The following is a 72,089-nucleotide window of genomic DNA, read 5'->3' as shown; positions in this document are numbered from 1 at the left end:
TATGCCCACTTGAACCTAAGTAATTTCCACTTAAAGAAGACATCGCTTATCAACTTAATGTCAATCAAATTTCCTGTGAATCAAAGCTACAATTAAAAGTTGAAACCCTAACCCACATAAAGCAGAAATTTTGTACCTAGTGATGATCTATCTTCGAATATTCAATGCCTCAAGACAACCCAAAGTCAGAACCTCACCCTCACATGAAAGTGTTATGCACCACGATTAGAAAAATCAAAACCCCAGCTCAATACAAGGGTTTTTCGTGTTTCTAGGGCTCACAAGAAAAAGATTCAATGGTTTGTGTTTTTTGTCCATGTTATGTTTTGATTTTTAATAAAATGGTGTTTTTCTAACGTCTGAGGGTAAGGTGGGTAACGGAGAGCAAACAAATTGAAGTTTAGGTGGGCAAAGTGTTAAATATTAAATCACTGGTAGGCAAAGTGAAAACGGGCCAAATCACAAGTGGGTTTACTGTAATTTCCCCTTTATAAAAAGACTAATTGCTGCCTCATTTGAACGAAATCTAATAATCATGGATTCTAAAAGCAAATTCTCATCAATGCCTCTAGCAAGCAAAGCATATCTTACCCAACACTTTGGCCAAACCAAATATAATTTTCTGTAGCAGTTTAAGATGTAATATCAAGAGCAAGACAATGATATCCAGTTTAGAAACAGGCTAGTATGTGGTGGATACCTTGGCCATGAAGTGTAGGTTTTAACAGGTCGAGACTGACGAGGACGTGGATGGATAGTCATCAACGGTAAGTAAGTCTTGGATGTGACACCGACGAAGAGACTTTGGGAGTAGATGGATGGTCACTTGAATGATTTGGTGTTTTAAGTGATTTTAAAGATTCTAATTAATTCTTTAATCTTAATATCTAACTTGTTTTTTAAATATAAATAAGTTGACTTGTTAATTTATTATTTTAATTGTTCAATATAACATTATGCCACATCAAAAGTAGTGAGTTTAATGCCACATCAATTAAAAATAGGCGTAAATGCGTTTTTAGTCCCTATATTTTGCACTTTTTCCATTTTGGTCCTTACATTTTGTTTTTACCACTTTTAATCCTTAAACCAATTAACACCTAACATTTAGATCATTTTCGTCACCCAACTAACAGCAAAAACTGACGTGGTTGATGGTGGAAAAAAAATATATAATCACACACATTAATTAATTAAATTAAAAACAAATATTAAAAAAAAAAAAAAAAAAAAACTCATTAGTTTTTGGGAAGAACATGACTGTTAATAATCTTCATGTTCATCTTTTCCTTCAAAACATGAAGTTCATGTTCTTCACCAAATCAAGACAAACCCAACCGGCCAACATTCATAATCAATCTTAACACAGAAAATTCTAACACATTCAACATTGAAACCTCTGGTAAATCAAACCCATAAATCCAAGAAATAGACCCACAAACCCAGAACCAAAGAACTTGAACCTAGATCAAAGAACTCTTTCCCAGAAAATTTCTTTCAAACCAAACACTAAAAAAATTCACATCTAAAAATTCACATTTTCTTTCCACCCAAAACCATAAATTTTCTTATAAAACAACACACATACACAAACCCAGCCAATTCGGCTCACAATAACAACAAACCCAACCAAACTCATAAATTTTTCTTGAACAATCATCAACATTTTCCCCAGAAAATCAAGATTTTCTTTCAAATTAAACACTAAAATAACTCACATTTAACAAACAAACAAAAACACAAACCCAGCCAACAAACTTAAACACAAACCCAAAAATTTTCTTTCCACTTGAACCCAAACCTAGAAATTTTCTTTCCACCCAAACACAAAAAAATCCAGCCACCACCTCCACTGATTAAACCCAGCCAGCAAACATAAACACAAACCCCACCAACAAACTTAAACACAAACCCAAAAATTTTCTTTCCACCTGAACCCCACATGCTATGGCACCGACTCGAGAACAGTCTTGTCATGGAGAAGCTGAAGGTTGTCATCACCCTTTTTGAGAGAGTGAGATCAAGAGGTAGAGATAGAGGTTTGGAGAGATTTGATGGGGACTATGAAATAGCTCAGAGAGAGGAGAAGAGAAATTTTTTTTCTTTTTTTAATAAGTGGAGAAGAGAAATTGGTTTATAAGGATTTGTTTGGTTTTAGCTAGGAATTGTAATTGGAAATGGAATTGAAAGAAAGATATGGTCTGAGTATGATTCCAACCAGATTGGGGAAAAAACATGTTTTTTTGAATATTCTAATGAAAAAGAAAATTTTTTGAATATTTTTTTAAAACTTTTTTCAAGATACTTTTTAGATCTTAATTTTTGTGATTTTTGGGTTTTAATTTTGTTTTTAAATTTATACGCTGATGTGGTATTTTTTAATACCAAAAGAAAACTTTTTATTACTATTTTAGTGTTTTTAAATGATTTTTAATTCTCTCCGTCAGCCATCTTAGCTTTCCCCTTTAGTTGGCTGACGGTAAGGACTTAAATGTCAGGCGTTAATTGGTTTAAGGACTAAAAGTGGTAAAAACAAAATGTTGGGACCAAAATGGAAAAAGTACAAAATGTAGAGACTAAAAGTGCATTTACGCCTTAAAAAATGTCAAGTCATTATTCTATTAGTCACATAGGCAATAAAACTAAAGGCAGTTAACAAAAGAAATAACTATACTCAATATTGAAATTTGAGGGACCAATAGTACTCACTTTGAATTTAAGGGACCAACTGTACTCACATAGTAAACTCTAGGGACTAATAGTGTAGTTTCACTTAAGACCTATCTCTCCTTGAAGTTGTAAATTTGTAATTACAAGTATTTTGACAGTGAATTATTAACATTAAAGACTTTTTAATCATGAATTCATGACTATAATGAATTTTAGCCATGCTAAAAACTGTTAGAATTGGAAGGATATTAACAAGTGGTATTAGGTGCAATTCATTTCTTTGATTGATTTTATTCAATCTCTCTAAAAATAGTTGCCATTGATTTTTTTTTTTGTAATTAAAAAAAAAAACGTTTGAAATAAATGGGTCAACCTAACCCAACCAGTCCCACAACCCGATTGACCCGACCCGTCCATTTGCCACGTCTAATTTTTCCCCACTCCATTTTGACTAACCCTATCATGCCTTATCTAGCATGGGTTTTCCCAACCACATAGAGATTATGTACCAAGGATGGGGCAAGTGCCCTGCAACCCTAGGCAAAACAAGAACGGGTTTAGGTTTTCCCACCCCACCCCACATATATTTACAAAAATATCAGAGTTCTACTACTCACTTATTTCCTATTCTCATTTCAATTTTCAACTTTTGACCTATGTTGTTATATATTTATCTATAATGTTAAAGATTGGTTTGTATTAATAAGTATTTAAATGCTTGGATATTTTTTTGAATTATATTATTCAGTCATTAGTAAAAACTATTTTGGTTTGATGTGATCAATTTAGTTGTTGTAATTTCAAGCATGATTTATATTATTGTAAAAGGTTTTATCAAAAAAAATAAACATAGTAAGATATGATGGGTGGGGCTTTGTGGAACGAGGATGGGACAAGGTAGTTTGTCCCAATATGTGAGGTGGGGTAGGATGGGAATGGAACAGGACAACAACTATGTGGACAAGGAAGAAGCATCCATCCTTTTTTCCATCTAGAATTATTTTAGAAGAATTTTAGTGAGACGTCAAAGTATTCAAGGGGATGGGCTTGTATAGTGGATTTCAATGCCATTCTTAAAGCCACTGAAAAAAGGGGAATGAGAGAACTTCAAGCTTGTCAATAGTGCGTTATAGAATTATGTTCAATCATGGTGGAGTTGCCATTAGATTTAAAGGCCAAAATGGTCAAATATCACTGTTTTTGAAAATATTTTGCAATCTGCTATTGTTTTTGAAATATGTAGGGATTTACTACTAATTGAGAATTCGAGTTTGGGGAACTTGAATTTTCCATTGTACTTGAGTTCCATGAACTTGAGTTCTATGGAAAAATTTTGAAATTTTTTTTATGTAACTTAAGTTTCAAGAACTCAAGTTCCATAAAAAATAGAACAGTAAATTTGAAGGCTATTTTTTCAAAGAACTCAAGTTATACAGCAAACTTGAGTTTCAAAAAGGTGGTAGACTGTTAAATATTTTGCAAACAGTGGTAGATCCACACATATTTTCCCAAATAGTGGTATATGATCATTTTGGCTAGATTTAAAAGTGAATACAGGGAAAGATGGTGCCTTTGGCACCCCATAATACTTGGGCCTAAGGCCTATATAGGTCGGCCCAAGTCAATGAATATCCAAGCAGGTCCTAGATTGGGCATGACAAATGAATGCCCCAATCATATTGGTGAAAATGAGAAACTCTAACAAAAGCGTTACTTTGACATTTTTATAATATTAAAAGATGCGGTCAAGTGAGTGATTTAGAGCATTCATATTAGCTTCCTCAAATTTTTAGTTAAACTAACTCAAAATGCTCCACTTTTTCTAGTTAATTATCCATATTTTTTTATAGGTATACAACAACCTCAATATTCTATCACTATTCCAATTAAATCCCTTTAACCATGTTTTGTATAACCCACAGATAAGTTTACATAATTTATATTTCAAAACGAATTTCAAAAATCCATTATATTTGTTTCTACTAGTGACATAAGCGTGACATGCTTTGAGCATCTACCCCAATAAACCTGTCATGTCATATGAATCATTGCAGATCAAATATTGTCATGGCAAAGAAAGGTTGAGAAAGGATTGAAATCATGTACAATATTTAAGGTATTGCATTTGATGTAATAGTAATGGATGATTGAGATTGAAAGTTGAAAAAAAATCATTTTTAATCCCAATCATTGAAATAAAAAAGTTTAAAATTTTTTGAAAAAGTTAAACAATTAAAGTTAAAAAATGAGTGGTAAAAATTGATGTGTGTGGAAATGGAATGATTGCACCCAATGAGTATTGCACCAGATCCAAATCTGTTGAGGAAAACCAAAAAAATAAAAATAAAATTCATTTTTGAATCTGGCGAGGAAGAATGAGCATCTAACCCCATAAACCTGTCATGTCATATTAAGACTGATGTGTGAGTTTTTTTTTAACTAAAATATTTGTTGAAATATTAAAAAAAGGCACACGAATATGAATGCTCTTAAAAGTGATCTCAAATTAGAAAATGAAAATTGTAAATTGTATTTTAAAGCGTGTAGTAATAAAGATTTTGGTGCTACATTTCCACCATTGACTCTTTAAATATGAGCTCTAGTTTTTGAAGTGAACATTGCCACGTTAAGTATGAGCGTACTAGAGCATCACTTTGCTTGTAGAATATTATTGACATGATTTCCTTATTCCATCTACTTTTTTTTTTTTTTTTTTTAAATCTTTTTTGCCCTCCGTCGTACTAACAAATATTGAAGAATAAAGTGCACCATGCCCTCGATCACCGAATAATTTAAAAACTACTCAAATAAGGGAAGTACGCGAAAGCCAAAATTCTCCTCTTCCGTGTCGCGGACTTGAGAATCACCGTAGACCGCAGTTGCTTCAATATCTTAAACTAACTGTAATACATGCCCAACATGAGAATCACAACGTATTGGCACATTTCAAATCCATATGTAAATATACTTAGTTAAAACTTAGATATAATACTTAAGGTTCAGTACATCAAGTTTTTGGTTTAAATTCTGTAAAATTGTGATTTACAAATTTGTATTTTGTTGGCTTTTATTCCATGCTAAATTTTATTGTAATTTTATTCAATTTTTTGTACCATGTATTTGTTGTGGGAATTTATTGTAAGAGTTGTGTGATAGTGAGAGAGAGTGTGAAAACTCAAGCTATTGAAAATTGAAAAGTTTTCGCGGGTATATCACGACTAAGCATCCCGCGAAAGGAAGCATGTGCCTTGCACATGACTGGAATGCGAAAAGTCAGGCCAGATGGAAACAACTGTGTCTCACGAGTATCTCGCGGGTAAGGCCTTCCTGCGAGACATTCTATTCTGCCAGCCTGTCCAGTCTGATACACACTTTCTGTGCCTACACTATTTATACACACATTACCCACAAATGTAAGAGAGAGCTTCAGAGAGAAAACCCTAGCTAAAACACTTGAGAGTTAGAAATTGTTCATCCAACAATTCTCTACACATTTGTTTGTGGAATTTCCTCATCTCCTACCTCTCCATTTCCATACCATTGAGAGGTCAATAGCCCAAACACTTACTACACCTTTTGAGAGTGTTCAGTGAGGTTTTTGTGCTGTTGGGAAATATTGGAAGAAACCAAGGATGGCAGATGCAACATGGAGCTTGTTGCGGGATCCGGAGAGTTAGACAAGACACGGTTCCGAGAGGCCTTGTTGGAGTAGGAGCTTGGAGGGCTTAGGTACAGAGGGTAGATTAGGCTTGGAGGGTCTCTTGCTTACCCATGAATCCCAACTGATTGTCTAGTAGATCGATTTTTGCTTGGAGGGTGGCGGAGAGGTTTTTCGCTGAGTTCTTCGGTTTCCTCTTCGATAACATGTCTCGGTGTTATTTGTGTTTGCATTTCTCTTCCCTACTCTTGTTCATTTCATTTTATTGCTGTGTTGTTTTAAATATAGATTAGAGTAGCTCTTGTGTTTGTATGCTTGTGCTTACACTATTCCGCACTTAGTATTAAGTTAGTGTAAAATCAACCAAGCTGTAATTTGAATTAAGGGTCTAAACAAGCTCTTGTATTTTCACACATTTCGAGTTTTCAATTGGTATCAGAACGGATACACTCACTGTGGTTTAAATACCTGAGTGTGTTCCTTGACCCCGTATTGAGATGGACCGGTCATAATCTTTGAATGTTCCACCATTCTTTGATGGTAGTAATTATACTTTTTGGAAAGTCCGAATGAGGGCATTTCTGTGTTCAATAGATGATATTGTTTGGGATGCCGTAGAAGTAGGTTGGACTAGGCCTGAGGCTGCTAAATCCACTTGGGATAAAGCAGCACTTGCGGCAGCTAATGCTAACAGTAAAGCATTGAATGCTATATTTTGTGGTGTTTCTCCAGATGAGTTCCACAGGATTTCTCACATAACAATAGCCAAGGAAGCTTGGGAGATATTGGAGACCACCTATGAAGGAACAAAGAAAGTTAAGGACATAAAGTTTTAGATGTTAACCACCAAATTCAAAGAGCTTAAGATGGGAAATGATGAGTCCTTTGATTCATTCTATGGAAAGCTCAACGAAATTGTGATCGCGAAGCTCAATCTTGGTGAGAAGATTGAGGATGCTAAGGTGGTGAGAAAAATTTTAAGGTCTCTACCGGAAAGCTTCCGAGCGAAAGTCACAGCTATAGAGGAGAGTAAAGATTTGGATGAAATTAAGATCCAAGAGCTCATTGGGTCTCTTCAAACGTATGAGCTTGGATTCCTTCTCATAAGACAAGTAAATCTCTTGCTCTTAAAACCATTGTTATGGATTCCGTTCCGTTTCGGCCGGAACGGCCAGAATTTCTCGTACCGGCGTGTAAAACGGAATGGTAATACTCTCCATTCCACCTCGGATTAAATTCCGCCCCATTTCGGCCTGTTCTGGGCATTCCAGTCAATTCCGGCCAATTTCGGCCGAAATTCATTTTCCGGTCGGTATGAATTTATATTCTTATTTTCCCTTTCTGAACTTGATCGGCATCTTTTTTGCTAGATCACCAAAAATCCTCCTCATTCTCTCATCTATATCTCATTTTCACACTTGTAGCTCCTTGTCTCTCTATCATCTCTCACTATCTGACCCTCTCAACCATGATAGAGAAGTTGAAAATAAAATTGAAGAGCAAGATGAAGCAAAAAAAAGTGTGACTTGCGTAACAAAAAGGGAGAAGAAAAAGAGGAGAAAATGGCTCAGAAGGTGAAATGATGAAGAAAAAGTAGAAATAATGAAAGAAGTAGCATTTGAGTAGCTAATAGTGTTGTCACTAGTCACATGGGTGGATTGGGAAATGGGAAAAACTGAAAAAGAAATCAGTAGGAAGCAGCACTAGTCACATGGATGGGTTGGGAAATGGGAGAAACTAAAAAAAATAGTCAATAGGAAGCTTCTTGGAAGCTCACTTGTGTACAATTACACAAAATATGAGTTTTATTTTTTTTTTTTTAAACCATAAATAAATGTTTTTTAAAAATAATAATCCCACTTCTTTTAATAGAAAACGATATTAAATTTATTATTTTATAGAATAGTAATAATAATATATAAATATATTTTTTAGCAATAATTCTGAAACGGTTTCCGAAACGGTACCCGAAATTAACCAGTACCAAAATATTTCATTCCAATGAACAAACCGAAACGGGTTCCGAAATGGTATTCATAACAATGCTTAAAACCATCACCAAAAGAATGAATGATTCCTCCAAAGAAGATGGAGTGGAAAAGGATGTAGTATTTCTGGCAAAGAACTTCCGGAAATTTCTGAAGATGAAGAACAGTGGGAAACCGTTTAGCGGAGGGAAGTTCTCATCCTCCAAAGGTGATAGGAAGGAGTTTAAGAAGAAAGAAGGAAAGGATTCCCAGTCTCCTTAAGGCATTGTGTGTTATGAATGCAATGGCCATGGACATCTCAAGAAGGAGTGTCCCAACTATCTAAGAGGAAAGGGCAGGGCGTATGCTACAACACTTAGTGATTCAGATTCTTTAAATTCTGATTCTGAAGAAAGTTGTGATGGAGAAGGGAACTACTTTGCGTTTATGACTATTACCCATAATGAGTTTTCGGAGGAGTTGAACTTGTTGGTACAAGAGCTTGGGGATCATAGTGATAAAGAATCAATGGGAGTTGTCAAAGAATCTGATGTTGAAGAAAATGAAAACGCAGCCGACCTTCAAGAGAACTACAACTCACTTCTTGAGAAGACAGGAGAGTATACAAGGATAGCCAATGTAGCTGTAAAGAAGATGAAAAGGGTAGAGGAGGACTATAAAAGCCTTCTAGCACGGTATAAGGAGGCCAAGTGTGAGATGGAAACGATGAATGGTGAGCTGACTGAAGCTTATTCAAAAATCAGATTTCTTAAGCTAGAGGTAGTGCAAGCAAATGCCAAGATAGAGAGGGTATCCACAAAGAAGCTAGATGATGTTATTTCATCTCAAAAACATTTCTCAAACAAGTCCAGGTTGGGATATACCGGAGGGAGTAGCTTATCGGCCAATGTCACCAAAGAAGTGAAGTTTGTGAAGGCCTGAGAGCCAGTTGTAGTTGCATCTACTCCTGAGAAAGTAACACTACAAGAAAACTGAGCAATTGCGGCGGGTGCAAAAACCGCCGCTATATGTCCCCTATTGCGGCGCGTTTTTAACTCAGCGCGTTTTTAACTCGCCGCTATACATGAGATCTATTGCGGTATTCTATATGCTCGCCGTAATTGCTTTAGTATTTTGCAGCGTACTACAGCGGCGGGCTAATGACCCGCCGCAATAGACCTGTTTTAGCGACATTTAGTTTAGATATAGCGGCGAGCTAATGACCCGCCGCAATGCACGGAAAAGCTATTAAGTCTGAGACTTTAAAGAATATATATATATATATATATATATTTATATTTACGTTGTTTACTACATGTAGCAATTATTCAAGATACTATTCAATCATAAAAAATAGCAATAACATGAATAACAACATACTATACTATCGAATAGACATTGCAACATTAAATGAACAATATGTAATAAATTGAAAATAATAAACCTTCAATCCTGATGTGGCGTAAATGAGTTAATTTACGCCACCAATAAAACACTGCCACGTCAATCCTGTATTGAAAGAGTAATACACACAAGCACACACAATCACATCTCAATTAAACTCAAAATCCTCCCTATTCGATTCGATTCATACCTGAAGTGGTCCCTGGTTTAGGCATTGGAGGAGTTGTTCTTCAGGTCTGAACCATATGGGGAGGATTTTAAGTTTAATTGAGATGTGATTGTGCGTGCTAGTATGCATTACTCTTTCAGTACAGGACTGACATGGTAGTGTTTTATTGGTGGTGTAAATTAACTCATTCACACCACATCCAAATCGAAGGTTTACTCAATTGAAAAACACTATTTTTTTTAAGTCTCCATAATTGCAGATAGTGGTGCAAGTTCTGTATTACAGTTTCTGCATAATTAGAGGAAAATTGATGTACTTTGATGAAGCCTACATAAATCTTATCCGAATAAACATTTTTATATATGGCTTGGCCAATTGTAGTGCCTTCACTTGTAGTGGGTCTAAAAGATGAGCAAGAATTCCACATCAACATGCCTCTTTTTTCAATCCATCAACGTGGTTAAAGACCATTCACTTCTTTAGTTCCTTATCTCTTAATATCCAACCCTTCCTTTTCCTTTACACGGGCCTTATTAACTCACTTTTGAAACTAACCATGGCATACACTTTACTGATCATACCACCATCGCAACAATTTGTCTAATATTGCTTCGATGGGCTGATAAGTTCGAATGGCTATTGAGTTCGAATCATTGAGGTCAAACTTTCTGGGTTTACGGTCTCGAATTAAGCTTCGTGTGTGAGGAGACTTCAAAGCTCGCATGTGATGAGATTTCATGGTGTGAGCTCGAACCAATTTTTGCCGGCTTGAGAGGTCAAACTTTCTGGGTTTACAGTCTCGAATTAAGCTTCATATATGAGGAGCTCGGCTTCATGGCTCGCTAGAGGAGATTTTGTTGTTCACAGAGGCTTTGCAGTTCGCACTCGAAGTGGATTACTTTGTGTTCGAGGCTTTGAACTTGCAGAGATTTCGTAAGGTTTTCACCATGTACAGTGGGTCTTTATTAGGTTTTCAGTTTGGGGGTAACATACCTCTCATCTTCCTCCTTCTCTAATGGGGTTGTCTAAGATAATTTTCTGAATTAGGTGAGAAGCTGGGTAGAAAGGAGAAGAACTATTTCAAAAAAAAAAAAAAAAAAGTCGGGTAACAAATTGTAGGAATTAAAAAGGCAGAAATTATTTTTTATTAAAAAAAAAAAAGGATGATATTGGTTATATAATATTTATATTTATTTATTTTAGTATTGCTGATGTGGAAAATTGTAAGAGTTTCAAAGGTTTCGGTTATATATATATATATATATATATATAGATGATATCGAGCACCAAGCACTTAATCCAAGACTCATGAGGTAATCTAGGGTGTTTGGTTGTAATCTCCTCTCGATGGGTATGACAATTTGGAGAGGGTGAAGGTTTGCTACTGTCATTTTTCTTCTATCTGTTTTTCCTTCGTTTTGTAAATTTTGCAGTTAACAATTTCTGCAATATCTGGTAGTTGCTCTTCTTGCTTTTGTTCAATCACTACTTGATCTGCTTGCTTTACGACTGATCTCTGATTGTCGTGATCTTGATACACTATCAATGGAAAAACAAAATAAGATGTAAATAATATCACTAATGAACTCAAGATTGTACAGGTTATTTGATAAAAGGAAAAAAAAAATCATAGGTTATAATGACATAATGTAACACTAAACACCCAGATTACTTCTTTAATTAATTATTATTATTATTATTATTATTTTTTGGCTTGAAGCTTTCCACATCCCCTCTCCCACCTCATAGCCAAAAACAAATACAATCACACCTTATCACATCACTAGTTTTTCGTCAGTAAACTCTATTCTAGTCAATCTCATGGAATTAGAACCTTCAATTTTGCTTCTTGAATCAGGTGAGCCTTGGTCTCGACTAGATAACTACCCTACTTAATTAGTTCACTCCCAAAGCAAGACATTGTCATTATTTTGTCTAAATCCCATAGGAAACCGCCAATTTCACCAAAATTGGCCCATTTTATATTTATTATTTTTTAAATAACCGGATCATGCCGACTATGTTGAGTAATTCTAGAACCACATTTTTTACTACAACTATTTTATGTGGTAAATTGCGATTAACTGTCATTTTCATCTAAACACACTATTTTTTTTCTCTACTATTCATAATTTGCTACATTAGAATAATGACATAAAAGGGTGTGGCTTATATTTTTTTATTATTAAAATTTTAGTTTAGCTTTATCTCTATTTTTCACTGATATGGATTGAAGGAATTTTGGAGTTACTAGAGTTATTTTATTTCAGTGCGCTGACATAAAACTAATGCTTTGAATGAGGTGTATTAAACCATAATTTGGTCAATTATAATCAAACCTTGAAGAGCTGAATAAATTAAGCTTATTAGGGTTTGTTTTATGTGGGGGGAAAGATGTAGGGGGCTTCGTGAACCAGGCAGCTATTATCTGAAATAGGTTATTCTAACCAATCATTAAGGTTCTATTTGATAACTCTAGCTTCAATGGGTTGAGTATACAATCAATTTGGGAATAATTCAATTAGTAAATATCTTATTGTTGAATAAGATATATAAGGTTTAAATCATGCCTACATCAAGAATCGATTAGGTTATGTTTGGTTCTATTTTCAAAAACTTGTTTTTGGGAATATAAAGAAAAAAATAATTTTCTTGCAGTTTTGAAATAAAAAACATGTTTGGCTAGTTGAAATTAAAAAAAAAAAAAAGTTTTTTGAAGAAAAATAAAGAGAAAATACTGAAATATGTTGTTATTAGGATTTGAACTCTAGTGTTGACTCATTAAATAAGATAGATTCATTAAATTAGATGTGTGCTTTCATTGACATTTGAAAACTAAAAGTTGAAAACAGTTTTTTGCATGTTTTCAGTTTCCTTCACAAATTGAGTTTTGAGAATAGTTTTTGGTTTTTGTCCATTTTGGGTTGTCAAACAAGTTTTTTAGTCAAAAATAGAAAATTGTTTTTGGAAATAGAAAATAAGGGGAAAAAATAGTTACTAAACATACCCTTAATGTCTTAATTGTTAGATCTCAAAAAATATTATCACCAAAAGTATCAATTCAAAATAGCAATTACACTAAAAAACACAAATATTAATGTGGGAAACCTTTTCTCCTTAAAGAGAAAAATCGTTTGACAAACTCCAAATAATTTCATTATTATCAAATCAATTACAACAATTAAGTTTATGCCAAACTTAAGATTTATACCAAATACAATAATCAATCCAGATCCACCTAATAAAAGTCATATCAATGCGCAACATAGCATATGGATAGATAACAAACACATATCTGTGAATCAAATTTATATATAATATGGGATGTCACATACGATCAATATGTAGTTTAGATTAGCTTTATTAGAAGCACAATATGAGAATCAGCTTATGTTAACCTCCGACAAGTCTATACATGAATTTACACTGAGGATACCCCACACTTTCTTGTTATATAATTATGTCATAGTTTCAAAGGTAATAAGTTTGAAAATGAAACAGACTCTAGCAGAAGGCTCACCTTCATATTTTATTTTATTTTATTTTATTTTTTCTTCTTAAAGAAAAAAAAAAAAAAAAAAGAAAAGTTAAGCCACAGCAAAAGTTGTCATTTATTATATTCCTAAAAAAAAGTTGTTATTTATTACATGTAGCCCAATAAGACACCTCGCGTTGCGGCAAACTCATCAATCAACTGAAGTAAGCCACCTTCTCCACAAAAAAAAACAAAAACTGAAGTAAGCCACAGCAAAAGTTGTCATTCGTTATATTCCTAAAAAAGAAGTTGTCATTTACTACATGTAGCCCAATAAGACACCTCGCGTTGCGGAAATCCAAATAAGTAATGTTATTAGTAAATCAATTTAAATCATTTTTCTTTCTCAAAAAAAAAAATTTAAATCATTTTTATGACCAAATGTTAACGGGCGCTAGCTCTTTAAGGACGATTTATTATAGGATCTATTTAATAAAAAAAAAATATAAATTGATGACTGGACTAAAAATTTTATTAAACTGACAAATAAAATTTTAAAAGTGAACTTTATTAGCTCTACATTTTAAAAAGCTGGTAAAAAAATCTAACATAAACCAAATAATTTGACATAAAACTATTTTTTAATGAGTGTCCGTCAACATTATCCAAACTAAATAAATAAATAGATAAGTACTTATTTTATTATTTTCTCTACTTACTTCTTTTTTCTATTTTCTTTGTAAAAGAAATCAAAATTTAAGAGGTTAAGGGTGAAAATGAGACGTAATCAGGGTCACAATGATAATTTTATAATATTCAAGGATGTAAATGGAAAGATTTCATAGGAGATGTAGCAATTAAAAGACATCCCATGTTTACCTTTTTATATATATATATATATATACACATATATAGTTTCCACTTACCACCATCAGCACTAGAGCAGCATTTTGTGTACAGAATAAGGGCTATAATTAATGCACACGATTTTAGCACAACATTATAAATGTATATACTTTATGTGCAATAACCAAAATGAAATAATATTATCCTAAATATTGGGTTTTCTATTTAGAGCTTTCACATTGGTTCATGCAAATTTTTTTTATCTATTTTAGTATAAAATTTAATTTTTTTATTTTAAATATTCATTTTTCAAAATATCTCACATCAGATTATCTATTTTACACCATATTTCATTAAAATATCAAATTTTCTTGATTTTTTAAAATTGTTTCTATTTCTTCACACACAATAACCATTATCTACTCTCTTTTTCATCTTCAAGATATGTCAAAGAAAAAACAATTAAATGAAAAATAAATAATATTAGTGTAAATTTACATGTTGACTATAGAAAACTTGTAAATTTAAACTATTATACACAAACTAATGCGAGTTACTTTTAAGCAAAATTATGTAAATTAAACATTTTAACACCGACTATGTCAATGTTCTTTTGCACTATGCTTTTCTTTTTCCATTCTTTAGAACAAATATTATAAAATAAAAGGACAGTACACATTAAACTAAACCATGGAATAATTACTTCTGGAAAAAAAAAAGTTAAAAAAATATTTATCATCGAATAATTACTTAATTTAAAAAAAAAAAAAAAAAAAAAACCTGGACTCAATCTTGTGAAGTACACCACTGCAAAAGTTTTCTGCTTTTTTTTTATTTATTTTTTATTATTATTTTTTTTTTAAGAAAAAGTTATTACTTTACGTGTCACTTACTCCAGAATCACTGTAATTGCTCATATAATATATATAAGCTAGCTATAGACTGGCTTTATTACAAGCTCTATATAAAAATCACCACGCGTTGTGGCAATCCAAATAAGCACATAACTTTACACTAGCAACAACAAGTGACCCTTGTCAGTTTCGAAGATTGAAAACAAAATCTGGTAAGTGAGCTTACTTGAGTAATCAATAGCTCGTGTGTTTTATTTTGTTTTTTCCTTTTTTATTTTTTCTCATTGTTTGTTTGCTTGTTTTTTGGTACACCCTTCAGTGGCTAGCAGTTTCATTTTGACAATGAAGTTGAAGAAGGGCTTAGAGTTTTTCTCACTAAAATTGAGAAAAATTATTAGTGAACGGGAGATACAAACCATGGTTGTATTTAGCCTTGCCATACAAATCATCCTCATCGTGATGGGCTACAAGAGAAAGGTTTGTTAAAAATCAATCATTTTCTCTCTTTCTATAAATTCTTTTCTAGAATTTTGTCTCTCTCCACAAACTTGATTCTCTATGTTAAATTCTCATAGTTGTCAAAACATAATTTGATTTGTGAATCGATTTTTTACTTTTCTATCAATATCATATTGTATCATATCGTGTATTGTAAAATACACAAACACTTAATAAAAGTATAAAAAATTACAAATATACATATATAAAATGTATATTTGTTATAAATTTAGAAAATATTCAACTAACGACCAATTTACTTATGTAATAATTTTTAACAAAGCTAACTAAAAAAATCAAATTAATATATATTTATAACATATATATTCAAATTGATTAAACTTAGATGTGATAATATATGTTTAATTGCATCTAAGCTAATGTTACCATCATATTCATAATCTTGCAAAATTATTTTTCCATTGACATTTTTTTCATCATTATCAACATTGACATAGACATTAACATCGATCATGTTCATTGACATTAACATCGATCATGTTCATTGACATTAACATTAACAATGATACATAGGCAAATAGACTAATGTGGGTGTATTTTAGAGTTGATTGGAAAAATTTGGGACCTTACACTATTTTATAACTGATATAAATGCTATTATAATGAAATCAATGTAAAATTATAAAGAAAGAGTTCCAAATTTTTTAAAAGAGGGGGTCAAATATAAAATTGTATAAAATCTCTCTCTCTCTCTCTCTCTCTCTCTCTCTCTATATATATATATATATATATATATATATACACACACCTATTTCTTAAGACTAGAGGGGCCCGGCTCCTTTGGGCCCCACCTAGTTCTATCCTTAATTTTAGTATCTATAGTGACCGGGCTCCTTTTTCTTGTAATTCGACAATACTAACACTGATTTTTACATCTCTCTTCATTTAACTAAAAATCTTTGCACAGTACACATAAAGCATATAAATTCTAATTTTTACAATATTTGGCAAAAAAGGCTCCGAGTACTCTGTACTTGGTAAATTAGCAACGCAAGTCACGACCCATGTGACTTTAAATTTATTTATTTATTTATGGCGAAAATCACATTTTTGTCCCTACATTTTGACCCGATTCCCGTTTTGGTCCCTAAGTTTTTTTTTTACCGCTTTTAGTCCCTCTCCAGAAAAACGATTCCATTTTAGTCCCTTCCGTTACATCAGAAACGGATATTGCTGACGTGGCAAACGGCAAAGTCAAAAAATAATAAACTAATGTCCACGTGGCCTAAATTAATAATAAAAAATATTTTTTAATGCCACGTCAGCATCTAAATTAAAAAAAAATTAAAAACTCTCATAAAAAAAAATCCTTAAATAAAAAAATTAATTTATTAATTCTAACTAAATAAAAAAAAATTTAAAAACTCTCATAAAAAAAAAAATCAAAAAAAAATTTAAAACTAAACCCAGCAAGAACAACAAAACCCAGAAAGAACTAAACCCAGCAAGAACAAACTAAACATAAAAATATTAAAAAATTTAGTTAAAAATAATTGTTCTTCTTCCCCAAGAACATGGTTGCCCAGAAAAAGAAATTTTTCTGCTTATCATCATCTTCTTTTTTTTTTTTTTTTTTTTGGTAAAAGAGGAAATAACATTAAAACTAAATCATCATCTTCATCCTCCACCTCCCATCCTCCTCTTCGTCCTTATCATCATCTCTCAATCTCACTCTCTCAAAACCTTCGATACCCACAAATTGGCAAGGCCTCCCTCTATCTTTCTCTGTTTTCTCCGCCCAGATCTCTCTTCCTCGATCATCGCCACTCAACACCACCGCCTATCCAGGCGGTGCTTCCCTCATTTCTCACTAACCCCACCGTCCTCTAGCGGTGCTTCCCTCGTTTCTCACTACCAAACCCCACCGTCCTCTCTCTCCTTGATCTGAACATTCCCAGATCTCGCTTCTCTCTCTGTTTTGCTTCTCTCGCTTCGATCTATCTCTAGATCTCCCTCAAATCTCTAGTTCAACCAAAGCCAAACCCCACGAGCACCACCACCATCCACCGATCCACGACAGGCACCACGACACCAAAGCCAAACCCATGACATCTCGGTTTACTTTGTTGGGTTTGCTTTGTTGCTATTTGTGTTTTGAATCTTTGAAGGTCCTTTGTGTTTGTAGTGGTTTTCATCTGAGTGAAAGAATCTTTAAAGGTCTTTGTGTTTGATTTTTGTGGAAGAACATATACAAATCTTGGAATAGAAATTCCTTGAATTTTCATTCGTTCTTAGTTATTCATTCTCCCTGTTAGTATTTTATTTTTTCATTTTTTTTCGTTTGCATTTTGTGTTCTTCTGATCTGGGTTTCTTTTTCTGGTGGAAATGAATGTGGGAGTTGTTGGGAAAGAGAGGTCGAGGGTGAACACTTGGCACAATGTGTTGATCACTATGCAGAAGAAGACCAAGGCATTGGTGGCGGAGCGTGAAGGGAAATGACTTTTGTATATGTTTTTGCTTGTTTGGATGCCAAGAAAATGAAATAAAAGAGAAGAAAATATTTCTGGGCAACCATGTTCTTGGGGGAAGAACATGAATAACAATTATTTTTAACTAAAATTTTTAATATTTTTATTTTAAAATTATTGATAACTAAAATTTTATTTTATTTTAAATAAAATAAAATATTTTTAATATTTTTTAATTCTGCCGTTTGCCACGTCAGCAATATCCGTTTTTGATGTAACGGCAGGGACTAAAATGGAACCGTTTTTCTGGATAGGGACTAAAAGCGGTAAAAAAAAAACTTAGGGACCAAAACGGGAATCGGGTCAAAATGTAGGGACGAAAATGTGATTTTCGCCTTTATTTATTTATTTTACTTTGTTTTTTTCTAAGATGTTAATTGTAGTTAATCAAAAAAAAAAAAAAAAAAAAAGAGTTAAAATCTACTTGATTTTTCTTCAAAACGAATTAATAAAAAGGAAACTACTGTTCACTTATATTTATAATTTCATAATAATATATTTGTTGTGAGACCAAATGACCAACAATTACAGTCTCTTGTTTTTTGTTTTTTTCTTTAGGATCAACAATTATAGTTAATGTAATAAAAGAAAATAAAGACGTAAGTTTTCAAGATGGCTAGTTGAGTCCAACTTTTTTATAGTGATGGTTGTATATTGCACTAATTGTTTTATTTTGAGGGTGATATTGTAATGTTAATATGTTTAGTTACATTTTTGTACTTTTGTTTTTAAATAAGGTGAAAACTCACTTGATTTGAAATAACATTAATGTTTTTGATTGGATATCATTAGTTTTTTTTTTTTTTTTTTTTGGTGGGGGGAGGGGGGAGATATCATTAGTTATAAACTTATTATTATTATTATTATTATATTTTTGTAATCTTAAAATTATTAATTAACTAATTATGACACTATCGATTCGACCACTAGTTTGACCCCAATCGGACCAAATAACCGAAAAACATTTCCTTTTATCGGTTTTTTAATTGGTTTAGTTTTTAAAATCATGCATTTAATTATAATTCTAAAACATTATATCTCAAAAACTTTCCTAGCTACGCAATCAAAATTAAGTGACAAATTTTAGGATGTCTATAAACTTGGTAAAACGGAGAGTATATTGCAAAGTTAAAGAATGACCTAATTTACCTACTAGAAGCAACTGTAAATAGGGACCTTAGGATCTCTCTCTCTCTGTAACGTTTTTTTTTTCTTTAGTGTGATCGCCTAGGTGTGTCACGCCCAAAACCCACTTTGTGAGTTACACATGATAACGTTCGAATACCCATAAAATATAGTTATTCGATGATAAATAAAATTTCATTCATGTTTCTAAAAGGAAAAAAAATAAAAAATTTAAATAGTTGAGATTCGTCAATGATCAATCATTTAAAGGTTAAAAGAAACTCCATAGAAATTTACAAATGACAGGTTCTTAAATTTAAAATATTCCAAAAAGTTGCTTAATGTATGACGTATCTAGCATTTATTAAAAAAAATCATAATTATAAAATTCGGTTTAGACCCCAATATTTAATATACATCAAAATTTTCAATTAATTACCAATTATCTTAATCATGTGATCACAAGTAGTACAAGGGTGATAATTGGACAGGTTGAGTAGATTTTTGAGTAGGGCTGGGTTCGGTAGGTATGAGTTGAGTCATAAATGAATTGTGTATATAATTAACCATTTATTATCCATTTAAATATATATTACCTGCTTAACCCATTTAATTTGTATAGGACCCAACCCACCCATGTATCCAATTATAAAGTTTGTATTCAAACCAATATAGGAGAAATTTTTTTACTATTAAAAGATGAATCAAATTTATTAAACTGATCCTATTATAAAAAGTGTAAATAGAGAGATTATTCAACAAGAAATTTTTCTCACCCATACTATGCAAAAAATTTGAGTTTTCTTCTCTGGAAATCTAAATCAAAATTTCCTCAAAACAACTAGAGCCCTGAGGGAACAAAAATAAGAATACTGAAGCAAAAACTAGCCTAGCTGTTTTTCCTTTCCCTCAACTTTTCTATAGGAAACAAAATAGAGGATTAGTAAAAATTAATAAATAAATCCTAAAAATTGTGAAAATTATAGAGTGATATAGATTGGTAAAGCGGATTTAGGTGGATGAGATCCAATGATGTTACTTTTAACTCCATGGACTACAAATTAGTGCGCATCATTTTGGATCTCTTCAATGTTGCTTTTGACACCATGGAGTCCAAACAGGATGTTTCCTCCATTTTAATTTGTTCTTTGATTTCCTTATTTCTATGTGAGTGAGTAAGTTTTTTGGTTTGTTGTATCATACATACATACATACGTGTGTGTGTGTACAGTCCACGGATATCGGTGCACACCAAGCTCAGAACACGTTCCCTGAAATGGGCCCTTCCCGCCTTCCTTACTTACCGAACACCTAGCCCATTCCCTAGATAGGCTTGGCCCAAGCTCATGGCTTGACTAAGCATCACCTATTAGGCCGAGATCAAAAGATAATGCCTTGTGGGAATCCGCCTGTCGAGCATCGATTGGCGCTTGGTGCAAGTTCCAAAAGAATCATGTTAGTCACGAGTAGCGGATCCCATCTGGTCAGGAATATGGCTCAGGGGGATCCACTAACACGGGAAACACTCCTCTTATCATTACAATCCTAATAAAGACTGATGGGTGAGAAAGCGTGGGTTGGAAAAATTAGGGGAGAGAAGCATGAGTTTAGTAAGGATAAATACATCCTGGAGAGAAAGAAGTCCGGTCCGAATTTCCTAAAAGAGGGTTGGTTATGCTATTAAGCTCTACTGAAAGGATAGATATAATTTGTCTCTTATAGAAGCTATGTTGTCACCTTTTGGGCCTCCGATTGTTAGATATTTTTGACCCACAATACAAATAAATTGGGGAAATTAGCCTAAAACCTTTATTCAATTGAGTTTCACCATAACAATTGGCGCCGTCTGTGAGAATCTCTCACTCAATTGAGGCCTAGAGTTGGCGTAGTAGTGTCTATCATGGAGGGTCCACATGAATGAGGAGCCAGTGGGATTAGGGGGAAACCGATCATGGGTCTCAAACTGGGCACTAAGGAGAATGGAGAGGGAATAAAAGAGAGAACAAGATCTCAAGCAGGACGGGCATGAAACTTGTTTGGATTCGGACAAAGCTTCCTCTCAAGGAGAATGAACTATTTCATGAGCCTTCATATCATAGTGATTGTGAATCCAGAGAAGAATGAATCCCCAAGCTTTCGTATCATAGTGAGAGGTCGGCACCAAAAAAGGGACTACAACCATGGATCCTCGAGCAACCACACAAGAGGATCTTCTTACCAAAGTCATTCTCGCTTGTTGAGGGATAGGTTAAATGAATCCAGAGAAGAATGCTCAAAGGCACTGAGAAGAAAAAGGCATAGAAGCCCTAGTGTTGCCCTCGATGCCATGAGCAGGGCCTTGCAAAGAGTGGCCTGATTACCATTCTCCGAAGAAATAGAATGTACTGAAATGCTTAGGCATTTTACTTGCCCTCCCTTTACTTTTTATGATGGTAAAACTGACTTGGTAGAGCATGTAAGCCCCTATACCCAACTCATGGCCCTCTATTTGTGGAATGACAAACTTATGTGTAAAGTATTTCTGTCTAGCCTCGGGCCCACGGTAATGAGGTGGTTCAACAGTCTGAGGAAAGGATCCACCCACAACTTTGGTGAGCTAATTCAGTAATTCGGTGCACATTTTACCACTTGCAGCCGGGCTCTCCAACCTATTGATGCTCTATTATCTATGAAAAGTAGAAGTGGGGAAACTCTCCGGTCATATGCGGATCAGTACTAGGAGTTGTATAATGAGATCGAGGGAGGAAATGAGCAGGTGGTAGTGAGTACTTTTAGATTGGGGCTATCTCAAGAATCTGAGCTAAGGGATTCACTAACCATAAGACCTGTCATAAATATGCATCAGTTACAGAGCAAAGGGAAGGCATTCGCCACTCCTCTTTACCCAAAGGACCCCAGTCATGAAGGCTTCCAATAGAGAGCCTAAAAGGAAGCTAGGGAACAGAACCTAGAACAACGAGCTGAAGGAGTCAACATGGCCTTTAAAGAACCTGTGCATAAAATTCTTGAGAAAATAAAGCATGAGTCGTACTTTCGTTGGCTGGGCAAGATGGGCGGGCACCCGAAGAGGAGAAACCATAATTTATATTGTACATACCACCAAGATAAGGGACATACTACCAAATAGTGTAGGGCATTCAAAGACCACCTCGAACAACTCGTTAAGGCTAGGCACCTAAGAGAGTTTGTGGTAGGAGAAAAGGAAGGCGCTACAGGACAGACATCAGGGAGTCGAAGAGGAGCGCAGTCGCCTCCCCTTGAGATCAATGAGGTTATACATGTTACATTAGTCGGTGTAAGCGCCAGTCAATAGAGAGGTATTATGAGCGTTACTACCTAATAGGAGTATGAGACAAAGAATCACCCCGAGAAGAAGCCAAGGATGGTTTGTTGGTAGATAGCCTTTGATGACAACGACCTTAAAGGTACATCTCAACCGCAAGACGATGCTCTTATCATTACCCTCAGGATTGAGGGTTTCCTAGTAAAAAGGGCTATGATTGACTAGGGAAGCGGGCTTGAGATAATGTACCCTGATCTTTACAAGGGTCTAGGTTTGAAGACCAAGGATCTTGGGAAGTATAATACCCCTTAGTAGGCTTTGATGGAAAAATGGTGGTACCGATGGGGCAGATTAGGCTCCTAGTAGTAGTTGAGAGGAAAGAGGTGATGGTGGATTTCATAGTCGTAAATGCATTTTCCCCGTACATGGCGATCTTAGTGCGGCCATGGATACATGCCATAGGAGCCATACTGTCCACACTACATGTGAATGTTAAATTCCCCACCGAGGATGGCATTACGGTGATGAGAGGCGACCAGAAAGCAACCTATCAATGTTTGGTGGCCGTGATCAACCATGAAATTAAGCAAAAAGAGTAAGTAGATTTAGGCTTGTTATAGCAATTACAATACCCTAAGGAGTCTAATGGGACTAATAGTGCTGAAGAGCTAATTGAGGTCCATATCTTGCCCTATGAGGATAGATATTTTTGGATAGGTAGAAGCCTCTTTGTCAAGGGTCGAGTGGCAGTTTTGTTGGCATTAGTCCATAATTTAGATGCATTTGCTTGGAGCCCGTACAAAGTGCTTGGTGTGGATTTGGAGTTTATAGTGCACAAGCTGAATGTGGATCCCTATTTCCACCTAAGATGCAAAAACCGAGGTGAGTTGCTCGACAGCTAATAAAGTGATAGTAAAGAAGAAGATCAGGAAGTGAAGAGTCTGCATTGATTTTACTGATCTTAACCGAGCATGCCCTAAAGATCCTTACCTTGTGTTGAAAATTGACCAGCTGGTAGATGCAATGTACGATCATCGGAGAATGAGTTTCTTGGATGTCTTTCAAGGTTATCACTAGATTGCCCTGGCCCCCAAAGACCAGGAGAAGACGTCATTCATCTCTCCCAAAGGCAACTACCTCTATATTGTCATGCCTTTCGCGTTAAAGATTGCGGGGGCAATGTATCAACAAATGATCACCCATATGTTCAGAGATAAGATTAGTAAAACAGTGGAGGTATACATTGATGACATGATTGTTAAGAGTAAAATGCCCGAGGAGAATGTACAAAATCTAGCCAAAGTAATTGAGATTTTGAGTCACCGTAAACTGCGCCTTAATGCCAGTAAATGTGCGTTTGGAATGGGGTCTAGGAAATTCCATGGGTATATGATAACCTGCAGGGGTATTAAGGTCAATCTTGATTAGATCAGGGCGATCAAACAACTTAGTCTGCCCAATAATCCAAAGGAGGTGCAGAAACTCATGGGGATGCTTGCAGCCTTGAACCATTTCGTCTCAAGATTGGTTGACAGGTTTAGACCCTTCTTTCAACTGCTTAAGAAATGGAAAGGGTTTACATGGACTCCGAAGTGCAATGATGTATTCCAAAGCTTAAAGAAAAACTTGGTTAGTCCACCTATCCCGTCAAGCCCTGAGCTAGGGGAGGATCTCTACATGTATTTGGTAGTGTCTGATCATGCTATGAGCGTGGTGTTAATAAGGGTTTAGGAGGGAATACAGAAGCTGATGTATTACATTAGCAAGACCATAGTAGATTCAGAGACTCGATATCTCCCGTTGGAGAAAAGGACACTTGCTCTAGCACACGCCACTAGGAAGCTACCGCATTACTTCTAGTCTCACATAGTGTACGTTTTGACCAAACACCCCCTATAAGCTTTGTTACAAGGGTCTAATTTCAAGGGAAGAATAGCTAAATGGAAGACTAGACTTAGGTCCTTTGATGTTAGGTACAAGCTAAGGAATGCCATTAAGGGGAAAATGCTGGCAGATTTTGTGTCTATGTTCACCCTAACTATTGATGATGGACGGGGAATTTGCAAAATTTCAGTTCGGTCATGGCGGGTATATGTAGACGAAGCTTCTAATGCACATGAGGCGGGAATAGGAATTATGCAGGAATCCCCAGAATGAATAAAATTGGAAAGATCGCTTAGGTTGGGTTTTTCAGGCCTCCAACAATGAAGCCAAATACGAAGCATTATTGGCCAGTCTTTGAGCAGCCAAGTCTTTAGATGCCATAGAGGTGGAAGTGTATTCGAACTCTCGGTTTGTAGTAAACCAAGTTGAAGGGAGTTTTGGAGAAAAAGACCTGTGAATGGCTAAATACCTCAAGTTGGCAAGCTCATTACTGAAAATTTTTTATAGGAAAAAGTTAGCCCAAATTTCTAGAGGAAAAAATAGCCATGCAGACTCTCTAGCCACCGTTGCTTCATCCATGGAGGATTGCATACCCCAGATTATTTAGGTTGAAGTAGTAAACCAACCGAGTATTGAACAATAGTGTTGTGTGGCGGTAGCTTCTGCCATTGTGTTGAGCTAGATGGATCCTATTGTGTCATTCATCATAGATGGATCACTCTCGTGCAACCCGAGGGAGGGTGATAAGATATGAAGGAAGTCTGCTAGATTCTGGTTGTCAGAGGAGAAGAGATTGTACCGACAATCTTTTGGAGGACCATACAATTTATGTTTGCATCTAGACGCCGTGGAAGGATTGCTTGCTGAATTGCATGAGGGGATTTGTGGGAACCATACGTGAGATTGGTCACTTACCCACCAAGCAATGACCTAAGGCTTTTGGTGGCCGAAAATGTAGAGAGATGCTACATGTGACCAATATCAGAGACATGCACCAAACATCCATTAACCTAAAAGGAGTCTTAACCTGATATCCAGTCCTTAGACTTTTGCTCAATGGGGGTTGGATATCGTGGGACCATTCTCTCCGGCAACTAGAAACAGGAGGTTTGTGATAGTTGCCATTGATACTTCACCAAGTGGGTGGAAGCCAAAGCTCTAGTGAATATCTTGGACGTTGATGTAAAGAAATTTGTTAAAGTGCCGGACACTTTAATCTCAGTTAACGAACTATAGTTTGACAGCAAGGCATTCAGGAAGTATTGTAGCGATCTTGGAATCAAAAATAGGTACTTAACTCTGGCGTATCCATAGAGTAATAGACAAGTTGAAGTGACAAATAAAGCCATTGTCAACAGGTTGAAAAGATTGGATAGGGCTAAAGGAAAGTGGGTTAAAGAGCTGCCCAATGTGTTATGGGCATACCGAACCACCCCTAGGAGGTCTACTGGCAAGACGCTTTTTTCTCTAACTTTTGGAATAGAAGCGGTAATACCTGTGTAGGTAGGCTTGTCGAGCATGAGGGTTGCTAGTTTCTCCCCGAACACAAACAATATGATCATGACTCAACAATTCGACCTCTTAGAAGAGAACAGGGAGATGGCATTCATCAGATTAGTTGATTACCAGCAGAGGCTAGCCTGGGGATACAATCAAAACATGAAACCAATGGAGTTTGTCGCCGGGGACCTTGTATTACGAAAGGCAGAAGGGAGCATGAAGGGTCGTACCGAGTAACAACGGTTGCAGGTGTTGGAGCATACTACCTAGAAGATATGGAAGAATGACCTCTCTTTTGACAATGGAGTGTCAACAACTTACAAAAGTTCTTCCACTAAGGGATGCCATTGTCTTTGAGTACTTAATGTATTCCCTGATGTAAATAAAAAATAAAGCGTGTAATGAACTAACTTATGTATATTTGTACAAACTATGCATAGGATAGGATCGTGTCAGTTTCGAAGATATGAAATTTCCACAACGAGGAACGCAATACAAGATAGAAGCCTAGCCTTGGCTTGACTCCGGGCACTAACCAGGTGTAAACTTACTTATGGGATAGAAGCTTGGCCTCAGCCTGACTCTAGCCACTGACCAGGTGTAAACCTACTTATAAAACTTGAATCAAATCACAAAATATAGGCGTATCCTTGGCACAACCCAAAGTGCCCCACAGAATCACTTGTTTTATTTGTTTTATATGCAGGCTGTCTTTAATATCGAACACACACTTTGTCCTTATTATCATTAGGCCATCAAGCTTAGAGTAATAAAAAAAATAAGGTTGGAGGGGGGGGGGGGGGAATAATCAAGGGAAGCAATCAAATCGTGAAAACTCAGTAAGTGTATAAGTTAACTCAAAAGAGAAATTACTTTATTAATGTTTTGAACATAAAAGAAAAACATCGTCATAAAGGGCAAGCTAAGCTAAAAACAAAAGATAATACTTGTCTACAGGTCAAAATTCTATTCGGTGGCTATAGGAATCATGTTTGCGCCCTGGATGGTAGTTGGTTGGAGATGATGAGGGCCTTGTTCGGTGGTAGGAATAGCATTCGAACTCTCAACGATTGATGGTTGCTCAAGTTCATGTGCCTACTTAGCCGAGGGAGAAGGACTGAGAGGGACGTGACTTAGGTGAGTAGTAGAGGTCTAAGCAGCAATAGGAAGATTGGGATTCTCAACGACCACTAAGTTTGCATCAGTTGTGTGGGATTCTATCTCCTCCAAAATTTGTTGAAAGTTGGGGCTCTCCTCCTTTGCGAACACTGGTAGGGGAATGTTCGACAAATCTACCACGAGGAAGACTTAGGGAGAGGAATGGCATTTGCAAGAGCGATCCACCCCCCTGTGAATCTAGCAACCCAAGCTTCTTTTATAACTACAGCTATGGAGTGCTCAACATCATCAAACCTATGTCATAGAAGTTTTGCTTTGCCTCATCCAGCCTCTTTTGTAGGTCCTCAATCTCTATGTTCCAAGTCGTGATGACACTCAAGGCTTGTGCAGACTTGGTGTTAGACTCTTCCAGCTTCCCTTTTAGCACCTCTAATTTGTGCTTGGCAGAGTTTGGGTCCTTTTCAACAACAACCACTCTTTTCTCGGCTTGAACAACCTTTTGTTCTTTTTCTTGAAGGGTGGACTTACTGGCCTATTTCAAGGCGTTCTCACGATCAGCTTCCTCTATAGCTTCTTCAACCGACCATCCAGTAATTATACCAATTACGCGGTCTGGAACCAAATAGATGACATTAAAAAGGGTGAGGCAGAGGGGGGGGGGGTGGAGAAGGGAGAACGAGTATACATGGGTGTACACAACAGTGCTAGGACATATTTAAAATGTTATACATAAAATAATCGAGGGAAGTACTTACAGCGATAGAATGCCACTTTAGATTGAGGGAGAGCTCCTTATCAACGGTGTCTTCCCAGATGCGAATGTCATTAATAAGTAGTAGGGCTTTCCTGAAACTGTTTGCCACGTGGCCTCCCTCTCCATTCCTCTATGTCCTAAGGAATGCTGTGGAAGGAAGTAGCCTCTCACTAGAGTGAGGGAATGCTTATACCCTGGAAAAGGAAGGTTAAATGGCAAGGCTCCTTCAGTCCCAACAACAGGTGAAGGGATGGTTGGCTCTTCAGCAACGATATTCTGTTGGGTTGCTGCAGGGACCAATGTGATCGGAGTAATGACTCTAGGCTGAGTGTCAACTGTTGGAAAATCTAGTTTTGTATCTCATACAAAACACAGTGGAAGCAACAAACACGGATCGACCTTGAATTCTAGAACAAAGAATAGAAAGCGTACCTTGGTGTGGTGAAATTCAAAACAAAATTAGTTGCACTTGGGAACACTTTTAATCTTCACTCCAATTCCACTTGATGCCCAAGAAGTGTGGTCTCTCAATTATTTTCCAAGGAGAGAATAAAAGAATGTCCAACACTCACATACACTGTTCCATTCTTTTTATGATCTTATATGAAAACCTTATGAAATTCTGTATGTTTCTCTCCTTATATATAACTGATTATCTAATTGGGCTAGCCCATTGGGCCTTTTCAATTGGGCTTAAGTGTGTGGCTTTGAGTGGGACCAAAAGGGACCAATAAGACATTAGCTCCAATGGGCCTTGGGCTTTTCTGTCAACTCTTGACAAGTCTAAAGTTACCATTAACTATATTTAATACAACTATATAAATATAGTTGCACTCTAGGCCTTATCTATAAATTATATCCCAAGACTTTATTATACATACAACCCCTTAATTAAAATATTCGTAGTAATACAAAGTCATGAATGTAGACTGTCACTTTGAAGATTACTACATCTTAATCCTTGAGTACCCGGTTTAATCCTTTATGTTATTCATCATATATTTATGAAATCCAATTTCATAAATATATACTTTAGTAAGGAGTTACTAAAGTGGTTGGCCTTTGAATAACCAAACCCATTAAACTCATCTCAAGGGAATATTTTATATCTCCGTTAAGAGATTATGAATTCCATCTTGAGAATATATGTTCCATCAATACTAAATGCGGTTGCCCAACATACTGAGGTTTTGACCGTAACTACTAGATCTCACTCCTAATATATCAAAGCAACCTACATCTCATGATCAAGTCCATTGTTCTCTCAGGATTTAGAGTTGATGTAAATAGAAGTCGTGAGATTCATTATTCATTTGACAGTCGTTAGGAGAATAATAAATTTCACAACGGTCCAGTTCAATATGTCTTAACTCTTAAAACATATCAACATATCAACTAGAAGTCTCCACTTCCATGATCAAGACAAATCATCTTATTTTATATGTTATAGTCTTCGCAGATGAAATGCCCAATTTCATTACCAATTACGAACTAAAATTATGAGTTTACAAAGAACTTGTATTTATATCTTTCTGTGACTTTTCACATAAATCACACACTATGCATTTCATGGACAAAGATAATGTCTCATTAATTCATTTATAAATAGTCTCATATAATTAAACTATTTAATTATTTATGACATGCCAATAAATTGGATTTTAGGGCACAAACACAAACACCAACATCAACCTACTCTACTTGGATGTTAGCTCCCCTTTGCCTCTTGCGTGTACAGGGTGGCGTCCCAATTGGGATTCGAGATATGGGTAAGGTAGGCGGTGTGGGCAGAGTAGATGTTTGTCCCCTAGAAGCCCAAGTTGCAAGGATGTACCAAGCTGACTGAACAATCCTTCTTTGAACCATGTTGTTGTTTGGTTCCACTTCTTCAACGTCACCCATAGGTCAGTGTCGAAGTTCTACCCAAGAGACCGTGTCTCCTAAACTATCGTTATAGGGCTCTGGGAAATCTGTCTTTCTTTTGCAAGGACCTTGTTGCCGAGCTTCGTCCTCCGAGATGTTCGGCAGAAATCTCTTTAGTCGTACATCGATATATGTTGGAAGGGGATGCTTGGCCAAGAAGGCTACCCCGGTGTCCTGAAAGCTAGTGTAGGAGGGGATGCGACCAATGATAAGGTGTGAGGCTCAAAGCTACCCATTAGTATGGACAAACACCTTAGAGCATAGAATCCAGTTTAACTCTCGAACTTCAACTAACCTTAAGTATGGCTTTGAGTGCTGAGAACTTGCTTGAGTAATAGGGTCAAATAGGTCAGCGTGAAAAGTCAAATATAAGTAAAAAGATAAATAATATAAAAATACACATTCAAATAAATACGACAAAACAGTAAAAAACAAGCACAATAGACTTTTTGGGGGTACCAACTTGCATTAACGGGTGATGTCGGGCATGTAAGTTGATCGCCGAGCCAATTTCCCCACACCCTTATTTACTTCCCTTGTGAATTCCTATTGGAGCCTGGCAAGTATGATATTAACCTTAATTGAGGGTCCCGAACTTGAAGATAATACCCATTGACAACACTACCACAATAGTTATATAGGAAATTGATGTCATGGCATGTAAATTTTAGGTTGTACAGCCTATTTAGTTAGCTGACGCAACCAACTACCCTATTGAAGTTTGGCAGACATTGGTCGGGGCAAATACCATAAAACCTAATGGTGTATAATAGTAATAGATCTAGAAGGAATCTCACTCCACCTTTTAGGACTGCCATTAGGGGGATAAATTTACTGTGGGCACTCTCTTATTCTCTATGTCTCCCTTTACATAGTACGCAATATGTACATCCTTGGCATTGACATATCTAGCCTTGAAAACTGTCATGGCTTCCTTAGTATCGACTAAGTGGGCAAAACTCATAACTAGAGAAAACAAAAGGAATAAATGAGGCAATGGGAAGAAGAAGACTTATAGATGGATGGGCTTTCTCGGTAAGAAGAGAGTTGTCGAAGAAGAGAGAGAGCTGGGGACTGGAAAGGCTCTAGATTGAAGCTTAAGGAGAAAAAATGCAGTAAAGAAAGTGAATCTAAAGGAACCAGGTGATATATATAGGGGTAAGGGCATTAAATGCTTTGGGTGGGAAAATTAATAACTGCTCCAATCCAATATCTCATGCACGCCTCGGTATCTGAACGGACAGATAATCCTAGCCGTTGATCTTGATAGATGGCCTTGCACGTGTGAAAAGCACAGGCTATCAAATTTGGTGCCTTTATTGCCTGAAGGTTGGAATCCCCAAGAAGCAACAGTTATATCACACATGATCCCCTATTATACTGAGAGCATACCCACGATCTCATTCCTATGGTATGAAAATGGGATTGTGAGGGGTTGTTGTATGGTCCATGGATATCTGTGCAAACCAAGCTCAGGACATGTTCTTGAAATGGGCCCTTCCCACCCTACTTACTTATTGAACACCTAGCCCATTTCCTAGACAGGCTTGACCCAAGCTTATGGCTTGACTGAGCATCACTTATTAGGCCGATATCAAAAGATAATGTCTTGGGGGAATTCGCTCGCCGAGCATCAATTGGCGCTTGGTGCAAGTTCCATGAGAGTCACACCAGTCATGAGTAGCGAGTCCCATTTTGTTAGGAATATGGCTTAAAGGGACCCACTAACATGGGAAACACTCTTCTCATCATTGTAATCTCACTAAGGGAAGTCCATAAATAGAGACCGATGGGTGAGAGAGTGGGGGTTGGAATATTTAGGGGAGAGAAACACGAGTGTAGTGAGGATAAGTACATCTCGGTGAGATAGAAGTCCAACTTGGATTTCCTAAAAGAGGGTCGGTTATGCTGTTAAGTTCTACTGAAAGGATAGATATCATTTGTCTCTTATAGAAGCTGTGTCGCCATCTTTTGGTTCTCCCATTATTGGATATTCTTGACCCACAATACAAAGAAATTGTGGAAATCAACCCAAAACCTTTATTCAACTAGACTTCACCACCACAATATATATATATATATATATATATTAAAAGTTCAATTAGTGTATAAAACACTATGAACATTTAGACCTTCAATTTACAAATTACCAATTCAAGCTTAATATCAAAAAATTAATGTGTGGAATATGAACATAAGTTTAATACAGAATTGATAAACAATCTAAACCAAATAAAATCACATCCACAGCAGAAATTAAATGGCAAAGATTAAGGGAAGAGAAATGCAAACACAAGGACAACACACGATGTGTTATTGAAGAGGAAATCGAAGCCCTCAGCGTAAAACCTCTCCGCCACCCTCCAAGCGGTAAATAATCCACTAAAGAATGTAGTTGGGATACATGAACAGCAGAAGACCCTCCAAGCCTAATCTATCCAGTGTTATTAAGCCCTCCAAGCTCCTACTCCAACGAGGTTACGCCGAACCTATTTCTTCTTTAGCTTACCGGATTCCGCTACTTGACCATAACATCAATCAATATGAAATTGGTACCTTCTTAATTGCTTCCCAAAGCACCAAATGGCCTTCTCATAGATATGGATATGGTGAGAAAAGGTTTTGGTAATGTACCTCTCAAAGGATGTAACAATGGAGAGGAAGAGAGTAGAGGAATTTGAAGAGTCTCTATGTGAAGATTAGGGATAAGTCAATCTTGTTTTTCTCTAGGGTTTCTTTTTCAAAATTCTCTCTGGAAGCTCTCCATATTTCGTGGGTATAAGGGTCTATATATAGTGGGGTGAGAAAGGAATGCGAAGAGTCAGTTTTTCCCAAACAGGGTGGTCTGGTGACTTGGCCTCGCAACTGGACTAAGTCGCGAGTTCAAGTCGCGAGCTAACGTCCTGGCTAGCCTGGAACTTTTGTCCTGTAGTGCAACAGTTAGCATGAAGCTTCTACTTCTGGCATGCTTGGTATGTGTGCAACTTCTGGCGGTTTGCAAGCCGCAAGCCACCCGTGGGATCCAGTCGTGAATCCTTGCTTCTTTGCACAATTTTGAGCATTTCTTCACACTCTCTCACACACTACCCTTACATGATTCCCACCTAAATATAGGGTTACTAATTGCTAAAATACAAGCAAATTTGGTACGGAATAAAGCCAATAAGATGGTTGATAAAATTTCAACCTTACACACACACACACACACACACACACACACACACACACACATATATATATATATATATATAGAGAGAGAGAGAGAGAGAGAGAGAGAGAGAGAGAGAGAGGTGTAGATTTTGTCTTGTTTGGTAGCTAAAAAATCACATGACAAAATGAGGGAGAAAATTCTCATTTAGGCATAATTGGCAGTTAGCAAAACAAATGATGTCTGTGGTTGGTCCAAATATGAAATAAACATTTATCAACATAATTGTTGTGAAAAATATCAATTGCATACTAAATGAATTCTCTAAAGTTTAAATCTTCTCAAGATTAATCTCTCTTACAAAAATCAAGTATCTTATCTTTTAAATCTCACATTAATATACTTTAACCTAGGATGATAAACCGGAAGTTGTACCAAATAAATGAAACTATGGTGGCCACAATGCAACTGAACTCCACCTTGGGTTTAATTAAGCTCTCTAATTATTCCTTTCAACCATAGTGCATATTTTATATAAAGTTGTGATTTTTAACTATATTTTGTTTGCTTTAATTCTGTCAATATTTTCTCTGTATGCTTGTGGGATTTAATTTAAGGGTTGTGTGTGAGAGTTTGGTGAAGATTTGTGATGAAAAGTGAAGTTTGAGACTAGCTCGTGAGTGGACAATCCGAGAAAGGCCACGTGAGAAGCATATGTTGGAAGCTAAATAGTCAAGTGTTAGGAGGCATTTCGTGAGTCAATTCGCGACTGGACCAAGCCATGAGTGACTTGCAAAACTCTCTAATTGGCTGTTTTTAAATGTGCCTTCCTCATATCTTTACCCACAATAGAAGCCCTCATACCCACAAAATTGTAAGGAGACTTTTAGAGAGAAAACCCTAGCAATACACTTGAGAGTTAGAGATTGTAAACCCACAATCATCTACACAATTTCTTTTAGTTTTCCTCTACTCCTACCTCTCCAATTACAAATCCTTGAGAGGTTCTTAGCCCAACACTTACCTCACCCAATCTGAGTATTGAGAGAAGTTTTGGTGTGTGTGGGAAGCATTGGAAGAAGCCATTGATTGGTAGATGCAATTTAGAGCTAATTGCGGGATCTGGGTAACTAGTGAAGACAAGACTCGGTGAAGTCTATGGGTAGTTGGAACTTGGAAGGTTCAAGTGTAGTGGGTAGATTAGGCTTGGAGGGTCTTTTTGATATCCTTGTTCTCCAGCTTTATTCACTAGTAGATCATTTCGGCTTGGAGGACCGCAGAGAGGTTTTTGGCCAAGTACTGAGGTTTCCTCTTCAATACCACATTTCGGTGTTATCTTGTGTGTGCATCTCTCTTCTCTTACTTTTTGTGGTTTACATATATTGTTTATTGTTTATGTTTATGCACTAGAGAGTTGTTCCGATTTATTGCATTTCATTTGCTCTTATTCTGTACTTAGTTAAGTAGAATAAAAGCAATTTAACCATAAGTTTAAAATTTAGGGTCTAAACAAGCAATAGTGTTTTGCACTATTTGAGCTTCCAATTTACAACTTTAGCTACTAACATCTATTTGAACTTCAATAGTAGTCATGGCTACTAAGAATTGTTTTGTGAATCTCCAACAAATTGGCCCTCCTAACATTGTAAACGTATAACCTATAGTAGACCTCTAGTCATCCACTGAATTAGTCCTATAGTCTCGCAAACAAGATTCCATGTTCTTGGGTTTGCCATGTTTGCCGGGTTATTACTCCACAACACTAAAATATGGGATATTTAGTAATGATCCAAGGAATATATTTGCGCTTATACTCAAAATGGACTAATCTAGTTATAATTAAGGCTCTTTTTAGTTGTTAATAATATTCAGATCAACCTAGTACTCAAGACACACCCACGAAACACTCAATTAAATAAAAAATATGGGGCATCACAACTTTGACATGCATGGATGGAGCCATTCATGCATTGCCCCCCCCCCCCCCCCCCCCAATTTTTTTTTAAATAATATAATTATATAATTATATATTTAGGTTCTAATTTTATCAACTTCGTTCAATAAAATTACATTTTGTCTCCCTTATTGATCATTTTAAGAGAAATGCTATAACTACAAACTTTTTTATAACATTTTTACAGACTATTGAGGCAGCAAATTTTTACTGGTTTGCATCTGGATTTAACACTTACATCACTTTTTTACTTACTATTAACCACTAATCACAACAAAAATTTGTAAAAAAAAATTTTAGATTTAGTATTTTCCTCCTTTTAAAGTCCATTAAAAAATTTATTGATCTAAAATCTAAAAAAAAAAAAAAATACAAGTCCAAAATATTAGCCCAACAACAAAAATTACCAATAGGCAATAGCAAAGCTAAAAAAAATTGAGACTAATCAACTAATTTTACAAAAAACAAACAACTTAGCCCTTTAAAAACCTTAAACAAAATAATTTTGTCCTTACCAACAAAGGACACACTCTACACACACAATAAAAAAATAATAATCAAAGAAAACCTTTGCCGGCTAAGCAATAGAGCCGAAAGTCGAAACCACGGCATATAGCTAACAATAAAACCGCCCCCTTAACTCTAAGTCTTGACTCCATTCTTGTTGACATGCCTTCAATTTTTTTTGTCATTCTTCAGTCACCGATTAAAAGATAATCTAAAGTGATTCGGCAGTGATACAAGCTTGCATGTTAATATTTTTAAGCACCTTTTTGATGTAATTCTTGTGATACAACAATCGCTTTCTTGCTTCTCTACCCTTCGAATGTTCATACCTAAAAAATGTTTTAGCAGTACGCAAGTCTTTCTTGACAAACTTCTCGCACATCAAAGACTTTAGCTTGTCAACCTCAAACATGCTCTTAACAATAGTTAACATATCATCCATATACATTATCAGAAAAATATAGAAATCAAACCTCTTATACCACTTTCACGGATACTGCTTAAGCCCATAAACTGACTTCTTTAATTTGCATACAAGATTCTTTATAATTGGTTGCGTGAACTTGTTTGGTGGCTCCATGAAGATCTCTTTTTTCAAATTCCCATGAAGGAATGTTGACTTCACATCCATAATGAATAAATATTTGTCAACTTATTTGTTGGGTATACATGTCTAAGTGAAATCTCATATTAAATTATAATAAAAAGAGTAACTTGTTAATATAAATATTTGAACCGAAACTTATAGATGTAAAGCTTTTGGGTTAATTAGAGGTCAAAGATGTTATATTAATTATACAATTGGATCATCGCACATTCTTGGTGCGATGGTCACTTTACAAGTATAAGTCATTGTATGATTTGAAAGGTAAGGACTAGGGTTCAAGTCTCTAAAAAGAAACTTTCATACACATATATACTTAAGATTAGATTAAAGTAAAATTTTTATCTTGAAAAAAAAAAAAAAAAAAAAAAAAACAACCGGAGCCTGCCCCATGTGTTCTCTTTCCAATAGTATTTAAAAAAAAATTAAAAAAAATTAAAAAAAAAAACATTACTCTTTACTTTTTGAAGTTTGTTTTGTTCTTTAAGTAAAAGTATCTTTGCTCTTATCAAGTTTTTCTGTTCAGCAAGGTTTCCAACAGCAACAAACTTGTCCTCCTTCTGTGGGTTGCCTACCAATTAGCAGGATGGTTCGCAACTGTATCGCTGAGTATAATCTCCAAACATTTCGCACCTGACACCAAAGACCCGAAGTTTTCCATAGCAGCATTCTGGGCTCCATTTTTTCTCTTGCACCTTGCTGGTCCAGACACCATTACAGCGTACTCCTTGGAAGACAATGCATTGTGGCGGAGGCAGGCTCTAACTCTAGTTGGCCAAGCAGGAGTGACTATCTTTATCATCTTTAGAGCCTGGGCAAATGAGCTGCTGAATTTTCTGGCAGTTGTGATGTTGATTCCTGGGTTAATCAAGATTGGGGAGAGAATCTGGGTTCTGAGGTCTGGTAGCAGTGAAAACTTTAAAGCAACCACACTTCGTCGTCCTGATCCAGGTCCCAATTATGCTAGATTCATGGAAGAATACCAATCAAAGAAAGACGAGGGGTTAGACGTCACATCAGATTTGATGGAAGCTAGTATTGAATCAGATATTTCCTTTCCAATGCCAAAAAATAGTAATATCCCAGAAGCAGAGTTTCTTCAATGGGGCTATATATTGTTCCAGACTTTCAAGCAGCTATTTTCTGATCTAATTCTGAGCTTACAAGATATAAAGAATAGCCAATCCTACTTTCAGAAAGTTTCGTTTAAAGAAGCTTTTAAAGTGATTGAGGTTGAGCTAGGATTCATGTATGATGTGCTTTATACAAAGGCTTTCTTGGTTTATTCTCTAAAACCTGTTTGTTTTCTACGTCTTACTAGTTTCTCTTCTACCTTGGTTGTACTTTTGGTTTTCTCGACTGTAGGTGACAACAAGCACTTGTACACACTAGACGACAGAGTCATCACTTATGTATTGCTGTGTGGAGCCATCTTGCTAGAGATATATTCAGTGTTGATAATACTTACCTCAGACTGGTCACTGCATTGGCTGAGTAAGCGTCAGAATGTAATGGTGGATCTCTTGTATAGAGCAATTTCAGTGATTTCATCAATTCCATTTTTGGCTCGGAAAAAGAGGTGGCGAAATAAAATGGGACAATACAATCTAATAAAATATTGCATTGAACGCAAGCCAGTATTGTGTGGTCCTATCCAGAGGTTCTTATTCCATCATGAAATGTTAGAGAAGCATCGGTACCAAGAGCTTAAGGAGGTTTCTCAGGATTTGAAAAAATTGATATTTCAGCATCTTCTAGAGAAATCATGGAGTGCCAAAGATCTCAAGACTTGCACGGAATTGTGTGCTTGTAGGGGGGGCCGGGTTCTTAAAAATTCGAAATGTTCTGATTGCATCAGAAAAGAAGAAAGAGAAAAACACCGTGAGAAGGTTCTAAAATATTCAGAATGCTCTAATTGCATCAGAAAAGAAGAAAGTAGAAAATACCATGAGACAGTGGAGGAAGAATCTGATCATGTTGACAAAGATGCAAAATGTTGGAATGAAATAAACGTAAAATATCGTAATATACTCAAAGAGAGCGTCGAGGTAGAATTTGACCAAAGCATTCTTCAATGGCATATTGCAACAAGCCTATGTTATAATGATGATCAAAACAAACACCAAAACACTAGTTGTCAAAATCATCGTGAGGCCAGCAACTTGTTATCAGACTATATGTTATATCTTCAAGTCATGCGTCCTATTATGCTGCCCAATGGGATTGAACAGATCAGGTTCCAAGATACATTGGAAGAGGCTAAAATATTTTTTGAAGAAAGAAAGTCTGTATCTGATGAAATCCAAGCATCGAAAAAGTTACTTGCAGTGAATACTGATATTCCTCCATCTGTTGTGAAGGGAGACAGAAGCAAGTCAGTGCTATTTGATGGATGTCGACTTGCTAAATCTTTGCAATGCCTGGAGATTGAAAAGAAGTGGGAATTGGTAAGTAATGTATGGGTTGAAATGATGTGTTATGCTGCGACTAGGTGTCGATGGAACCATCATGCTCAGCAGCTCTGTCGAGGCGGAGAGCTTTTCACTCATGTGTGGCTTCTTATGGCACATCTTGGTATAACTGAGCAGTTTCAAATTTCGAAAGGCCATGCAAGGGCTATGCTGGTTATACAGTGAAAAACCTTTTAGGGTAAGCGAAAGTGCTCTTATTTCCAAAATAATGCATTAACAGTATATATATATATATATATATATATTTTTTTTTTTAATATATTGTTTATGTTGAATACGATGTCTCTTTAAGCGTATATTATCCTCTAATTCCATTCCTTGAGGATTTATTATACTTCTCTATCAATAAAAATTTATTGTTCCAAGGATTTTTCTATGTATTTTCTTTACGTATTTAATTATGAACACTACTAATTATAAGGATTTCGTCCAGCTAAAACAAGCTCTAACCATAACATGTTTCTCTTCTTGTCTCATCTAAACATTCAGTAATGTTAAAGAATGAATGTCTATTATATTGAACTATACGTGAAACACTATATAAGTAACTGCCTCTATATAGTTAGCGGCACAGAATTTTGAGTGCTGTACAAACAATAGGAATGCAGTACAAGTAAGAGTAAGGTTCAATAGAGACATGAAACAAAGGCCCAATGAGCGTATATTCTAACGACCCCTCAAACTTGTAGGTGTAGGGTAACATGAGATAAAGATTGAGATACGTGGAACACGACAGTGAAGGGTTGAGATTGGGTCGGGTCGGGTTCAGACCATACCCACAACCCGACCCTATCAAGATGACCTGAAATCTGACTCCCCCAAACCCACAAGTCTGGGTCGGGTCAGGTTTTTTTTTATGGAGTACATCATGTTTCCTTTTGTTCTGTGGCATCAAATAGTTTCTTTCCTTCAACATCCGTTTTGAGAATTTGAATCTTAAAAATCAACTTGGAAAATATAGAGTTTTAATGAGTTATTTGAAATATTATATTTTTCCAAATAAATTCAGATTCCTTCCATTTCTCTTACTATTTCTGCTAGTTGACATCTACAACCGAAGAATGTATTCTAAAAAAAATTAACCGAAGGATCTTCCTTAGCCGGTTAATTTTGCAATTTTAATGAGACCAGTATCATCTTGAATAAAACGTCTCATGGGAAAAGATTTTTTATCACTTTTTCTTAAAGCCATCAAATTAAAATGTAGTGATCTAAATTTTATCTTTCATTTTACAATCACACCAAATCGTGTACCTATCCTATGTTGTCAACCAACGAAAAAAGCAATTAAAGTTCTGGCATTCAACACCAAATCGTTTAAGACGATTCTTTTAATGTATGGTGAGCTCTAAGACAAACCAAATCTTGCCTACTCCACCCAACAAAATATTTATTCCCAATTAATTTACTTAATGTTGGAGAGATAGCTACCTTAAGGGACAGATCCAGGATTTTAAGTTAGCGGGGGTTGAAATATAAAGAAAAAGAAACTCCAAATAAGCATTCATATAATATTAAAAAATTATAAATACACAAAATCGTTATTTTTAAATACATTAAGATGTAATCATCTATCAAAAAAAAGAAAAAGAAGAAAATAAAAAAACAAAAAACAAAATAATGTTTTTTTTTTTTTTTTTAAATACTAGGCTGGCTATGATTTTTTTTTAATTATTATTTTTGGTTAAAATTAGAGTATTCACAGTAGTGGTGCTAAAAATTTTAGCATTTAGCATCTCAAAAAACAATTTTATTTATTTTATTACCTCACTCTACAATACATCCAATAGCAAATATTCTATTTATTTTTATCACTTCATTTAAAATAATATAAACAACTCATTAAAATAATAAACGAAGAGAGAGAATTTGAGTTTTTTAATTGAAGGAAAAAATATAATCTTAATAAATTATTGTCCTTTATTTTTAACAACTTGCTGCAGTCTACTAGTATTTATATCAGTTTACTGTAGTTGCAAAATATTTAGCTTTAGCTTCTCCTATAACACATGATTTTTTGGTTCTTTAGTGGTAAAATATATATATATATATATATATATATTTTGGCTAAAATACAATCACCATTTTGAATATTTTTATCATTTTTGTTAAGTTTTTGGGTTGAATAGTTGCTATTTGAGTTAGACTAGCTAAGCTGATTGGAGAAAAGGGGTTTTAAGGTTTTGAAAGGGGGGTCTAAATACAAAAATAAAATATATAATAACTATATATATATATATATATATTGTAAAGTTGTAATTTACAACTATTTTGTGTTGAATTTAATTCCGTGTCAAATTTAATTGTAAATTTCTTCAATCATTTTTTCCTGTATGTATATGGGTTTCTATTTGTAAGGGATGAGTGCGAGAGAATGTGAAGACTCAAGCTTCAAAGGATGAATAAGTGGTTTTCACAAGTGTCTCACGAGAAGCTTACCCGTGAAAGAGCCACGTGTAGAGCATATAACTGGAAGATGAAGAGTCATGCCAGGTTGGAGATTTTCGCAAGTATTTGGTGGGTAAGGCCAACCCGTGAAGGGCTCACGAAACTCTCTATTTGGCAAAAAGTGAGATTTTGTTTTACCAAGTCTTTACCCACACTATATATACATTCATTATCCACAAATTGTAAAAAGTGATTTTTAGAGAGAAAACCCTAGAAAATACACTTGAGAGTTAGAGATTGTTATACTCGCAATCATCTACACATTTCCTTATGGTTTTCCTCAACTCCTACCTCTCCAATCCTACATCATTGAGAGGTTGATACCCCAAACACTTGCCGTACCCATTCTAAGTGTAACGTAATATTTTGTTGTTGTTGGGAAGCATTGGAAGGAGCCATTCATTGGCAAATGCAATCGGGCTAAATTATGAGATTCGTAAAGTTAGAGAAAACAAGGCTCCAAGAAGTCAGTTGGTAGTAGGAGGTTGGAGGGCTCAAGTACATGGGATAGACTAGGCTTGAGGGTTTTTATTATTTATTCATATACTCCAACTTTATTCTTTAGTGGATCAATTTCGACTTGGAGGGCCACGAAGAGGTTTTTCGCTGAATTTTTCGATTTCCTCTTCGATAACACGTCTCGGTGTTATCTTGTGTATGAATCTCTCTTCTCTATTCTTAAACTTTCCTTTTATTGTTGATAATAGATAAATATGGCTTAGGTTAATGTTAACGGTTGTTTGTACTTCTTTACTCTTATTCCACACTTAGTATAAGTTAGAGTAAAAGCTATCTAGTCGTATTTACACAAATCCAAGCTTTCATATATATATATATATATATATATGTATGTATGTATGTATATAAAACATTAGACCCAGGGGGGGCTCTAGTCCCTTTGGGCCCCACCTGGGTCCGTCCCTGGCTACCTTAGGGAAATTTCTTGAGTAATTAATATAATATATAGAGACACATTTTAACTCAAAAAGCCTAAACCCAATGGATATGTGCTAAACTATGTTATGTTAACCACTCATTATTATTCAGTATGGAACTTCACTCACATGTGTATATTGAACAATCTCCCCCTCACGTGTGAGTCTTTACCTCTCTGGGGGTTTCAAAACCTCTCCTTAGGTTATGAACAAGTGCTACTTGCTCATCCTTGCCTAATGGCTTTTTTTCCTTCGCTAGTGCATCATCCATGGGTCTCTATGTGTTAACTCTGCACATCTTTTATCGTCCATGGGAACCTCACACCTCACCGTTGTCTAGTGTCATTGACAATATTCTTTTGTGGGCTTTTCTCCAAGATCTTTCTCTGTGAGTCATTTAGGTTTGCACTGTCCCTATTGGGTAGGGACCATGAACACCTTACCACCTTCGTTGCACATCATCATTGTCTCTGATACCACTTGTTAGGAAGATAACCACCTTGGAGAGACTTTTTGAGTAATTAATATAACATATAGAGATGCACTTTAACCCAAAAGACTTAAGCCTAATGTTTCCTCAAAAAAAAAAAAAAAAAGACTTAAGCCTAATGGATATGTGTCCAATTATATTATATTAACCATTCATTATTGTCATTATTATTCAACGTGAGACTTCACTCACACGTGTATATCCAACATTTAAGAAGTTGATAGAAGTACGAACCTAGCAACCTACAAATTCAATTCACAAAGCTACTAGATAGGAATAATTTTCGGAATTTACATTTTTTATTCCTCCTTTATTAATGAAATTAATTAATTAATTCAACACCAAGGAATCAAAGTAATCCAAAAATGCAATTGAACTAATTAAAACTTCACTTTCGGTAAAAACGCAAAAAAGTAAATTAGCATATACAATTAAATCCCTATTAGGATAAGTTTAACTTCTTAGAATATATTTAGATTGGTTGAATTTATCATTAACTAATGCATTTAGGTTTGACCTGGATGTTGGCAATCTAGCTTGGCAAATTTCTGATTTTTTATGACCAAATTTAAAATGGGATTCAAATTTGAAATCAAGGTTTAATAGAGGAAGACAAGGAAACTTTAATTTTCAAAAGGTTTGCATTGGAAAATTTCAAGAGATGATTATGGTAGCCAAAGAATTTATGAAATGTTGTAAATTAATAAAGAAATTTGCATTGCCATATATCCTTAAACACATTAATTTCTTTCCATTTCCTATTTGTAATAAAGGAAAGTTTATGTCATTTAAAATGCATTTTCAACAATTTTTTTTGGTTTTGTTTCCACAAGAAAGCAATTAATGAATTTTCAAATTTCATTTATATCTATATTAAATTGCTCTCTTTGTAGTTGTCCGTTTAAGAATTTTATAGTCATAATTAAATTTATTGTTAGAAATTTACACCATTGATCTACCTCTTCATCTCCCACTCATTCTTGGGATCCATTTGATCCACTATGGGCATGTATGGTAGACTGTAATGATAATTACATAGGAATAGGAATAGGTATTATAAAAAATACAAAATGTTGCAATGTAACACTTATTATTATTCATTTGTTTGGTGAAAACACAAGAATAGAACCCTGAAGATAATAGAATGTTTAAATCAAATTGTCTAAATTGTAACATTAGAATAAAACTTAAGATATATTTTAGGAAATATCTTATTCATATAAATATATTTCCTAAAAAATAATATTTTTTAAATTTGAAAGAAAGATTAGTTATTTTTTTATGACTTTATTTTCATAATTGTTCTATGTATATAGAAAGTTTGTTTATTTAGAAATATATTTATTTTAGAAATTAATACACCTACTAAGGAATAACTATTGCAACCTTTTTAGAGAGGAATAATTATTCCTCATTTTAAAGAATAGCTATTCATAAGGAATGACTATTTTCTCTAATAAAAATATAACCAAACTATCGAGTAGCTAAATCACATGAATAACTATTACAGTCTACCAAACATATCCTAACTAAATAAGTAAATGTGTGCCCTTCACTTTCCAAAAAACAAGCCATCTTCATTGTCACCACCCAAAACCTCAAAAAGAAACGAAGAAAGTTATCATTTATTTTGTTGTTGCCAAATCGTACAACAAATAATATTTTGAGAGAGAGAGAGAGAGTGCCGAAAATTGAAAAGTGATGAAGATCAATGGGTGCTTTAATTCCATTCAAGCTTGTCAAATGTGCTAACTGAATTTTTTTTTTCAGCTGGATATTTTATTTTTGTGGAATAGAATACTCTTTTTGCTTGCAAAAGTTATAAATGCTCATTTATTGTGTTAGATTCTAAAGACTTAGGATTAAATGTTTAGAAACTAAATTATTTTATGTTGGCAAATTGAGTATAAAAACTAGTCTACTTCAAGATCATTGTGTCTTTAAAGAAGTTTAGACCTTTCTCAAGTTGTTACAAGTCAAGATTTGGAAATATACAAGATGCAGAAAGAAGAATTTAGAAACTGAAGAATTTGACCAATTGAACCTGTTCTTTAACCGATCACATGAATTCTGCGGATTTTACTGAAGGCCCGAAAGCCCATGAAACGTTTAGAGTTTGAGTCCAAAACTTCTAAGTATAAAAGCAAAACTCTAATACACATTTTCTAAGTCTTGTGAGTTACTCCAATGAGATTTTTGAGGTTCTATAACCTTCTAACTCAACAAGCATCTACTGGAAAGAAGATCAAAACACAATTACCAATGGAAATAAGTTGTTGCAAATCAAGTCAACCAAATTTGATGATTTAAACCTTTGACTGGGGTACTCAGCATCATAAACTAGAGTGTTTGTGTGCAACAAATTCATAATAGAATAGTCCGTGGATTTGGAACTGCGTGTGGTCACGTGAGTAAGTACTACATGAGGTAGCAAAAAATTCAAGGTTAAGTCATTTGTAAAAACTTCCATTCTATTAGTGAATTGTTGTCTTCTGCATTGTTTAGGTTAAATCCTCCCCAAGGTTTTTAAGTTGAAAATGGACAGTTTCATTGGTTTTCCTGATTCATCATATTAATGTGTTCTTTACTACTCCGCTATATGTGATATGATTGATATTTGTTTAACTTAGACCTGTTTAATTGAACTAAGTAACAACTTGGCTTTAAATTAGGTTTTAAAAAAACAGTGTTTACAGGGTTCTAAAATCTAACAAATGGTATCAAAACAGGTTAGCTCTTGATTAAGTAGTCTTACTTAGAGTTAATCCTTGACCCCTGATGTATTGGATCGTGTTCACTCACTAGTGATCCTTTCCCACTTTGATGGGAATAACTATGCCTACTGGAACGTTGTGGGTGAAAGCGCCCACAATGTGGGTCATCCTCTCTTCGTAGGAAGTACACCTTGGCCATGGTGGAGGGTGTAAATGGAGTCGGTTTAGGAACCAAAAATATAGCGTCCTTTCATGGAAGGACTGATCTTTTCTAGAGTATTTGTTCAAAGTTTAGGTTTGGGGATTGGAAAGTGTTAGCACTCAACCCCACTCGATTCATGGGTCAGCTTCCACTGATTGTGTTTCAAGTCTTAATTTTGTTAAAGACATATTTAACATGTTATTCTAACTTACCAAATTGACTGCTACCAAAATGCAAAGATCAAATTGATTATGGCCCCCAAATGTAGAAACCAAAATGGTGTTTTCACCTTAAAATTTGGATAGCTTTTTGTTAGTGTTTGACGTTAGCTTTCTATTTTTCAGTTGTTATGAAATGAATAAATTCACCACCCACCCTATTTATACATAGATTATTATTAGACTGTGACTATGAAAATGCAATTGAAATATGTATAATGGTTGGATTTTGATAATTTAAGCTGAAAAACTGCTGCTGGACACGTACTTATGTTAACCTTTCTGTTGTGCATTTGGTTGTTATGGGAATGGTGAAGAACTACAAATTCGTTGGTTCTAGCATTAAAACAATAAATCTGAATTTCCTCCATTAGCTAATTAAATATTTGCATTTTTTCTTTAACTCTCTAATGCATCGCACACATTACCAACTAGTAACTTAAAAAATGTGGTAGCTACTTGTCTTACAAAGGGGAAAGGACAATTGGCACAGCAAAATGGATAATTATTCAATGAGAGCCACTAGAGTACAATAATCACTGACATTTTTTTCTCTGGAAGAAAAACATATGGCACCCTCAATTTATTCCTGTCATCTGCATAGTATGGATATGACTATTTTTTGATGGTCAAGGATATGACCTACATATTATTGATCAAATGCCTTCGAACCAACCGACAGGGAAAAAAAACAAAAAAAAAACAAAAAAAACAAAAAAACAAACAAATGAATGAACCACACGCAGACATAGAGTGGCACATTTTTGCAGCAAAGCGTGCAATTTTATTCCAGTCATTTGCATTGCAAGCATATGACATTTATTGTTCAAATACCTTAGTGCCCTCATTCATGGAGACCCTAACAGTTGCTTGAGACAATCTCCTCATCTTTCCACATGGCTAGACAAGTAATGAAAGGAAGGACAATCTGTAGATACAAATTGCAATGTCAAAATCATAATAACTTGTTTAAAGGGCTGAATAATCGAAAGGAACAGAGATGTAAAAAGAAAAAAAAAAACCTCAATGACATAGACAGAAGCTTGAGTTCCGTTCGGCATTGACTACCGCAAATCAGTGTTTATGACTGCAAAGACAGAATTATGGCCCCAGGTTTGCTCCTTGCGCTTTTCCACTTGTCTTGTGAAATCAAATGACATCATTTTTAACTTCAATTCACGAAGAGTCTTGAGATGGATCAACCCAGAAGGGACCTTCAATTTCTCGCAAGACCGGAACTCCAACTTCTTGAGGCTCTGCATTGCTTGTTCCTCCACATGCCATTCTTCCAATTCCTGAAGCATTATGAATTTCAGAACTTGAAGCTTAGGGAAGCCTCCCTTAGAGCAAAACATGCTTTTCCCAGTATAAGAAGGAGAGTAGAAAGTAAGGAACTCAAGTTTGTGAAGCTTCTCTAACTGTGGCATTGGATCATCTGAAAGGCCAGAGGCTGATAAAGTAAGATCAGTAAGGCTTTGGGAGAGTGCAGTAATGTTCATGATGATGGATGGATCATTTAATTTTCCAAACAGATATAGGGATGAGAGATTTTTGAGGCATGACAAGTGATCCACATAGAGATCTTGAAGTTGACTAACTTCATCAATTGATTTTAACGTCAATTCTCGAAGTTGCTTTACTTCCACAAGACTATCTGCCAATGATGACATTTCATTTTAGGTTGATGTGCAATTTTGCTTCGACAAAAATCGCTCAAGTACAGGTTTTGAAGTTTCTGCAATTTCCATGTTGAATTAGGGAGAATGTGAATATAAGTATGCTTCACATCCAATATTTCAAGGTTCACTAAGTTGCCAATTGATTCCGGAAGATTCAAGGTAAGTCCACCTTAATTGTTGGTGATGCACTCCATCCCCACACTGGTGAGAGTGGAGAGATTCTCAGCACTGTTGGTGGTTAGTTGTGTGACGATTTCATGTATGTCTTCTTCCAAGCCGACCACCGAGTTTGTCCCCTCTCTCAGTTCAATGCGAAATATCTTTATGTTAAAGGCAAGCAAATTGAGAGCTTTCTTCAATCTTTCAGTTTCCGCATAGAACTCAACAGCCTAAAGCTACATGGTTCAGAACTCAACAGCCTACTCTAAAACTATTAAAGATTTTGCTAATGTGTGTCTTAAAGGAAGGTACACAATAATTTTCATTTTTGGAAAAAATTTTGCTGAAAATTGAAAAAGTACGGACAGTTTTTTCAATTTCCGAAAAAATATTTCAAAAAATAGATGACTTAATATGTGTCCTTAGGGCACATATTAACCAGACTCTAACTTTAATATAAATCTATTGGTCCCACCTAGTAATGATTAAAAAAAAAAAAAAAAAAAAAAAAAAAAAAAACCTATTGCTAATGCTATATACCTATACGGAATAGGAATCACAGCAACTTAATACTAATAGAACTTTGGAAAAAAAAAGTTTATATATAATACAGTATAAAGCACGCCTCTCAAAAAAAAAGTTCTTTGGATTTTTTTTTTTAATTAAGTAAAGCGGGAATAATTAGATTTTTATTTTTTATTTTTTATTATAGTTTGTAATTTTGTTAATATAATAAGGGTAAATTTGATAATTCAGTTGGTTCAGCACTTCTAAACTTTGCTCTCCCTCAAAATCTCTCCAATTTTAGGGAATTAAAAATGAGAGGTTAGAAGTAGTTAGAACTCCTCTAAACCCATCCAAATCTCTCCTCCTACTTCTTTAAAAAAAACATTTAAATAAGGTAATTTAACTTACTCTCATTCTCTCTACTCTACTTCCTTGTACTCTCCCTCCATCCAAACAAGTTATTAGAGTTTCAGTTGAGTTTTTAAAATTATTTAAGCTAAGTTTTTAAAAGCATTAAAGTCATTGAGTCACATTTAAATATTCATAGGTATATAGCGTGCTCTTAATATTCATGTTTAAATTTTTTTAGATTAATTTTTTACTTTCAATTTTATCTTTTAGTCTTCCCGACCTGAATTCCTTTGCCATCATCCAATTACCTAAAAACAGAAGCCATGTCATTAGATCTGTGGTTTTGCAATTGATCTGATGTTGTAGTTTGCAGATGACCTCCTCTGCTTCTTTCACCCAGGTCTTTTCTGTTTCACTTTCCAATGTATGCCCTTCTAAATCTCGCAGGAAAGCACTCAGTAGATGTAGTGGCAACCGGGTTGAGTACTCTATTTCATTTTGTGTTTCAGGCACTAAATTTGGATAAATATCAGCCATCAGGCTTTTGAATTTCTTTTCAATAAAGACAGTTGCTTTTGCTCGTTTATGAAAGGAAGATTTATCTTCCTCTATTGGTCTGTCTTTCTGGTTTCTAACAATAGACCTTGACTGCTCTACTGATTTGCAGATTGTAGTCCTCTTCCAGAGTTGGTCATTTACTATGAAGCACGGACGTGGCACCAGAGGTGCTGCACCTGCGTCCGACGCGGCGACGCGTAGGGAACGCCGCTGCCCACGCGTCCGGCCGCGTCCTGCCGCGTCGTGCCACGTGGATTCCACGTGCTTTTCACCGACTCGTGCCGACGCGGCTCCGACACGGGCCAATTCGCTCGGAATCGGGCCTGAATCGGCCGTATCGGCCGATTCAGGCCGAAATTAAAAAAAAAAAAAAAAAAAAAAAAAGGTGCAGAACGCACTGTTTGACTTATTTCTAAACCCTACTTCAGCCCAGTTTCACACAAACGCCAAAACATAAGCTCCTCTCCTCACATTGATCTTGATGATGAAGAAGTTGGTGTTTGATTGTCTTGTTGATTGTCTTATTGATTATCTTTTATTTAGTTTTAATTTCAAACTTGTGAGTTGTATTCTAATTTCCAAACATCATGGAATGTTTTAGTTTCAATCTTGTGAGTTGTGTTTAATTTATGAAAATCATGTTTTAGTTATTATCTACTATTGCTCTTAAATTTGGTATATGTTTGTATAATGTGAAAAAGTATGCTTAGCAATATATTAAAAATATAAATAAAAATATTTTTAATAATTTTTTAATCGCTGAGTCCCGCCGCACCCGCACCCACCTTTTTCAAAAATTGCCGAGTCCTGCACCTGCACCCGCACCCGCACCCGCACCCGAATCCCGAAACGCACCCTGCTACATAGTTCATTTATCAGATAATTGCACGAACCCAACTCAGCCTTGAGGCTAAAAATTTTCATGAAACCAGTAAAACCAGAGAAACAATTCCAGAAAATATTTTATTTCATTTAGTCTCCGGTAGGTTTCATTGCAATACTTTACCACGCCAACCAGGTTTTTGGTTGCCTCAAACCAGCCTCTCTCACCATCAGATAGTTGTAGAGTGGCTCCTGGTTTTAGTTGAGAATCCCCAAGTTGATTGGGTTTCTCATCTATTTTTTTCGCTGATTCTGCAACCTCTTCTATATCTTTTATGATAGTTTCCAAGATCTTGAAATCCCGTTGAACCTGCTCAAAAATGTCCACCTGTCCAAGCCGTCTGTTAATGAGGCACACGGGCACGACGACTATGAGGACAAAAGCAAGAAATTACAATTAAAATTGAAAAGGCCATGGGTGCTCTCTTTTGTTGATATGTGAAGAAAAACTATGCGGAACTCATTGAAGTTGCACAGTTGGATTAATGTAAAAAGAAAAAAGACATCTACATGGTTTAAAAGTGATGTGTGAAGCAAGTACTACTAAAAACAAAGCTATTATCCAATTTACAGACTTGGCTTCAAGCCTTCAATAAAAAGAAAACGGCCATTTAGTGGTTTGAAAGCATCATTAATTACTAAATGAAGAAGAAAAGAATCTGAACCCTTGATAGTAAACTACTAGCGCTAATTAAGACCCCCAATTTTTAAATTACGGCTCAATTGCTTTTAATCTACTCTACTAGATGCAGATTTAGAGTAATCAATGCACAATTAACCTGGACTACTTCCTAGTGTATGGACATACATGATAAGCAATTAAGTAAAAGCACAAGAAGTAAGGGAAGAGATGCAAACACAGGATAACATGACGATGTGTTATCAAAGAAGAAAACCAAAATACTCGATGTAAAAACCTCTCCGTGACCGTCCAAGCCGAATCAATCCACTAGTGAATAAGCATTAAAAAATAGACTCTTCAAGCCTAGTCTACCTTCTATACTTAGACCATTCAAGTCCTAGATACCAACGGGCTTCACCGAGCCTTGTCTTCACTAGCTTTCCAGATCCCGCAATTAACACCAATTGAATACACCATAAAAAATGGCATGACCCAATGCTCTCAAGAGCTCTAAAACAACTCATAACACTCAAAATGGGTGCAGTATATGTTTGGGCTAAGATCCTCTCAATGGATATGGAATTAGAGAGGGAAGGGTATGAGGAAAATCAAGAGAAATGTGTAAAGAATTGTAGGTAAGAATCTCTAACTCTCCAATGGATTTCTAGGGTTTTCGCTCTGGAACTCTTCTTACAATTTCATGGGTAATTTGGACTTTTATAGTGTAGGCAAAGAAATGAGGAAAGACACAAAAACAGCTGGGTGTGCATCTCGTGAGTCATGTCGTGAGTTGGCCAAGTCATGTCGCGAGTGATCCAAGTCGCAAGACACTCGTGAGATGCCATTAGGCACTAAACGCTTCAACTTCTAGCATGTTCTCCTCACATGACCTTTTGCAGGTTGCTTTACTTGCGAGCTAGTCGTGATACAATCACGAGTTGTCCAGTTTCCATAATTCTTCACTAGTTTCACACACTGAATCCACAAAAATACAAGGAAATGATTGAAAGAATTTCAATCAAATTTGACACGAAATTAAAGGCAAAAAATCATAATTGAAAATTACAACTTTACAGAATCCATGCAACAAGTAGCGTTCCAAACTAGGACAAATTTTGGCTACTAACTTGGTTATAGCCTAATGCTATAGCTCCCAATAAATAACTTAGTATAGCTATATATTTTGAAAATCTAATCGTTAGATTGGATATTCTTTGGACAAATTATAGCTACAAATTTTGTTCTATCCAATAGCTACAATTTTACTTAGTTTCTTTTTATTGTATATGAATTTTAAGAAATTAACCACTAGATTACATTTTCTTTTCCTTACATCCTCCTTACTTGCTATCGACGCCTTGCGGCTGCTCGACCACCCATCACGGCAATGCTCACCAGCTTCCCCCTCCTTTCTAGGAGGAGGGGTGTATGCACGTGCATACAGAGCTCGGAGCTCAGGTGCTGTGAAGAAAGGTTGTACCTCGGGTGTGTGACTGGAATATGAGTCAATTTTAAGGAAATTACCAAGGGTAAGTGAAGTCGCCACCAATCATTGGGTTTTTCTAAGGTGTGATTGGTCACATGACTCTATTTGAGTTTATTACTGATCCTAGGCTAAGAAAAAGGTCATTTTTCATAATCTAATGTGGATGGGTAAAATATCTTAGTTCTTGAGTTTGGAAATCTGGTTATGTGTGGGGAACGTGTTAGGCACCCCACAATGCTTGTTTGATGACAGTCTTTTGTTTTAGTAAAATCATAATTTAAGGACATTCGCAGTTGAAAATGAGATATTGGCATTAGCTTTCAGGGCTTTAAGCAAATTGGGCTTTAAGGTTTGGATTCGGAAAGGGTGTGGTCTCAATCAATGCTTCCCAAGTGTGTTTCGAATCATTGCCAAATTTCTACAGTGAAAATCTGGTAGCATTTCGCCTAATTTTTGGGGCAGAGATCTGGTAGCAATTCGCCTCAGATGTGTCATAGCACACTAGACACTATTCTCACCAAGCTTCTACCATGAGAATACATCAATGGGGATGCCCTATTTTCACAATGAAAATCTAGCAGAGTTTCACGTTTGGGCAGGGTTTCATGCTTGTGTATACGACGCGTGTCAACATGCTCGTTCTAGGACAAGCTGGTGCCCCTCAGAGCATTAAGCATATTGATACATGTCACATATATGTGGAAACTGATGTCACTTGGTGACATGGATCAGGACGGTCACACAGTGGTGACTATGCACACAGTATGACATGAATATGCACCTGCAACAAATGCCTTGAGCACATACTCATGCCACAAGGTCAAGAGCACTCATGGCTAGAAAGGGTCGCTCACATAGCCACGAGGGTCCATCATACATAGTGCATAATCACCCATACGCACATAGGAATATATATATAAATATATATATATATATATAAACATACATACATACATACATACATACATACATCATGCACAATGCTATCACACAGAGCAGGAAAGTGAAACAGACATTGCAAACATTTTAAGGGTATGGCCCAGCAAGATATAGGAAATGTAAAACAAACATTGCCATATCTAGGGAACGTGGCCCAAGTAAGGAGCAGGAAAGATAAAGGGTACAAGGAGAGGGGGAATCTTAATACATGCTTTAGAGAAGAGGCTAAGAGAGAGAGGGAAAGAAAAAACCACTCAGGAGGGGCTAGACCTCCTAATCTACTGAACATTTCCCTTTGTGGGCTTGTGTCCTCTTGTTTGCATCCTTACCCTTTTTGCTTATGCCTAGAAGGTCGCACCCTTGCTCCAAATTTCCATGCTCTATGCGTGTACATGCAATGACAAAGTGAATAGGCCAACAAACAAACAAAGTAACAAAATAGAAGGAAGACATGCTAAAAGACAAGCTAGCAAAAGATGCCAAACTGGGGCAAACAAGCATGTTATCAAACAAAAGAGGGTGTCCTAGAAGGACAAATGTAGGTTTGGATCAGGTGTCTATAGTTCCATGAGATTAGAGTAGGACACATAGACTTATGCATGAATATGTAGGTAAGCATGCAAAGAAGCAAAGAGAGACAAATAGGTGGCACAAAGCAAGCAAGGCAAACATATCAACATCACACGGAGCAGAGAAAGGTGTGTATTAAGCACACCAACGCAACAGAGGTGTATCTCACAAGTGGTAACACCCAAACTATCCACAAGTGAGACAAATGCAACCACACAAGCAAGTGGCCTCAAAGACCGACAAGCACAAACCCATAGAGGGCACAAAGCATAGCAAAGCCTAGATCTAGCCAGGAAAACAAGGATATAAAGAATAGAAGCAAGCATGCAAACATAGACATGCATAAAAGAAATGATCCAAACCCTTTGATATAGGCCTAAGTTTATGGATGTAGGCCTAGACCACAAGATCTAGATCTACACCCTACCTAAAGGGCCAAAACACAAGAAAGGAGGCATAACAAGAGGCAAAAGGGTTTTAGAAGCATATGGCATAGTAACCAACATGTAGATCTAGACACATGAACATGGCATGGGGCACACAAAGATATAGATTTGAGCAAAAACATAGTAAGGAGCACATAAACATGTAGATCTAGGCACAAAGATGACACAGAGCACATAAGGATGTAGATTTGGGCACAAGAAATGGTGTTTGGACATATCCTCGGGCTATGATATGCCTAAATACCATGCTTATTCTAGATCTACATCACCCAAGCAATGAAAACATGGCAAAAAGCAAGTAGACATGAAATAAAGCATATTATGAACAAAGACAAAGCAAAGGATGTAGATTGTAGCTAAAAAGCTACATCTACATCCTTTAAACCTCAAACCTAAGGTCTTAAGACCAACGAAAGGAAAAAGAGTACAGGAAAATTACCTCTTGATTGTTGAGAGAAGAGAGAAATCAAAAGTCTTTGATGTGTTTGGGAGAGAATTTAGAGAGGAAAAAAGAGAGAATCTGCCTAGAAAAATGCTCCAAAAATGCCCAAAACCTTTTTTTTTTTTTTAATCTTGGGGGGGGGGGGGGGTGGGGGGTTTGGGGATGTTTATAATGAATTTGTGACTCTTCACCTCCAGCAGCCATTTAGTGGCTGCCAACCAAACTAAGTGGTCGCCGACTTGGAATGGCTTGATGAAGGCCTTCCTAGGCTTGGATTGGGTTGATCTTGGTGTCCCTAAAAAGGTCTAGATGTGTAGTTTCTGAAAAGCTAAAGAACTTGGAATGCCAATGGTTGGATAAAATGTTATGGCCTCAGGAAGCAAGTCGATACGCTTTGCATAGTTTTCAAGATATCTTAACCATAATGACTTCGATTTTGACCCATGAATAGTTGTTGGAAAAGGAATTTAATAATCTTCGCAATGACGCTATCCTCAACCCATTCCAATAGTCAGATCAAAATTAGGGTTTTTGATGCCCTCGAGAGTCAACCTCAAGTTAAAACTTGGTTAAAGTTGACGAAAATCATCGAGCAGATTGGGTTTGATGTAGAATCATGAAAAATGTAGTTTTGAGATGATTTTGACTAATTTTGACTTTCAGTCAAACTAGGGTTGACCAGGGGCATTTTGGTCAATTTGACCTGAAATGACACTTTGAGTGCTTTGCAACCCGAACGGGTTGCGCCATGTCAATCTAGATGTTTCCATGGCCTTGTCGAAGAAAGTTAATATTTTTTAGATTTTTGGGGTCTAGCATGTAAATCGATGGCAGACAAAATACAGTGTCTACACTTGCAAATTTTCCAAAACATCAAAAATCAATAGCTATGCCATCAATTAAATTTTTAAATTTCAAGTTTTTGTAATCTAAATTTATTGTGATTAATTAAGCAATAGATCGGATTTAAACAAACATCAAACAAGTATAGATCACATGAACACCAAGAATGATGACCCAGGAAAAATTTTGAAACTGTGGTTTCAAAGTAAAAAGCTTGAAGAGGATTTAACCTAAACAATCCTCAAGACAACATTTCACCAATAGAATGGAAGTTTATACAATATACTTAACCCTAAATCTACTACTACCTTATGTAGTACTTACTCACATGATCACATGAAGCTTCAAACTCATGGACTCTTCTATTGTGAAACTATTGCACACAAACTCTCCTGTTTGTGACTTTGAAACTCCACTCAAAGGTTTAGATCATTAATAGTGGTTGATTTGATTGTAGCAACTTTCCTATATAGTCAAATCTGTTACTTGCACAAGGTCTTCAGCTATAGCTTCAAAAGGGTTTGGAAAACTATAGATTTGTGTACAAAATACACCCTCTTGAAATTGTAAAAACATGCTCTAGGGTTTATATTTAAATATCCTTAAGATCCATTAATACCCTAGATCCAATGGCTAAGAAAGAAAGTGAGAATTCAGAGTTACAATTTATTCATAATTGCCAACCTAAAAATATGGACTTTACAAATCGAATAGTATATAACATCTAATTGACTCAAAATTTGATATGCGCGTTAAGATCATAAACGATGTGAAATCAATAGTTAGATTTTCAAAATATTCAGTTATGTTAATGTTGGGTTCTAAGGATTTAGAATCCAAATGTTTTAGAACTTTAATATGTAATGTTGGCAAACCATGATCAAAATTTAGAGTCTAGAATTAGGCTGCTTAAAGTATGTTTATTGTAAAGTTAGAATCTAGTAATTGTAGAAAATTACTATTCACTTTTTGCAAGCCTCGATCGATCGAAAATTAGACTCGATCGATCAAAGCTCGTGCAGATTGTTTTTCTACAAATTTTTCCAACTCAGCCCAAGCCTATATGACGTGTAGGGTTTTATATTTTTCCTTAAGTATAAAAGGAAAAAACCCTAGCCACGTTTTATTGTTGTTGTTTATGCTGTGTGTATGAATCTCTTATGAGATCTAGAGGTGTTTGCTTTCATACATACTTAGGGTTATTAAGATCAAGATTGATGTCGAGAGCTTGGTGATTGCTTCAGTTGCTGCATAAAGAGCTTAAAGAAAAACAAAAATGGGAGCACTTGTGGTTGCTATGAATCCAATAAAGAAGTAGTTCGTGGACTCGGAGTGTCACATGGTCGTGGTAGTAAGTTTTTTACTTGAGGTAGCAATAGGATGTTAGTGGTCTAAATCGCTATTGTAAAACTTCGATTCTTTCATAGTGAATCTGTTTTACCTTAAGGATAGCTAGGTTAAATATTTCTCAGGTTTTTTACTAGTTTGGTTTTCCTGGGTTATCATATCGTTGTGTTCTTTATTTTCTGCTCTATTTCAATGATATGATTTATTTGTGTTGTAAGGTTGAATTTATTCAACCATCTAATTGGCTTTATTCCGTGCCAAATTTGCTTGTAATTCAGCATTTAGTAACCCTGTATTTAGGTGGGATTGTTGTAAGGGTAGTGAGTGAGATAGTGTGAAGATTGCTCAAGAGTGTGCAAGAAAACAGAGAGTCGCGGCTGGGACTCGCGACTGGACTCGCGGCTTCAACCCGCCAGAATCTGCACACGTGCCAAGCATGCTGGAAGATGAACAGTCATGCTAGCTGGAGCACTACAGGACAAAACAGGACAACTGGCCATACGGTTAACTCGCGACTGGAACTCGCGACTTAGTCAAGCCGCGAGGTCAAGCCGCGAGCCACCCCTGTTTTGGAAAAACCTGACGTTTCGCATTCCACTCCTCTTCAGTATAAATACCCTTTTAACCCACGATTGAAAGAAAGCTTCCAGAGAGAATTTTGAGAGAGAAACCCTAAAGAAAAACCAGATTGTTTTACCCACAATCTCTACCTTAGAGTCTCATCAAAATCCCTCACTCTCTTCCTCTCCATTGTCAAATCCTTGAGAGGCCTTTATACCAAACCTGGTTCTCACCATTATCATCTCTGTGAGACAGTCGTTTGGAGTTCTGGGAAGCAGTTAGGAAGGAGCCAATCTTTATTGGTTGATGCTACGGTGAAGTAGCGGAATCCGGAAAGCTAGAAAAGAAAAAGGTTCGGCGCAACCTCGTTGGAGCAAGAAGCTTGGAGGGCTTAGGTGCATTGAGTAGATTAGGCTTGGAGGGTCTATTGCTGTCCTTGTATCCCAACTGTATTTTCTAGTGGATTGATTACCGCTTGGAGGGCGGCGGAGAGGTTTTTCGCCGAGGTCTTCGGTTTCCTCTTCGATAACATATCTGGTGTTATCGCTGTGTTTGCATCTTCCTTCCTCTCTATCTCTGCCTTTACATTATCTGCTGTGGTTTATTTTGTTGTGGCTTAGATAGTTGTTTAATCAATACCATGTTATAGCATATGTTAAGTTTCCGCACACTATTGTTTAACATATTGCGTGTGTTGATTAAATTGGTTTTTGGGGGTCTAAACGTTCAAAAGTGTTTTTGTACACGTTTTTGAACTTTCAATTGGTATCAGAGCAGGTACACTTGTTGTGGTTTAAATACCTAAGTGTGATCCTTGACCCCTTGTGTTTATTTGCCATGGATTGTGCTTTGTATGACTCTTTGCATGATTTGGTTGGTGATGAATGTAACATGCCACGTGTTTGTGAAAATGCCTCTATGAGTGTTAATCCTCATAAGTGTGATGACATGTTATTTGAATCTATGGGTGTTGTTGACAAACTCTTCAAGAAAAATGCTAAGAAGTTTCAAAAGAATTTGAGCAAGTTATTTTGTGAAAAGGATGATTTGATTGCTAAGCTCAATGAATCCAACAAATTGGTTGAGAAATATAAAAAACTTGCTGAAATTTCTCTTGAAAAGCTGAAAGAGTTTGAATGTTTGAATATGGACTTGGATGCTAAACTTGTTTTGTCTAACAAACTTGTTGATGATCTTAAATGTGAAAATGAATCTCTTAAGACGCATGCCAAGTGTTTGATTGCTGAACCTATTGTTAAAAAGGATGATAATGTTTGTTGCAATCATGTTGTGGTACCCGATTTTGTGCCTAGTGTGTGTTCTACCTTAAAGGACAAATCGGTGTACATTCCTCCACATAAAAGAAATCAAAAGGTGGAGAGAAAGGCTGTTAAGTCAAAGCCTTCGTTTAGGTCTCAACCTAAGGCTTTGGATGGATCTAAGTTTGTTCCAACTTGCCACCATTGTGGTGTGATTGGTCATATAAGACCTCAATGTCATAAGTTGAAGAGGGAACAAAACCATGTTGCTAGATCCATTCCCAAAAAGCCTAGTGGACCTAAACACATTATTTGTCACCATTGTGGTGCCTTTGGTCATCTAAGACCTCATTGCTCTAAGTTTCAAGCTCTTAAGAGAATCAAAAGAAAAGAGAAACTTGAGCTTTTTGGAAGTTGTGCTAAAAAGAGTAAACTGGATTTGAGTGAAAATAGCATGTTGTTAAAGAAAATGTTTAATGCTCTTAACTCCTTGACTATGTGCATCTCCGGTTCTCATTCTTCCAACCCTCGTCTCGCTTCTCTTGAGACACTCATTCCAAACAATCGTTCCGTTTGGATGAGGAAGGGTTCCTATGGTTGAGCTTTTGCTCTTTTGGTCCTTGATCTAATTCTTTCGATCTTTATAGGACCCTTCATGCATTAAATGTCATATCTTCATGCATTTTGTGCATCTTGCATTTATTTGTATGCATTGTTTCGTTTTTGATCTTACTTTTATGTTTTTTTTGTGTGAGTAAAAATCCAAAACCACATAAGAAGTGAAAAATTCAAAAAGTTTGATCATATTTGTTTGAGCACATATCACATGTGAGTTTGGCCTTGTACCTTTGTACAAATGGCTTTGTGCATTTACGAGCTTAGCTTGTTATTTTTGCACTTATATCTTTGTGGGAAAAATCTTGACATCTTTGTGTGATTGTTGTAAATCAATCTTCAAGCTTGTCATGAATGATTTGTCAATAGTCATGTTGGTTTTGATACATGCGTAGACTTGTGCTTATATATCTTCCCACTTTTTATTTTTGTTTTGCTAAAAAGAGCTCACCAAATGTAAATCTCCAAATGAAAAGAGATATTGAGCTGCAAAAGCCTGTCGCACATTCTAGTATTTGACTAGGAAAAAGGGTAAGCGACCTTATTCTAAAAGTGAATGTTCTTTCAAAAAGGCCAAAGGCCTGTTCTTCAAAGAGAAATGTTATATATCTATCTCACAATGAGAGATGATTGCCTCAAAAGATCAAAAAGATCAAATGTTATGATTGAAAGTGGAGTCAAATGATAAGCTCCAAGTTTTGTTATCAAGTTGTGTGGGAGGTCATATATGCTCATTTCTATAATTGAGATAGACCACTTGACTTAGCACTAATTGTGTATGACTTGATTGAATTGATCATTGAAGCTTCACTCTAGACTAAGGACTATTTCACATTTGATACACACACACAACACACTTGCCTTATGTTCAATGAATGTCTTATTCATTTGTTAGATTGTACTTGTCTAAATGTGATGTGTGTGTGCTCAATCATATATGGTTCAATCCAAAAAGATTTTTGATCATTTTATATGTTTTTGGAAGTGATTTTTATCACTCTTTGAGTTTTTGTTTAGTGCTTACTTTGTTTTTCAATGTTTAAACATGTTCTGGTTTGAAAAACAAGTGTCAGATTTTTTGGCCACTCATTTTGGCTGGTCGCGTGAGCTGCCAGCAAGCTGCCAGTTTTGGCTGGTCGGTTTGGCGGCTTGCAAGCCGCGAGTCTAAGCCGCGAGCTCAGACAGAGAGGTTTCGCGGCTCACTCGCGACTTGGCTCGCGACTGCCAGTCGCGAGTCGCCCAGAATCAGCTTTTTAAAGAGCTTTTTCGTGGGAAACTTGTTTTAAACCTCTCCCATCCTCTCTAAAACCCCTCTTTCAATATTTTTACATCAAAACCCAACCAATTTGAATGGTTTTTCAATCCATTAACATCTCTAAGGTAATTATAAACTCTTTTCATTATTTTTGATCCTTGGATTATGTTTTGGAGAGTTTTGTGCTCTTGGTTGGGATTTTTATCATTGGGGTTGGGAAAACTTATTTTCTGTCAATTTTCTTCATGGGTTTGGTTTATTTTGTTGATTTGCATTGGATGTTGGCCCCTTGTGGCAATTAGAACATGTATTAAGGGTGAATTTCATGTTGTTCATGCATTGTTTCACATTATTGTTCATAGTGTGCATGCTAGGTGTTTGATAAAATGTCTCTTAGGCATTTTCTCGCTTGTTTGGACTCCGATGAGTACCAAACTTTGGGGTTTCTCATGTTTCCTCATTAGGAACATGTTTGGTTCATTGGTTGTGTATTTAACACACCTTGCCCCACATGTGCATTTTTCATGCATTGGTCATGCATTGCACTTAGCCACCTTTTGCACACACCTTTGCTACCCTTGTCATGCATTGGTCTTGACCTTGTTGTTTCATCCTAGCTTGTCATGTCTACCTTATGCTTTGTAGCATGTTACTTTGTCTTCGGTTTGAGCTTCATTTTCTCATTCATCTTGCACCCCTCATGCATCATTAGCATTGTTCATACCTTCATCTCTTACCCTCGTTTCTTCTTGACCCTTTGTCTATTCCTGACAAAAAGGGGGAGAGTATACTCTAGAGTATGTTTCGGAGTATTTTGTCATTTCTATATGACTCTTGTGCACATCCTTAGGGGGAGAAATTTTATTTCTCATGCACATTTGTAGGGGGAGAGATATTCCATAGGGGAGATGCATATACCAAGGGGGAGAAGACATTGTGTTAACTAGAAAACTTTGTTCTGTTTGTTTTCTTGTTGGCTTTATGGTGCCTTGAGTTATGCTTTGTTGTTCTCATTGCATCATGTTTGTGCTTTGGTCATGCATATATCCCTATGCTATTGTGCTTCTTTGAATGCATGTTCGTATGATCATTTGCTTTGCTATGTGGTCATTGTAGTCATTTCTATATGACTGTTTTGGTGTATGATCAAGTTGCTCACATGTTTCACATCATGTTTACTTGATCACAATTTACTTGTTACATTATACTTGTTCTTTTATTACTTGCTTTACCTTGAGGGTCTAATGTATTTTGTGCAAGTGTTTCAGGTTACAAGTATATATGTTCTAAGTGCATCACAGCTTCTCATCATTTTGAAGGGGAGAAACTTTAAGCACTTTTAGTTTATATTGTTTAAGTTTTTATTCAATATAATGTCTTTGTACCCATATGCTTTTGTAAGCTTTGAGGGTTTATGTTTTATGCATAGTTTGTAGGCCTTGTGGTATGTACCATGCTTAAGTGCAGCCTTTATGCTATGTGAAATCAGTATTTTAAATCTAAATGTTCAGCATTGTGGTTTATATACTGTCACTCTTGTGCCCTTGTAGGATTGTTCCTAGATGCATATGCCTTGTGTGCTATGCATTGGTTGAGTGTTGAGCATACAAGTGTCTTGCCTTGTGCTTGTTAACTTGTATGTCTTTGTGTTCATTCCAAGTGTGAATGAACACTGTGATCACTACCTTGTGGTGTTCACTTGGTTGATCAAGCCATGGTTTGTTCATTAACTCCATCTTATGCTTGATCTCTTTCTGCCTGTTTCATATGCATTAATAATTTTCTGCTTACAATGATCATGGTGTATTGTTGTGTTTCAGGAGTTTATGTTCATATGATTCAAGTGCTTCACAGCTTCTAGAATTAGGTGTGAGTGAGTTTTGATCAACTGTTCCCAACTCACATGTTAAGTCTAGAGTCTGTTTTAGGGTTTTGTCACGGAATAGCCAAAGGGGGAGATTGTAAGGTTGAATTTATTCAACCATCTAATTGGCTTTATTCCGTGCCAAATTTGCTTGTAATTCAGCATTTAGTAACCCTGTATTTAGGTGGGGTTGTTGTAAGGGTAGTGAGTGAGATAGTGTGAAGATTGCTCAAGAGTGTGCAAGAAAACAGAGAGTCGCGGCTGGGACTCGCGACTGGACTCGCGGCTTCAACCCGCCAGAATCTGCACACGTGCCAAGCATGCTGGAAGATGAACAGTCATGCTAGCTGGAGCACTACAGGACAAAACAGGACAACTGGCCATACGGTTAACTCGCGACTGGAACTCGCGACTTAGTCAAGCCGCGAGGTCAAGCCGCGAGCCACCCCTGTTTTGGAAAAACCTGACGTTTCGCATTCCACTCCTCTTCAGTATAAATACCCTTTTAACCCACGATTGAAAGAAAGCTTCCAGAGAGAATTTTGAGAGAGAAACCCTAAAGAAAAACCAGATTGTTTTACCCACAATCTCTACCTTAGAGTCTCATCAAAATCCCTCACTCTCTTCCTCTCCATTGTCAAATCCTTGAGAGGCCTTTATACCAAACCTGGTTCTCACCATTATCATCTCTGTGAGACAGTCGTTTGGAGTTCTGGGAAGCAGTTAGGAAGGAGCCAATCTTTATTGGTTGATGCTATGGTGAAGTAGCGGAATCCGGAAAGCTAGAAAAGAAAAAGGTTCGGCGCAACCTCGTTGGAGCAAGAAGCTTGGAGGGCTTAGGTGCATTGGGTAGATTAGGCTTGGAGGGTCTATTGCTGTCCTTGTATCCCAACTGTATTTTCTAGTGGATTGATTACCGCTTGGAGGGCGGTGGAGAGGTTTTTCGCCGAGGTCTTCGGTTTCCTCTTCGATAACATATCTGGTGTTATCGCTGTGTTTGCATCTTCCTTCCTCTCTATCTCTGCCTTTACATTATCTGCTGTGGTTTATTTTGTTGTGGCTTAGATAGTTGTTTAATCAATACCATGTTATAGCATATGTTAAGTTTCCGCACACTATTGTTTAACATATTGCGTGTGTTGATTAAATTGGTTTTTGGGGGTCTAAACGTTCAAAAGTGTTTTTGTACACGTTTTTGAACTTTCATGTGTTAACCTAGATCTTAATAATTTACCTAAGTTAATCACTTGGCTAAATAACTAGGTTAATCTGTTTGTGTTTAAGGGGTCTAAAAACGTATAGTTAAGTTTTTTTTTATATATTTTTTTTATTTTATTTTTTTAGTGAAAGTTGTAGTCATTGGTTATAACAAAGTTTGTAACCAAATTTTGTCCATATTCTTTATGTTTTTAACATATATGTCAAATTTCGTGTCAATCAAATGTTATTAAATTTTGAATCCATAAACTTAATTTTCATACATAAAATTAAACTACAAAAATTAAAAATTTAACATTTGATTGATAACATAACTATTGTTCTTTGATCTTCAGAAAATTTTTCAAGCATGAAGAAAAATTTAATCCAGCAATATATTTATAAAAATTCACTTCCAATAGAAGACATTAAATAGAGTTGTAGCCAAACTTTATCCTACTAGACAATATTATAATGGAATTTATTCAAATTGTAAGGATGCTTTAGTGAAACTGAACTAGTACACGGCTCAAAAGTGATCACTACTGACTCACTAGAATGAATTGTGTGAAAAAATGTACTATGCCAAAAAAACCTTTTTATAAGCAATACCTTCTATATTTTACTCATCTAAAATAAATAAATAAAAAAACCTTCTATATTTTGATTCTTCCTCCATTTTTACAGGTCATTCAAAAGGCTCTTTTGCTGGAATTAGGAAGAAGCAATCATTAGCAAGCAGAAAAGGTGATGAGTGTCTCTGCTCTGTGCTCTCTCCAGTCTACACAGCTAAAAGCATTCCCATCAGCTCATGTAAACTCTTCTAAAATAGAAAAAGGTGCAAGTTTTACACATTTTGAGTAAAATAACACCCACATCAGTGGGTGTAAAGTTGTGTATAATTTACACCCGGCTGTGTAACTGAACAGTAACTATGTATATATACATGGTTACCGTTCACCGTGTAAACCATTTTTTAATTTTATTTTCTCTCTCCTCTATCAAACTACTTCTCTTCCCCAACCATTACAACAACCAGTGTGCCAGAATCAACTGAAAATTAACCAAACACATCTACTAAAAATTAACCAAAATCAACCCAGTATCAACTGAAAATTAATCCAAAATCAATAGAAAATTAACCCAAACACATCTACATAGACAAATCTACACAGAGATACACTTGCTAAAAAAAAACACAGAGAGATCGGAGCTTATCGAAACAATCAGTGCTTGAATGGAATGATCGAAGCTCGTGGGTCTCGCTTGATCGAAGCCCGTGGGTATGGGTCTTGCCTAATCGGTGCTTGTGGATCGGAGCTGTCGAGATCGGTGCTTGCCTGATCGGAGCTGTGGATTGGTGCTTGATTGGAACGATCGGAGCTCATGGGTCTTACTTGATCGGAGCTCATGGGATATGGGTCTTGCCTGATTGGTGCTTGTGGATCGGAGTTGTGGAGATCGGTGCTTGCCTGATTGGAGCTGTGGATCAGTGCTTGTGACCGAGATGGTGTGGATTAGACCAAGAGGGAGAGTTGATTCAGAAACTAGTTGAATATAACAGGACAAGTTGTTCTTGTTGATGGGTATAGAGATGGAGATCGGTGGATTGGAGAGGCGTTGTGGTGCTTGTGATGGCTATGGTGTTGATGGAGTTCTTGCTCTGGTGCTACTGGGTTTTGACCGTGAGAGAAAGAAGAAGAAAGAAGAGGAAGAAAAGAAAGAGGAAACGGCAGAGATAATGAAAAAGAAAGAAAGAAAAAAGAAAATGAGGTATTGGAAAAAGAACACGTAGGTGAAATAATATTAAAAAAAGAATATAAAAATATTATTTATATAAAATATCTTGTATAATAGATGAACTGATGTGGGTATTTTGTAAAGATAGATGTGTAAAATAGAAAAAAAATAGCTTTTTCCGTGTAAAATAGATGATAAATTTACATGAACTGGTGTGGATGCTCTAAGTTTGTAATACTGTTAAGTTTTTGGGTTTAACTTAAAATTCTTTAAATTATAAGGTTTCATTTTAAGCTAACTCTAAAATATAGTGTTTAAAATGAAATTTATAAAACAAGTGCCTCACCAAAAAATTATAAACAAAAACTTATCCAAGTTATACATGTACTTTAATGAAAAAAGATGACCATTAGATAGTCAAAAGCGATCGTTACTAAAACAAGAAGAACAGATGGGAGCTCTCTTTAATTTGTTGGTATGCCAAGAGAAGCTATGAGGAACTCGTTGACTTTGCACAGTTTGTTTAACGAAAAGATACAAGAGCACTACATTCTTCAAAAGTCATCTGTGAAGCATGTAGTATTCAAAACCATAGTTTTTAGAACCAGACCGGACCGGGAGGTCAAATCGTGAAAACCGGGAACCGGGATGAAAACCGGTTTTTTAAGTCTAAAGAACCGGATTTTTTGTTAATTCCGTGAACCACTAAAACCGAGGTTGGACTGCACGAACCAGTGAGAACCGTGGGGTCCAACCCCTAGCAATTTTTTTTTTTTTTACAATTTTATTCTACTTAATTAAATTATCCATCTCTTACAAGGAATAAAAAAAATTATAATTAAAATCCTTCAAAAATTAATCATAAATTTTAATGTTTTCATGGTTATTATTTTATTTTATTAACTTTCTTATTTAATTATTAAATATATGCTTGAAAATCATTAAATTTCCCTCACGTATATAGATATATTGTCAATTTTGCTAGTTTTATAAATTTAATATCTATATTTAGGCTTTAATTAATTATTAAATTAATTATGACATCATCACGGTTCGACCTCGGTTCGACCTCAAAAACCTTGAACCTCTCTTTTTTACGGTTCAATGAACGGTTCGGGTCTGAAAACCTTGTTCAAAACCAGGGACGGAGAGTACGTGTGGGCCCCCTAGAATTTATATTTCATTAAATGATGTAATATATATATATATATATATATTTAGAAAGAAGTAAGAAAATTTTATTGAACTCAATCTAATTAGAATACACGATCCAAATCACTAGATATGAATTCTATCCATATATCCGTGTCTACACATAAAACTGCTTTTTTAACTAAGGTATGAGCTAACCTCCAACCTATAAGAATTGATAGGTAAAACTTAAAGCAGCCCAATATTTGTACATTTTTCATAGGAATTGGTTCTTTTTGAGAACTACTGCTTTCAGCTTCGTCTTGTTTAATGACATTTCTTGGGATTAAGAAATTCATTCATGCGAAATTTTCCTATTCATTTTCATAATGAGGAAAATCCTTTATTCAGCTATGAAAATCTATTATCAATAAAATAAAGATTTTTTCCTGAAGCTTGAAGAGATATATGGCCTGGATCTTTGCTTTGATCTTCTTAGATCATTTAAAAGCAATTGTTTTGGAACTTCTAGATCCTTCCAATCAATTAATCTAGAACTTATTTTTATTTCAAAAGTCTAGGTCCAAAGATTTCTAAAAAAATATTTTATATATATTTTGTACTTGTTTGAGGTAATTTGTTAATTCATGGATGGTTTTCCAATGAATTGATAGATCATGAGAATTTGATTACTTGTCTATACCTTTTGTTTTTATTTTAATTCTAATGGTGTTTTCTAGATTAGGATCATGGACTAAAATAAAGTAATTTGGCTTGAAAACAAATCCAAAAAATTTAAACATAAAAGAATCACTTGGTTATTTTTGTTTAGTATTTTAGTATGCTTGTTTGATATTTGTGACACAAAGTTAAAAATTTGACTTTGGGCTTATTAAATTATTGATTGTTTCAAAAATCTAAGTTATTAGGAAATTATGAATTTAATCATTTAGATATAATTCTAGCACACCCCTTCACGTGTGGCTTTAAACTCTCCTTTAATAAGTCAAGGATCAAACTTCGGATGTCATTCTTTGATAAAATGTTAAATTACCGAATCTCTCAAAAACTTAATGATGTGTTATATTTCTACCTAAAATATTGTTAGTGTTTTTTTTTTTTTTTGGTATGTCTTAATTTTTTACATAACAATCCTAATCGGATTTTTTTTCTAGGAATATTCGTACGTATCGCATGGTTAAAACTATTTCCTTTACATAATAATTTTACTTCTATTTACTTTTTTAGTTTTTATTACAATTATGAAACAAACATTTTTCAGTCATGAATATTGTCAAAGTTAGGTTCATAAAAATTATAAAAAAAAAAAAAAAAAAAAAAAAAAAAAAAGATGATTTTTAACGGATTTTTTTTAATTTGTACATTGAAAGGGAAATCACTACAACATTTAGTACAAAATCAATTATAGATGATTTTTGCGCTTTAAAATGATTTTGATATTGATATATTACAATGATTGAGGTGAAATGTAATAAGAAATAATCATCTCATGTACTTATTTTGTTTACATATTTTTAATATTGAATTTGTGCTATGTAAGGGCAGTGTTTGGATCCTAAGGCCAAAAGGTAAAAGGATTAAGGCCCAAAGAGACCAAGACAAAGAATTTGTAGAGAGTGGGCTAAAAACTAGGTTTCAATAAATTGGACAACGCTCACAATGGATTAAAGATGGAAAAAAAAAAAAAAAAAAAAAAAAAAAAACAGGTTTTATACGATGAAATCTTTCGTCGGCAAAGTCTGAGGAGAGTAGTTTTTTAATATATTTCTCTTTGACTTGATTACAATTACAGTTCTTAGTGCTACAGTTTTTTTTCCTACATATTCTTAGATGATCCCTCTATAATTGGGGTCTTTCTTCTCTATATTACCCTGTTTTTCTTCATCTCAACCCTCTACATGTAGATCAAGTTGCTGGCTTTTATCCTTGTCCCCTTAGCACCTTCCTAAAGTTTTTGGGGATAGTTGTAAGGCTAAATATCACTGCTCAGGTATCACCTCTATATTAATGCGGCCAGAGAGTTAGTTGCAGAGTTTTTAATGCGGTGGTAGTAGCTTTCTCTTAGATATTTCTTAGCTTCCCTCTATCCTATTCCCTCCTGATGTTTATCCTTACCAGTAGAATCGTCCAGAGCATAGCTTCCCTCCTGATTCTAGTATTTTCTCCTTCTCTTATGTTTCTTTTCATTTAGAGCCCTTTCTTCCTCAACTCCTCTAATTCCACCTCGTCTCTCTACTACCTTCAGTCTTTATTTCACATGGGTAGATTCACTTACCTAGTAGACACCCTAGAGGGCATAGAGAGCTTTAAAGCTCAATATCGAATCCCTTCGAGGGTTTCTATTAGGTATTGCAAACAGGGAGAGTGGCACACTATGAGGTGGGAGGGAGAAGTAGTAATCCCTATGATTGCCTTTATCAAGGAAGGGATTAGAATCCCTATGGGTAGAGTAACTAGGGATTATTTGATTGCTCACAGACTCTCCCTCACCCAGTGCGCTCCCAATATGTTTAGGATTTTAGGCAGCGCAGATGCCCTCAATGAAAGGATGAATCTGAACCTATCCCACCATGATGTCAACTGGGTTTACAATCTTCACAAACTAACAAGGCAGGGGTACTATTTGAAAATCAGAGTCCCTGAGGTCAGACTTATATCATGTCTCCCTAAGTCCAACAAAGGTATGGACAAGGATTACTTAATCATCTCAAGGGAGTGGCATGATGGATTTCATTGCCTAACACGAGAGGGTACACTAGGTGGGGTACTTAGGTTCAGGTTCATTACTCTAGCACTAACCCCTTCATTACTAATGTTTTTTGTGCTTATGTCTCCTATCTTTACTTGCAATTTATCTCTTTATTTTATCCGTGCCATTTCCTAACAATGTTTTTGGTTTTTGGTGAGTTTGCAGATAAGTATTCCACCATCCCAAACCTGAGCCTTGTCAACGAGCCTGATCTAACGAAGATACTCAAGGCTGAAATCTTTGTCCACACCGATGGGCAATTAAGAGTGGCCTACCTCATCCTCGGCTACAACCTACTCTCATCCAGTTTCCAGACACCCAAGTGTGTGATCAAGGCAAGAGACCCGTGCTTGCATCAAATCAACATTACAGTCCTTGGCGTTCTAGTGGGCGTACAACAAGTAGAATTGCCTTCTCAGCATATAGCCGAGGAGGCAACCCCTTCCCAACCAGCCGTAAAGGAAGAGGAAAAAGAAGAAATTGTTGAAGTCTTAGACTCCGAGGATAACTTCAAAGTCTTTGACCAGCCCCAATCCCCAGAAGCCCTAATTGGTGATTTCAGTCACATTCCCCCAACTCAAGTAAGCCATATCCAGGAAGATCCTAGTATTCCTGATGCCATGGTGTTGCAATGCAAAACCAGATCAAACCTTCTGGACCTGTTGGAGTCTCACGTAGGAGATAATGTGGCCGAGAAGGTAGTCCAGACCAAGCCCCCCACTCCTCATTTTGCTCAGGTTTCTTAACCCAGACCCTGCTGATAAGATGAGGAAATGAGACTAGAAAGGGAAGAAGGTGGCCAAGGAAAGAAAGGGTCTTCCCTTCAAGGAAGCTAAGCCCTAGAAAGGGGTCAAACAAGCCAGGACGACTTAAATAAGATCTTCCAGTGAAAGAGCCATAGTGGACATGAGGGGTGACCACCAAATCGATGTTCCAGCCTGGACTTCTTCCATAATGTTGGACGGAGCTCCCCTTCCCACCAATGCTTCCATCAAGGACTTCTAACATAGAAAGGTTGGATATGTGGCCAATGCCGTGGAACAAGCTCTACTACTGCCTGGGAATATGGTCGACCTGAGGTCAATGAGGAAACACGAAGTGTTTCTTAGCTTGAAGAGGGACCTTCCACTAATAAGTCAATTAACTGGTTTTCTAATATTTAATATTATAACTGTCTTTTTTTTTAACCACTATACCCCTTTTCTTTAAAGGTTGTTCAAGCTGCACATAGGGCCGAGAAGTTGGTGAACAGCTCCTATAGGTAGATGAAGGAGGAGAAGGGCAGGTGCATCGCTGCTATGGATGCTTTTAATGTAACAGAAAAAAGAATTCAAGAGTTGAACAACAAGTTAATAGAGGCAGACCGAGACAAAAAGAGCATTGAGGCTACCTTCGAAGGAGTTGAGAGGCAGGCAGAGAGTTAACTCAAACAGCTCCACTAGACCGAGGACCAGCTATTTGCAGCCAAGGAGTAGATTGGGGTCTTGAAGAAGAAGCTGGAAGAGGCTGAGAAGGCAAGGGACTAGGCCGAACAGGATGGCTATAAAGTGGGGGTAGCAGAGACTGAGAAGGCACTTAGATCTGAGGTTTCAGGGGTGTGTAGAACATACTGCCTCCAAGTGTGGAATGAGGCCCTTAACTAGGTTGGGGTTGAGGTCTCTTTTGCCCTTAGGAGAGCAAAGAATGTCTATTATCCCACTGCAATCCAAGCATCAGGCCTTCCAAGCTCCTCGGGCCCCAAGGCTAACACTATTTCTAAAGAGGCAGATGATGATAAGGACAGCCCTACCAAGGTCCTCCCCTCTTCCAAAAATCCTCCTAAGGAAGCAGAGCAAGCTAAGGTCACTGAGAAAGAAAAAGATACAACCAAAGGAATGGTCCCTGAAGCCACCAAGCCTTCAGCTGCACCCAAGGACCCTTCTAAGGGTAAAGAAGCCTCTCAGAACCTTGAGATTGTTCTAGCTACCCTTCCCATGCCTACTAGGGAGGACCCCAAGGGCAAAGGTCTAGCTTCCACAGCTGTTGAAATTTCTAAGTCCACCAAGACCACAAGGAAGGACAACCCTCCATTGAAGATCAAATAGGCCTTAGGCTAGAATCTATAGACTTTTGTTTTCATGTAAATGTAGTTTACATCCTCAAACTTTGTACTTATTTTGCCTTTTCCAAGGCTTTTCTGAATGGTAGTTATGAACTTTCTCCTATACATGTGGTACTTGTGTAAGTTCTAAGATAACCTTCACTTTACCTTACACTTAATTGATATAAGAATGAGATACAATTTCATCTGATTTAAAGCATGCCTATATCCTTGATCTTAACACTCTTCTGCAAAAGTGATAGTATAACTGACACGATTTACATAATCAACCACAGAATAATATAAGCCTTCTAAGTCTACAATCTTAAACAAAAAAGTAATTTCAACTTTAAAGACATACCTTACATGCCTGGAATAGGTAATTGATTTGACAATACATGCTTTAGGCTTCTCTTTTTAACCTTAAATAATGGTAAACCATACATTTACTCACAATTTTACCTGCTCATCCACTTAATAGAATATCACTATAGTGATAGATGTTAATTTACCCATAGCATATGGTTTGAGGAACCAAACATGACTATGGTTCTGTTTAACACCTAGGGAGGTATTGAATAGTGTTAATTTACCCAAGGTATATGGTCTGAGGAGCCCAATATGACCAGGGTTCTATTTAACACATGAACATTCACTTAGGAAGTAATAATTTACCCAAGGTATGTGGTCTGAGGTGTAAGGCATAACCATGGTTTTGTTTAATACTTAAACAAAAAATAAGAAATATCAATTTACCCAAGGTATGTGGTCCGAGGAACCAGACATGACTAAGGTTCTGTTTGATACTTAAACAAATAATAAACACAACATATAATGTCAGACATAAAAACGTGGCAGAGTTGCCTTTCATTAATAATAATACTTTCGCAGGTTATTTACATTCCAAGGACGTGGTATGACATTCTCATCTAAATCTTCTAGAAAATAAGCTCCTATACCAGCTACTGAGATGATATGGTATGGCCCTTCCCAATTGGGCCCTAATTTTCCTCATGCTGGGTTTTTTGCAGTACCCACAACCTTTCTTAATACCAAGTCCCCAGGGGCTAACGGTCTTAACATCACACTTGAGTTATACCCCTGTTTGAGTTTTTGTTGATAATATGCTAATTGAACCATGACATTTTTGTCTCCATTCTTCAATTAAATCCAGGCTCTTTTCTTGTAGGTTTTCATTGCTGTTTGTAGTGAACAAACTTGTTCTCAGTGTTAGGAATCTAGTCTCCAGAGGAATCACAGCCTTGGCCCCATAAGTCATTCAAAATGGGGTTTCCCTCATGGACCTACGAGGGGTAGTTTGATATATCCAAAGAACAAGTGGCAGCTCTTCCACCCACTTACCATTTGCATCATCCAACCTTTTCTTGAGTCCATTCACTATGACCTTATTGACAGCCTCCAGTATGACTTTTGCAAATCCCTTCATGTAATTCTTCTAAGAGTGGCTTTACTACC

At 36.0% G+C, this 72,089-nt stretch overlaps 1 protein-coding gene across 1 annotated transcript; it reads left to right on the top strand.

The window, feature by feature from the left end:
- Positions 1 to 15,178: 15,178 nt before the first annotated feature.
- Positions 15,179 to 38,468, top strand: LOC126727696 (uncharacterized). Its single transcript, XM_050433621.1, has 3 exons — positions 15,179 to 15,255; positions 15,363 to 15,520; positions 36,363 to 38,468. The coding sequence occupies exons 2-3, from the start codon at positions 15,386 to 15,388 to the stop codon at positions 38,466 to 38,468; spliced, it is 2,241 nt and encodes a 746-aa protein (XP_050289578.1). The 5' UTR covers positions 15,179 to 15,255; positions 15,363 to 15,385.
- The last annotated feature ends 33,621 nt before the right edge of the window (positions 38,469 to 72,089 follow it).

This window comes from Quercus robur, chromosome 5 (assembly GCF_932294415.1).
Source record: "Quercus robur chromosome 5, dhQueRobu3.1, whole genome shotgun sequence".
Taxonomy (NCBI): Eukaryota; Viridiplantae; Streptophyta; class Magnoliopsida; order Fagales; family Fagaceae; genus Quercus; species Quercus robur.
This window is presented reverse-complemented; position numbering and strand designations above follow the sequence as displayed.

Excerpts from the sequence above, each read along its gene's own strand:
- LOC126727696 (XM_050433621.1), top strand. The coding sequence starts at position 15,386 with ATGAAGTTGAAGAAGGGCTTAGAGTTTTTCTCACTAAAATTGAGAAAA. Across the intron at positions 15,521-36,362 it reads TGATGGGCTACAAGAGAAAG|GTTTCCAACAGCAACAAACT; the intron begins GTTTGTTAAAAA and ends CTGTTCAGCAAG.